This window comes from Cupressus sempervirens, chromosome 3 (assembly GCF_028749045.1).
Source record: "Cupressus sempervirens isolate cs-2001-9-10 chromosome 3, ASM2874904v1, whole genome shotgun sequence".
NCBI lineage: Eukaryota > Viridiplantae > Streptophyta > Pinopsida > Cupressales > Cupressaceae > Cupressus > Cupressus sempervirens.
In genome coordinates this window covers 740,503,727-740,575,815 of record NC_143120.1, presented here as the reverse complement: position 1 = coordinate 740,575,815, position 72,089 = coordinate 740,503,727, and the positions used below count along the sequence as shown (strand labels likewise).

Below are 72,089 nucleotides of genomic sequence, written 5' to 3'. Positions count from 1 at the left end.
TTTGGGTCGAAATAGGCCATTGAATGTCCTATAAACCCTTTTGACACATTTCATTACAACATATGTCTTTAGGCATCTTAGGACCCCTAAGGACATATTATAATTGTTTGTATGGGTTGAAAGACGTCATAGGATAATTTATGACCACTTTCGACATATTTCATTACAAAATATGTCTCTAGGCATCCTAGGACCCCTAGGGAGATATTATGATTATTTATATGAGTTGAAAGGGGTTATAGGATATCTTATGACTCATTTTGACACGTTTCAGGACAACACGTCTCTAGGGGTCCCAAGAACCCTATGGACATATTAAAATCATTTATATGGTTCGAAAGGGGTAATAGGATAACCTATGACCTCTTCTAACATATTTCATTACAACATGTCTCTAGGGAACATAGGACCCCTAGGGGCATACTATAATCATTTATATAGTTTGAAAGGCATCATAGTATAACCTATAACGTCTTTCAACACATTTCATTACAACATGTCTCTACGGGTCCCAGGACCCCTAGGGACATATTAGATTCTTTTATATGGGTCGAAAATGGTCATAATTTTCAACACATTTCATTGCAACATATGCGTCTAGAGGTCCCAATACCCCTAGGGACCCCCTAGGACATATTATAATCATTTATATGGGTTAAAAGGGCTCATAGAATAACCTATGACCCCTTTCAACACATTTCATGACAATATATGTCATTGGGGGTCCTAGGACCTTTAGAGACTTATTATAATCATTTATATGGGTCAAAAAATTTCATAGGATAACCTATGACCCCTTTCGACACATTTCATGACAACATATGTCTCTAGGGGTCTTGGGACCCCTAGGGACATATTAGAATCATTTATATGCATCGAAAGGAGTCCTAAGATAATCAATGACCCATTTTGACACATTTTGCTACAACATATGTCTTGAGGTGTCATAAGAGCCCTAGGGACATATTATAATCATTTATATGGGTCGAAATGGACCATAGGATGTGTTGTGAGCCCTTTTGACACATTTCGTTAGAACATGTCTTTAGGATTCCTGCGATCCTTAGGGACATATTATAATTGTTTATATGGGTTGAAAGTTGTCATAGGATAACTTATGACCCCTTTTGACACATTTAGTTACAACATGTCTTTAGGGGTCTTAGGACCCCTAAGGACATATTATAATCATTTATATGGGTTGAAAAGGGTCATAGGATAACCTATGACCACTTTTAATACATTTTATGACAACATGTCTCTAGCGGTCCCAAGACCCTTAGGGACATTTTAAAATCATTTATATGAGTGGAAAGGGGTCACAGGATAACCTATTCCATGACCACTTTCAACATATTTCATTACAACATATGTCTCTGAAGGACATAGGACCCCTATGGACATATTATAATCATTTTTTTGATTTGAAAGTAGTCGTAGTATAACCTATAACCCCTTTCGACACATTTCATGACAACATATCTTTAGGGATATTATAATTGTTTATATGAGTTGAAAGGGGTCATATGATAACCTATGACCCCTTTCAACACATTTCATTACAACATATGTCTATAGGGGTCCTAAGACCCATAGGGACATATTATAATTATTTATATGGGTTAAAAGGGGTCATAGGATAACGTATGAACCCTTTTGACACATTTCATTACAACATATGTTTCTAGGGGACGTAAGACCCCTAAGGACATATTATAATCATTTATATGGGTCGAAATGGGCCATAAAATGTCCTATGACCCCTTTCAACACATTTCATTACAACATATGTCTATAGGTGTCTTAGGACCCCTAGGGATATATTATAGTTATTTATATGGGTTAAAAGGGGTCATAGGATAACTTATAATCCCTTTGGACACATTTCATTACAAAATATGTCTCTAGGGGTCCTCGGACCCCTATGGACATATTATAGTTATTTATATGGGTTGAAAGGGATCATAGGATAACCTATGACCCCTTTCGACACATTTCATGACAAAACGGGTCTCTAGGGATCCCAGAACCCCTAGAGACATATTAGAATCATTTATATGGGTTGAAAGGGGTAATAGGATAACCTATGACTCATTTTCACATATTTTATTACAACATATGTCTATAGGGGTCATAGGACTTCTAGAGACATATTATAATCATTTATATGGTTTAAAAGGGGTCATAGTATAACCTATGACCACTTTCGACACATTTCATTACAACTTATGTCAGTAGGGATCTTAGGACCTATAGGGACATATTATAATCATTTATATGGGTTGAAAGGGGTCATAGGATAACCTATGAACCCTTTTGACACATTTCATTACAACATATGTCTCCAGGAGATGTACGACCCCTAAGGACATATTATAATCATTTATATGAGTTGAAATGGGCCATAAGATGTCCTATGACCCCATTCAACATATTTCATTACAACATATGTCTATAGGTGTCTTAGGACCCCTAGGGATATATTATAGTTATTTATATGGGTTAAAAGGGGTCATAAGATAACTTATAACCCCTTTCGACACATTTCATTACAACATGTCTCTAGGGGTCCTAGGACCCCTAGAGACATATTATAATCATTTATATGGGTCGAAAGCAGTCATATGATAACCTTATGACCCCTTTTGACATGTCTCATGACAACATATGTCCCTAAGAGTCCTAAGACTCTTAGGAACATATTATAATCATTTATATGGGCCGAAAGGGGTCATGGGATAATCGATGACCCCTTTTGACACATTTCATTATAACATATGTTTATAGGGGTCCCAGGACCCCTAGGGACATATTATAATCATTTATATGGGTTGAAAGGGGTCATAGAAAATCCTATGACCCCTTTCAACACATATCATTACAACATATGTCTCTAGGGGTCCTAGGACCCCTAGGGATATATTATAATCATTTATATGGATCAAAAGGAGTCATAGGTTATCCTATGACCTTTTTCGACACATGTCATGACAACATATGTCTTTAGGGGTCACAAGACCTTAGAAACATATTATAATCATTTATGAGGGTCAAATGGGGTCAAATAGGAAAACTATCTAACGTAATTTATTTATTTACCTTTTGAAGGACGCATGCCAAACCTTTTGTTATTTATCTGGAAACATTTTCAAAGAACTCATGGAGAATTAGACTCAGATTTTGATTTACATTGTTTAATATTTCCCTTCAATAAAAATGGAAAACTAGTCAGAGTTTCCATGGGTGATCCTTGAAACCTCTTTCTTTCTTAACCACTATTCTTCCTCCTTTCGATGAGACACTAATTATTTCAACTGAAATTAGAAATGTCATATCATTCCGTTGAAAATACAGAGTTAAGAGATGAATTTTTTTGGACTCTAGTCCTTTCCAAGTTAATATGATTTACATTAAAATCACAAGATCGTAAAATATTATCTCTACTCTTAGTAAACATAAACATAACCTCTAATATTTATGGAAATAGTTACAACACCATAAGAACTAGTACAATTAAGAACGTCCTATAACTTAACCTATTTTAGTCTTTATTCGGATCCTGCCTTCACAAAAATCGGTACCAAATTCAGTAATGATCTGAACTAAGAGGCACATTTCCAATATCCAACAACAACACTTCTCATTGTTCTAGTATAATTTTCAGTTTGAAATCTAAACTACAGCTGATATTTTCATAATACGATGATTTTTCTCAGCAACAACCAACTTCAAATACAATGAGATATTTTTCATAAATTCTAACTGATAGTCCTTTACATTTCAGAGGATGTAACACACAACACCATGAATCATAAGGAAAGAAAGTGTGGAAATGTAATCAATTATTGCATGGCCCGTTAATTAAACATTGAGGTTTGTTTCCATACTACGGTTGCCATCTTTATTATGTTTAAAATTTTAAGAAGGTTTCCTCTATCAATTCTATGGAATGAACACAAAAGCCTTCTTCAATAAAGATTGATGATTTTATTTACTAAATTTCCATTTTCTGAATCTTGATAAGTTAGCAGTGCGGCCATTTTAAAATACCAGCGGATTCAGTGATAGTTCAATAAAGGAGAGGATGGAAGAGAGATTAAATAAGTAGAGAATCAACGCTCAACGCTCCAGGTTAACGTTCAATGCTTTCTTATGTTACCAACTTATTTATGAGATCTTTTACTCTTCTTTAGTTACACTACAAAGAAAATGTTTTTCTAAACCCAAGCTGTAGTTTCTACTTTGGTCAAAAGTCGAAATTTATGGTAGTAAAATGTTCTATATAAAGTCAATCTGGAATGGACAAACTTAGAGTGCTAATTTTTTACACAGATAAGATGGTTACAAGTAATAATGATATCTTTATAAGAGATATGACAAAAGATTTCCTTACTTGGACCTTGTTGGCTATCAAAATTTTGTGATATTGCTTTGTTAATGCATGTTTCCTAATCATGAGGTAGATTTCTTATTTTTAAATGTCCAACACTCTGTATTTACTTATCAAAATTTCTTCTTCGTCCATGAGGAATGCTATTGTATACAATCTCATTATCAAAGCATGCTTATTAGTAATCTAAGAGAACTTCATTAGGAACTTAAATATCTTTTGCTCTGACTCTTGTGTACGACATGTGAATATGTCTAAATATTGTATTTCAAAGTTCTATTAGTTTTGAAAGATAATTATTGCACATTCTTCATGATGCCTCATAGTACCATGTTATGTCAGGAGGGTGTTGCTTCTAGCATTCATGAATAAATAAATATTATTAAATTTTCTCTTGCACTCTTTATACAAATTTAGAATACTAATAACTTGAATTTTTTTTTTTGTATTTTAGGTTTCATAGTTCCATTTTGGATAATCGTAGTTAAGATCTCACTGAGTAAATTGAATGAAATTGGTTCACACTATCAGATCATATGCATGGAACTAACGTGAAATAGCTAGATTTTCAATAAAAAGAGGTAATTGTAAGACTATTATGTAGTAAAGATGCAAATCGGGATGGAACCTGAGACATGCTTAGTTTATTATTTGAAACTTAAGACAACCTAACTTACCTCCTAGATCAGTTAAAAATATCTTTATAATCTTCAAATTTTTATTGATCGATCACCAAATATCATTGGCAAAGATGAACGCTTCTACAAGTAATGTATATTCTTCATATTCAAAAGAAGACAAAAACTGAATACAAAACCCATTTAATTCTATCGTCCTTATCCCATAGACTTTGGAGAGTTCTGTATCGTGGCTTCTTTTTATAGTTTTCAATTTGTTCTCGATTTGTTTTAAATTATTATACCTTGCTTGAGTACACTTTCATTCACATATAAAAAGCTCACTAGTTTCAATCTTACTAATTTTGTAGGTAAACAGGGAATTTGATTTTTTTCATTTACAAATGCCAATACTAATCGCAACCAAAAGAAATTAGACAGATATATTAAATGTGATACTTTGTCAGTCTTACATGATCCATTAAAAAGCATTAATTTTTTTATTTTATTTTTAAAAAGCAGTGTATCTTACAAATTTTAAGCTATGCATCATAGAAGATATATGAAATAATATTTTTTACCCTATTCCTGATTTCTCTTTTTCATTGTCACGGGTTTATTTCATTTTGAAACAAATCTAACTTGCATTTGATAGCATTTTTAATCTACAGTAGCTTCATGCAACAATCTATTTTTCGCAATGATTTTATAATTTCCTAAAAGATATACGAATAATATTTTTTACCCTATTCCTAATTGCTCGGTTTAGCTCATTTCGAACTAAACCTAACTTGAATTTGATAACAGAAATCAAATTTGTGATTCGCTTGCATATATATAAAATCGATTGAAAATTTTAGTCTTTATTTAGTTTATCAAATCTTCACTTTCTATTGTTGTTCATAATTTAACACAATGCTAATTGTGATATAAATCTTTCTTGTCATTTGTATAAATAGATATAAATAATTTTTTCCTCTCCACGTGACATTCTGGTTTTAATGAAGAATAATTTTGGACACCTGAATAATAATGAGAAGATAGCGGAGGAGCTGAGCAATGACCTTAAAAAGATCGTATTACCCACTTTCCATGGTTTCGATGGTAAGGATGATGCTGAGAAATTAATCATCTTCATGGTAAAGTACTTTCGTGTTCATCACCTTTCGGCATAGTCTAGGGCTTTATGGGTTGCATTTCAGCTGATTGGTGAACCAACTATGTGGTGGAACAGCCACAATTAAGGGCCGAGAGGAAGTTGTGACCAGGACAAATATCTTGGGAATACTTTTTTATCTCTTTTCATGAAGCGATTGTTGCATCTGTTATTTTATGAGACAGACGTAGCTGAGTTTCAAAACTTGATTAAAGGGGTCATGGCAGTGACCAAATATCAGGAGCGATTTTGTTATTTGTGAAATATGTTCCATAGTATTTGTAGGATGAGCATTTTAGAATGGATATTATAAGTTTGTATTGGGATTACATCCCCAGACTGGATCTGTGGTCAAGATGCATGAACCAGAAACCACAGAATTCTTTTCACACAGAAAGATGTTCCTTTAGGAAAATAAACTTCTGTTGAGAATGCAAAGAGCAGCTCTAAAGAGAGAATTTTTATTAAATGGTACGAAAATAGTATTCCTATGTGGTCTACCTTTCCTTTGTTTTATTTTTATCGAATCGATCACAAAAAATTAAGCTCAAGAAGCTTAGGCGAACATCTTCTGAATGTAGTCCACGAGCTCCTGGGTGATGCGGAAGGCCTTGCTCAATACGGAATCGGGGAGAGGGGGATTCGCCGCAAACAGAGAATTAGCAATTGTCTGGGTTCCCGGGAGCTGGCTGCTCAAAGCAGAGATGGCGACCGCATTCTCTTTCCCCACATTCTGCTGGAAATGCACGAGCGCCTTGGGGAAGACGAACACGTCTCCCTTCTCCAACGTCTTGCTGAAGAAGGTGTTGTTGGTGTCAATAAACCCTACAAAGAGCTCGCCTTCCGCTAGAAAGAGAACCTCGGTGGCTCTGGGGTGGGTGTGAGGAGGATTAATTCCACCCACTGCGTAGTCGATGCGGACCAGAGATATTCCCAACGTGTTCAGCCCCGGTATCTGCATTACGTTGGCAGGGGTCACGATGGAGCCCACTGCGTTGTCGGTGTTCCCCGCCTGCCCAAGCCCCGAAGAAGAAGTCCTCTGCTGATACTGCCATTGCCTCCTTGCACACGAACCCGTTCACCAACACTGTGAAAAACAATCATATAATCAGTACCTAGATTTCTAACGAGCACATGCAATCATATAATCAGTACCTAGATCTCTTATTATCTATAATGTTATTCTCTGCTCACCTTTGCTTTCGTTGTCTGCAACGCAGAAATCCTGCAATGGATCGGAATCCGCTGCCACGACGCCTTTGCCGAAACAACATATCAACAGAACAAGCCCCAGCGTGAGGTAAATCATCCTGCTACCCATTATGACAGGAACACAGAGAGACTGATGTGAATAAACAGCTCAGGATGTGGATAATTGAATTGAGTACTATTGCAAGCCCATTTGCATGCTTTATATACTCGAAACGTTAACTGCTCCTCAAGGACTCATTCATTCTTACCTGACGATCAACCCACCTGCTACCGCGGATATACTCTTATCATTCTTTTATTATGGTTGAAATCTTCTACGTTGAGGTTCCTGAAAGCCAATATTATGTATGCTATTGCTCCCTCGTAGAATTGGTAAACTAGGGAAATTGAATGATGTATTTCAAACACAGATGACTACTTCGCAAGGGTTCATTCATCTTGACTCCGTCTATTTTACCCCGTTCTTCCAATATGATGACGTACTTCCACAGGGATTTCCAACGTAAGCCCTACTGCATGCGGTTACCTCCACATTAATTTAATAAGACCTAATAACTAAATTGAAAATCACAAACAACTACTGCATCGATTTAAAGATATCTAATGGATGATATTAGTTATTTACATAATAATTAATTATGTATTAATGTTTAATATCAGATCAGAAACAACCACTCCATTTGCAAATATATTATTTATATAATAATTAATTAGATATTCATTTTTACATTTTAATTAAAATAAATATGATTTTTATATTAGTTCTTAAAAATAAAGAAATTAAATTTCATTCCATCACTTTTAGCATTAGCTTTCTTTGATTTAACTACAATCTTATTTTAAACAACTTAATTATAAATTGTGTTTTATAATTATTTGGATTTTAAATAATTAGGGATGGAAATGATTTTCTTTTAGTTGTCTGTAACATATTTAAAATTACATGTTACATATCTAATTATTTGTGAGTTTTCTATAAGTACGTTTTTAAAATCTACATGTAAAATACTTTCGAAGCACTTCAACAAAATTCTCATAACTATTAAAACATTGAATATTAGTCTTAAACTTTATTTCTAAAATTTGCAATTTGCAATTGATTACATTAGTATACTTAAATTTGCATATTGTCTTTATTCTTGGCATTGGTCGAATCTTGTATTACTTATATTAAATTGAATGGAAAATTGTGTTTGGCTAGTCTTTGCAATTGAATGACTAAGACTTGATCTTCTGACCTTGCGATATACTAGCTATTTGACGACTTGACATTCTATGGTATTGGAGATGAGCTTAAACACTAGGACCTCGGTCTACGTTTTATAAGTTGCATACTTATGTTTGGTACAAGAATTGAATACTCGCCATGAAGACCACAAATAATAATCAGGAAGGAACTAGTAAGAATGATGAGCTCAGTCTGAATCGAAGCCAAGACCATATTTTAGCACTTCTAACCTACTGTGGAAACCTCCTCTGGGAGAAGGTTGAACCATTGGATCACCTTGAACAAGATCTAAGGGGTGCGTAGAATGGAGATCAAGTATTAGAAGCTGTCAGAAAATTTGAAGAGGATAGGAGAATTGAGGAACAGTTTAAAGGAAAATTTTGATGAGGAGAATAATTTTGGACCCCTGAATAATGAGAAGATAGCGGAGGAGTTGAGCAAGGACCTTGAAAAGGTCATATTACCCACTTTCGATGGTAAGGATGATGCTGAGAAATTAATCATCTCCATGGAAAAGTACTTTCATGTTCATCACCTTTCAGCACAGTCTAGGGCTTTATGGGTTGCATTTCAGTCGATTGGTGAATCAACCACATGGTGGAACAATTAACGGCTGAGAGGAAGTTGTGACCAGGACAAATGTCCTGGAAATAAATTTTTATCTCTTTCCATGAAGCGATCATTGCCTCTGTTATTTTATGACACTGACGTAGCTGAGTTTCAAAACTTGATGTACAAGGGGTCATGGTAGTGACCAAATACCAAGAGCAATTTTTTCGTTTGGTGAAATATGTTCCTTAGTATCTGTAGGATGAGCATTTGAGAACAAATATAAGGTTGTATTGGGATTACATCTCGAGATTGGATCTGTAATCAAAATGCATGAACCAAAAACCATGGAATTCGCACATCGAAAGATACTGCTTTAGGAGGAGAAACTAAAAACGGTAAATGCAATCACAACTTCAGAGAGAAACCACAGTCCTCAAGGATTCAAGAGGAAGTTTCACAATAATGCACCGAGGAATATCAATAACACTTAGAATCAAAATATGAATAGAGATAAGTTGATAACAGTGGAAATGTGAATAACTGGAACAATAGGTCTGACGGTAGGAAGGGAGCGGGGAATGGTTTCTTTACTTTTGGAGGTAAACAATGCGAAAGTTATTGTCCCCATCATACTAGAGATGAAAAACTTTCTCAAACAATTTTTCAAGCTGCACCCATATAAACTACCAAAACATGATCTACGATGCGTCCTAATGGATCTCTCATTGATTAGTTATTCTCAAATCTTAGGACATGGGAGATGACGATGGTTTTATTAGATCTTTATATCTTTTATCTATATAGACTCTAGTGTATCTTATTGTTGTGCTTTCAGTTATGTGTGATGTGAGAACTATGTTTGTTACATTTTCATCAGGCAACAAGTTGATGTCTCTTCCTGGAGGGGAGGGATGTCACAACCCACCATCCCTACTCCTTCATTTCTGTTGGTGAGCTTGTTGGACCTTTGACCTAGTAAAATATGTTGAATCCAGCCCCTATGTTTATCTTTTCTAAGTATGCCAATTGTTATCTTAGACATGTGACTGGAACTAATTTACTTCCTATGTCATGTGATTGTTACTATACCTTGATGTTATTTCATATATTGGATAGTTTGCAAACTATACTTGATTTGAAACTCTCCGAAAAATTACCAAATAAAAGGTAATATGTTATTAATAAAGTTTTATGGAATAAGAAAATAAACTCCAAATCATGTTTAAAAATTAAAACAAACAAAAATTATACGACTAAAGTGATAAAGAAAGGATGTATTTTCAATAGAGTTATAAGCAGGTAAATACATAAGTTAAAATTTAAGACTAAATATTTAGAAAAATCTAATTTTAAAAATATATAAGTTCTAGTGTTAATTTTTTAAATTATGTTTTTTAAGAAAAAATATTTATCATATTAAGATCATTTACATATCGGGTGCTCCTTAAGAGGAAAAGATTACAATTTATTCAAGCTCCTCTCAAGTGACCACACTAGAAACAACAATTGGAGGACCAAGAGTCACAACTTAGAATCCACTTTTTACAAATGAGACGAATACAACCAATAGAAGACCAAGAGTCGCAACTTAGAATTACACAAAGATGTCCATCTTGGATTTGAACTAGGGTGTCGACAATGAGAGCTCCTTGCCTCGACCAACTAAGCTAAACCCCTTGGACTAGAAAATCATTTTTGAAAAACCTATGTTTTTAATGATTATTATTTTAAAAACTTCAAATAATAATATTAAATAAATCATATATGAATATGAAAGCCTCATTATAGGGTTTATATTATTTGTCTCTTGGTTTAGTCAAAAAATTATTTTAAGAAAACTACATTATTATCTTTAAATAGAATTGATTTGGAAACTAGGGATTGGTGGGCCACTGAAACCTATATAAAACACCAAATTCCTTACAAAAGAATAGAAAACATAAGCTTAGCAAAGGAAACAAGCTCTCAGTGTCGATCCCTAAGGTTTTGAAAGGAACCAAACACCTTGTGGGGATTTTAAAAGGACCCCCCGATGACTTCTCAACCAATAACAAAAACTAACTAGAAAGTGCCCATAAAAATTGATAGCATGCCTCGCTCTAGTACCACTATAAAGAAACCAGCAACAACAATACCCATTTAAATAAATAAAAATTCATCATTCAATAACAGATCGAAAAGAGATCAAACCAAGAGGGGGACATGCTCTAAAAATGAAAGCATACAGAGACAAAACTAAAATACCTCTATGGCCTCAAACTAGAGAACATGTTCTCCACCTCCGCCAGGCTTCCTTGCCCAACATTCATCCAACCGCCAAACCACTAGAGCTCTAGAACCAACACACCTCCAGAGAATCAACAGCCAAGAAGTAGTCATAAAAATAGGACATCTCCCAACTGTAAGAGGGAAAAGCTCCACTACACAAGGAAAGTAGCTCAGATGGATAGAATACAAGCCAACAAATGACCTTAGGGAACTGCCAGAGTATTCTCCTAGAGGGATCAAACATCTGCAAGAGCAACCAGAAACCACCAAAGGCCAAGTCCCCAAAACCTGAAGAGGCTCTCCAAAGAAATACAACCAACCCCCTTCAACATCTGGCATGACATGGAAAGAGCCATACTAAAGGACACAAATCTCATTTTCATTGTCACGAGTTTATTTCATTTTGAAACAAATCTAACTTGCATTTGATAGCATTTTTAATCTACAGTAGCTTCATGCAACAATCTATTTTTCGCAATGATTTTATAATTTCCTAGAAGATATATGAATAATATTTTTTACCCTATTCCTAATTGCTCGGTTTTATTGTCACCGGTTTAGTTCATTTCGAACTAAACCTAACTTGAATTTGATAGCAGTTTTAATCTACACTAGCTTCAAGAAAAAATCTATGAAATTTTGCAATAATTTAATAATTTCCACTATCGATAACTATTTACAATCAATGATCTACGAAGGTGAATATTACCACATGCCGAGCAGGAACTGGGCATTTTACCACATTTGAACCTTGAACTAGTCTCGCCATTTGACATTTTTATGCTGCCATGAAATGTACTCTACAAATGGTCACCTATCAAGAATTAAATAATTAATTTCTAGGTGATTATGGGGCAAAAGTACAAAATTGTGTCACCTTTCAAGCTGAGATATCAAAATGATTGAATTTGAGTATTTCTCTCTAAAAATCAATTTTGTTCAAACATATGATCCAGATAAATTCATCATAGCTAAGCTATATATGGTCTCACACTTTTCCAATTGGAAATGCATATTTTATACTGGTTTGTATCCAATTACTAAAGAAATAAAAGTATTTCAGAAAACTGACGTTTCAATAACTCTTACTATTTTTTATGATATTTTTTTAATAACCTATAGAACACCATTTTAACAGAGCTCAAAGTCAAGGATATTCTCATATAGAGTTTTTAACTTATTTTAATTAGATATAGCATATTGTAATTAAAAATTCTACAAGCATGTATTTTAACACTCAAAAATATGTCAATTTTGAGAAAGAAAAAATATTAAATCATATTAAAAATTTGAAAATCATATGATGTTCTAGAGGAGAGAAATTCCTCTTCTAGAATGTATAATTTTTCTTCTAGTTAGAATAGATTTGTTTTGAAAAATGTGGTGTGAGATGGAGGCTATCGATTTTAGGTGAGTTGAAATTTGAATCATTATAAAAGAGAAAATATAGGTCTAAAGACAATTTTATTTTTTATTGTTCTAGCTATGTATGTTATCTATAACATAGTCTGAGATCAAAGGGAAATGAGTTTATTTCCATATAGTTTTTTGGTGGGAACTAGACCCCTAATTTTCATCATTTTTCAACACCTAAAACATCGATTCTTATTCCAAATAATTATAAAAAATTACAATCCTAAACTTCATCCATTTCTACACATTTCATTAGTTTACTTCATTTTCAAATTCTCAATAATAATACCATGCTTATGTCATTAAAGGTGAACAGTCATACTTTCGTTAGCCCTTTCCTTTACAAAAGGGTGACACGGGTTTGTGCTTTTACCCTATGTTGATGTGTTGATGTGCAGAAAAGTAAAGAAAAGTAAACTATGAGTTGTTGATCCCTCTCCCTTGGTATACCATTAAAATGATGCAAATGTTAAGTATATACTTAACATCAAAAACTTTAGTCCCTCAACTTGTATCTACATCTTAATATTGTATGGAATAATAGAGTTGGTGATCTATGTATTTTTTCATTTTACTCAATGAAAGACGTTCAATTAATTTATCACTGATTGGGTTTGGGTGCAAATTTTGGGCAAAGAAGCCACATATCGTGCCTTGATAAGGAGTAGTTAAGTTAGCATCTTGACTAGAATGGCCAGCGATGACCTTTCAACATGGTTAAGACTGCGCTATATAATTTATCAATAACTGGAAAATACCACACCTCACCTCATATCCAAAATTTTAAGCTTGTGCATTGGAGTAGAATTAGACTTTCTAAAAATCATAGATGTGCACCAATTTAAGAGTCGTTCACTAGAACCAATAAGGCACCCAGATTCAAATTTAGTTATAGATACATACAATTAGGTGAAGTTTTGAATTCGTTTCTTACAATTTGGATTTGTTATAACATTACAAGGTCATCACGATAGTAAATAAAATCATCAATCTTTATTGAAGAAGGATCTTGTGTTCATTCCATATAATTGATAGAGGAAACCTTCTTAAAATTTTAAACATACTAAAGATGGTAATCGTAGTATGGAAACAAACCTCAATGTTTAATTAAAGGACCATGCAATAATTGTTTACATTTCCACACTGTCTTTCCTTGGGAATCATGGTGTTGTGTATTACATACTTCCTCTGAAATGTAAAGGATTGCCAGTTATAATTCATGAAAAATGGCTCATTATATTTGAAGCTGGTTGACGTTGAGAAAAATCATTGTATTATGAAAAAATCAGTTGTTGTTTAGATTTTAAACTAAAAATTGTACAAGAAAAATGAGAAGTGTAGTTGTTGGATATTGGAAATGTGCCTCTTAGTTGAGATCATTGCTAAATTTGGCACCGAGTCTTGTGAAGGCAAGATCAAAATTAAGATTAAAATAGGTTAAGTTATAGGATGTTCTTAATTGTACTAGTTCTTATGGTGTTGTAAATGTTTCAGTAAATATTAGAGGTTATGTTTATGCTTACTAAGAGTACGGCTATGGTCTTATGATCTTGTGATCCCTTGTTTTTGAAGTAGCTGATAGCAACCAAAAAAAAGGGGGCCTGGCCCGAGAGAACAAAAGGCTAAGAATTCAGTTGGAGGTTATCTCTCAGTTATCTAACCTATACCAACTTTGAACATCAAAAACCATAATATGTTCAGAGCCGAATCATCATCATCCACAGTACTTAAACTGCTATGCATAGTAAACTAGATAATAAACTAGCAACATTTGAAAACAACACTGCTATTGGTCCAAGTAATCGACATATTCCTAAAACCCCATGGGGTGCAAAGTTCAGAAACATAATCATAAAAATAGTAAAAAAACACAACAGAGCCTGGGCTAGATTCCCTCTTCCTTCTCTTGGTTCCCATTCTTCTGCTCCTCAAGTGCTTCCCTTGTCGCGTCCTCCTCCTCCACTTTGATTGGTTTGTCCAGGAAGTTTTCTACTTTGGTCAAAAGTCAAAATTTATGGTAGTAAAATGTTCTATATAAAGTCAATCTGGAATGGACAAACTTAGAGTGCCAATATTTTACACAGATAAGACGGTTACAAGTAATAATGATATCTTTATAAGAGATATGACAAAAGATTTCCTTACTTGGACCTTGTTGGCTATCAAAATTTTGTGATATTGCTTTGTTAATGCATGTTTCCTAATCATGAGGTAGATTTCTTATTTTTAAATGTCCAACACTCTATATTTACTTATCAAAATTTCTTCTTCTTCCATGAGGAATGCTATTGTATACGATCTCATTATCAAAGCATGCTTATTAGTAATCTAAGAGAACTTCATTAGGAACTTAAATATCTTTTGCTCTGACTCTTGTGTACGACATGTGAATATGTCTAAATATTGTATTTTAAAGTTCTATTAGTTTTGAAAGATAATTATTGCACATTCTTCATGATGCCTTATAGTACCATATTATGTCAGGAGGGTGTTGCTTCTAGCATTCATGAATAAATAAATATTATTAAATTTTCTCTTGCACTCTTTATACAAATTTAGAATACTAATAACTTGAATTTTTTCTTTTTGTATTTTAGGTTTCATAGTTCCATTTTGGATAATCGTAGTTAAGATCTCACTGAGTAAATTGAATGAAATTGGTTCACACTATCAGATCATATACATGGAACTATCGTGAAATAGCTAGATTTTCAATAAAAAGAGGTAATTGTAAGACTATTATGTAGTAAAGATGCAAATCGGGATGGAACCTGAGACATGCTTAGTTTATTATTTGAAACTTAAGACAGCCTAACTTACCTCCTAGATCAGTTAAAAATATCTTTATAATCTTCAAATTTTTATTGATCGATCACCAAATATCATTGGCAAAGATGAACGCTTCTACAAGTAATGTATATTCTTCATATTCAAAAGAAGACAAAAACTGAATACAAAACCCATTTAATTCTATCGTCCTTATCCCATAGACTTTGGAGAGTTCTGTATCGTGGCTTCTTTTTATAGCTTTCAATTTGTTCTCGATTTGTTTTAAATTATTATACCTCGCTTGAGTACACTTTCATTCACATATAAAAAGCTCACTAGTTTCAATCTTACTAATTTTGTAGGTAAACAGGGAATTTGATTTTTTACATTTACAAATGCCAATACTAATCGCAACCAAAAGAAATTAGACAGATATATTAAATGTGATACTTTGTCAGTCTTACATGATCCATTAAAAAGCACTAATTTTTTTATTTTATTTTTAAAAAGCATTGTATCTTACAAATTTTGAGCTATGCATCATAGAAGATATATGAAATAATATTTTTTACCCTATTCCTGATTTCTCGTTTTCATTGTCACGGGTTTATTTCATTTTGAAACAAATCTAACTTGCATTTGATAGCATTTTTAATCTACAGTAGCTTCATGCAACAATCTATTTTTTGCAATGATTTTAGAATTTCCTAGAAGATATATGAATAATATTTTTTACCCTATTCCTAATTGCTCGTTTCATCGTCACCGGTTTAGTTCATTTCAAAATAAACCTAACTTGAATTTGATAGCAGTTTTAATCTACACTAGCTTCAAGAAAAAATCTATGAAATTTTGCAATAATTTAATAATTTCCACTATCGATAACTATTTGCAATCAATGATCTGAGAAGGCGCATATTACCACATGCTGAGCAGGAACTGGGCATTTTACCACATGTGAACCTTGAACTAGTCTCACCATTTGACATTTTTTATGCTGCCATGAAATGTACCCTACAAATGGTCACCTATCAAGTATTAAATAATTAACTTCTAGGTGATTATGGGACAAAAGTACAAAATTGTGTCACCTTTCATGCTGAGATATCAGAATGATTGAATTTGAGTATTTCTCTCTAAAAATCAATTTTGCTCAAACATATGATCTAGATAAATTCATTATAGCTAAGCTGTATATGGTCTCACACTTTTCCAATTGGAAATGCATGTTTTATACTAGTTTGTATCCAATTACTAAAGAAATAAAAGTATTTCAGAAAAATAACGTTTCAATAACTCTTACTATTTTTTATGATTTTTTTTAATAACCTATAGAACACCATTTTATAGAGCTCAAAGTCAAGGATATTCTCATATAGAGTTTTTAACTTATTTTAATTAGATATTGCATATTGTAATTAAAATTTCTACAAGCACGTATTTTAACACTCAAAAATATATCAATTTTGAGAAAGAAAAAATATTAAATCATATTAAAAAATTGAAAATCATATGATGTTCTAGAGGAGAGAAATTCCTCTTCTAGAATGTATAATTTTTCTTCTGGTTAGAATAGATTTGTTTTGAAAAATGTGGTGGGAGATGGAGGCTATCGATTTCAGGTGAGTTGAAATTTGAATCATTATAAAAGAGAAAATATAGGTCTAAAGACAATTTTATTTTTTATTGTTCTAGCTATGTATGTTATCTATAACATAGTCTGAGATCAAAGGGAAATGAGTTTATTTCCATATAGTTTTTTTGGTGGGAACTAGACCCCTAATTTTCATCATTTTTCAACACCTAAAACATCAATTCTTATTCCAAATAATTATAAAAAATTATAATCCTAAACTTCATCCATTTCTACGCATTTCATTAGTTTGCTTCATTTTCAAATTCTCAATAATAATACCATGCTTATGTCATTAAAGGTGAACAGTCATACTTTTGTTAGCCTTTTCCTTTACAAAAGGGTGACACGGGTTTGTGCTTTTACTCTATGTTTATGTGTTGATGTGCAGAAAAGTAAAGAAAAGTAAACTATGAGTTGTTAATCCCTCTCCCTTAGTATGCCATTAAAATGATGCAAATGTTAAGTATATACTTAACATCAAAAACTTTAGTCCCTCAACTTGTATCTACATCTTAATATTGTATAGAATAATAGAGTTGGTGATCTATGTATTTTTTCATTTTACTCAATGAAAGACGTTCAATTAATTTATCACTGATTGGGTTTGGGTGCAAATTTTGGGAAAAGAAGCCACATATCGTGCCTTGATAAGGAGTAGTTGTGTTAGCATCTTGACTAGAGTGGCCAACAATGACCTTTCAACATGGTTAAGACTGCGCTATATAATTTATCAATAACTAGAAAATACCACACCTCACCTCATATCCAAAATTTTAAGCTTGTGCATTGGAGTAGAATTAGACTTTCCAAAAATCATAATGTGCACCAATTTAAGAGTCGTTCACTAGAACCAATAAGGCACCCAGATTCAAATTTAGTTATAGATACATAAAATTAGGTGGAGTTTTGAATTTGTTTCTTACAATTTGGATTTTTTATAATGTTACAAGGTCATCACAACAGTAAATAAAATCATCAATCTTTATTGAAGAAGTATCTTTTATCAATGGCTAACCTAGACATCACTTTGGTCTTTTTCACCTTAGAAGGCTTCTGAAGGAAACTAGAGATCACATCAAATGGAGGTAGAATCATTTGAACAACTTTCTTCTTCTTCTTAATATTGTTCTGGAACCATGAATGTGTAGTATTTGAAACTTGCACATCGCCTATTATATTTTCAGCAATCATCATTAAATCTTCTGAATTAGATAATTGATTATCCAGCTGTGTGATGTTTATTAATGATATCTCAGGAGGAGAGAGACTCAAATGAGGGATTGCTACATCATGAGAGGATGTAATGGGAATGTGTGGTTCAACGGCTTGGGGAGTTCCTTGATCCTTCATATTAGGCTCATTTCCTTCCTGATTTGATCTAGTAGATTTATTTTTCATCTTTGTCCTCCTCTTTTTGACTGTAAACTTAGCTGGATGATTTAGATCTTAATCTTGATCTGGAACACTTGCATCTAATTGTTGCATTCCTTTAATGCCATTCGAGATGATTGTCCTTGATTGCCTCTTCTCTCCCTACTTTGGAATTCAACAGCTGCCCTTTCTACTTTGACTTTATTGACCCAATCTCTTGTCCTTTTAAGAACAAAGGCAATCCTTTCTTTTAAGTTTTTTAACTCCGGAATTGACCAATCAATAGGAGGGAGATCTAGCAATTCGATTTTCTCATAGTAGAAAGGATCAACCAAGGAAACCTCATTATCATCTACACCTATCACATCAATATCCAGCTTGAAGTCTATTACCTGCCTCACTGTAAGCCGCATCCAATCTCTCTTCCTGACTTCAAAATCATTTTCACAATCCTCCCAAAAGTCCTCTAGAGACGGGAAGTGACCAAGATTGGGATTTAAGTTTAACTCATTCACTGCATAGCCCTTACTATCATAAGGGAAACGCATCGTATAAGGATGCAAATTTATTGTGGCAATAGATCTTTCTATATTCCGAGCATCTGATGTGGTATCACAACTATAATATCTGATGCCGATAGGAAAAGGTATTTCATCTATCCTCCAATTCCTGCAAAGTTTATTGATTTGACTTATTTGCTTGAACATTTCAATCAAGACCAATTTATCATCAACAAATCTAGGTAGCATTTGTGGACACCCATCATAGGCAGCTAATCTGATATAAGTAAACTTTAGGAACTGTATGAAAACACTTCCATATTTTTGTACTTTCATTGCTGCTTCTAGTGAAATTCTGACCCCGATATTCCCTTGAATTTCTCTTATAGTCAGCATTGTAAACGCATCATTCACTCTTCTAAAATGGTGCACGCTATTGTCACACTGAATATGAGGAAGATGATTGTAAATGAGAGTCACATCATTATAGATACCCTGTCGATTAAGTCCTGGCCAACTTTTGGTACTTGTAATAGCATAGAAAAGGTATGAAGTCATGTAGAAGTAGTCATTTTCTTGAAGACCCATGAGTTGTCTATACAGTGAGTTATTGATAATTTCAACCCAATCAATGTTTTACTTCCCTTCGCAGACCATGTTAATAAACAGGAACATCCAACCTTCAAGCTCATGTGAATCTTGAAGTCCAACTGTCCTACTTAATAGAGTTACCATGTTTGCTATGTCTTCTTTTAACAATGATCTATGAATGGATTTGGCCAGTTGAGATTTCCCTTTCCTTGGTTGCAAGAGCCATGACTTGGCAACAATGTTCAAACACTGAGTTTGATTCGAGATAAAGTACTCCTTATACTTAACATCAAAAACTTTAGTCCCTCAACTTGTGTCTACATCTTAATATTGTATAGAATAATAGAGTTGGTGATCTATGTATTTTTTCATTTTACTCAATGAAAGACGTTCAATTAATTTATCACTGATGGGGTTTGGGTACAAATTTTAGGCAAAGAAGTCACATATCATGCCTTGACAAGGAGTAGTTATGTTAGCATCTTGACTAGAATGGCCAACGATGACCTTTCAACATGAATAAGACTGCGCTATATAATTTATCGATATCTGGAAAATACCACACCTCACCTCATATCCAAAATTTTAAGCTTGTGCATTGGAGTAGAATTAGACTTTCTAAAAATCATAGTTGTGCACCAAGTTAAGAGTCATTCACTAGAACCAATAAGGCACCCAGATTCAGATTTAGTTATAGATACATACGATTAGGTGGAGTTTTGAATTTGTTTCTTACAATTTGGATTTGTTATAATGTTACAAGGTCATCACGATAGTAAATAAAATCATTAATCTTTATTGAAGAAGGATCATTATGTGTTCATTCCATATAATTGATAGAGGAAACCTTCTTAAAATTTTAAACATACTAAAGATGGTAACCGTAGTATGGAAACAAACCTCAAAGTTTAATTAAAGGACCATGCAATAATTGTTTACATTTCCACACCGTCTTTCCTTGCGAATCATGGTGTTGCATATTACATACTTCCTCTGAAATGTAAAGGATTGCCAATTATAATTCATGAAAAATGTCTCATTGTATTTGATGTCGATTGATGTTGAGAAAAATATTTGTATTATGAAAAAATCAATTGTTGTTTAGATTTTAAACTGAAAATTGTACAAGAACAATGAGAAGTGTAGTTGTTGGATATTGGAAATGTGCCTCTTAGTTGAGATCACTGCTAAATTTGGTACTGAGTCTTGTGAAGGAAAGATCAAAATTAGGATTAAAATGGGTTAAGTTATAGGATGTTCTTAATTTTACTAGTTCTTATGGTGCTGTAAATGTTTCAGTAAATATTAGAGGTTGTGTTTATGTTTACTAAGAGTATAGCTATGATCTTATGATCTTGTGATCCCTTGTTTTTGAAGTAGTTGATAGCACACAAAAAAATGAGGGCCTGGCCCCAGAGAATAAAAGGCTGAGAATTCAGCTGGAGGTTATCTAACCTATACCAACTTTAAACATCAAAAACCATAATATGCTCAGAGCCGAATTTTCATCAGCCACAGTCGTAGGATATCATTTAACCCAATTCAACCCATTGGAATACAACATGTATGTCCCTAGGGATCCTACAAACCCTATGAATGTATTTTGTTATGTAATAGGTCAAAATTTGTCATGGCATTCCCTATGACCCCTTTTTACCAATTATAACACATCATGTATGTCCCTAGGGATCTTAGGTGTCGTAGGAACATACATCATGTGTTTGAATGGGCCAAAATTTTGACCCATTAAATGATAGCATATGTTGATAGGGGTCCTATAACCCCTAGAAAAATATATCATGTGTTCAAATGAATCGAAAGGGGTCATAGAGTACCCCATGATCCCTTTCAATATATAATATGACAATATATGTTGTTAGGGGTCCTAGAAACCCTAAGGACATAAATAATGTGTTTAAATAGGTTGAAAGGGGTCATAGAGTAACCTATGACCCATTTTGACCCATTAAATGACGACATATGTCTCTATGGGTGCTAGGACACCTAGAGACATACTATAATCATTTATATGAGTTGAAAGGCGTCATAGGCTAAGATATCCTATGACCCTTTTCGACACATTTTATTACAACATATGTCTCTAGGGGTCCTAAAATCCCTACAGACATATTATAATAGTTTATATGGGTTGAAAATATAGGATAACCTATTATCCCTTTCAACATATTTCATTACAACATATGTCTCTAGGTGTCATAGGTCCCCTAGGGACATATTACAATTATTTCTATCATTTAAAAACGGTCATTGTATAACCTATGACCCCTTTCCACACATTTCATTACAGCATAAGTCTTTAGGGGTCCTAGGACCGCTAGAGACGTATTATAATCGTTTATTTGGATCGAAAGGGGTCAGAGGATAACCTGTGACCCCTTTCAACATGTTTCATTACAACATGTCTCTAGGGTTCCCAAGACTACTAAGGACATATTTTAATCATTTATATGGGTCAAAAGTGGTTATAAGATAACCTATGACCCCTTTCGACACAATTCATGAAAACATATGTCTCTAGGGGTCCTAGGAACCTAGGAACATATTATAATCATTTATATGGGTCGAAAGGGGCCCTTTTCGACACATCTCATGACAACATATATCTCTAAGGGTCCCAAGACTCCTAAGGACATATTAGAATCATTTATATGAGTCGAAACGGGTCATAGGAAAACCTATAACCATTTTTGACACATTTCACTACAACATATGTCTCTAGTGGTACCAAGACCACTAGGAACCCCCTAAGGACATATTATAATCATTTATATGGGTCAAAAGGGGTCACAAGATAACCTATGACCCCTTTCGACACATTTCATGAAAATATATGTCTCCAGGGATCCTATGAACCCTAGGGACATATTATAATCATTTATATGGGTCGAGAGGAGTCAGAGCATAACCTATGAGCCCTTTTGACAAATTTCATGGCAACATATGTCTCTAGAGGTCCTAGGACCCTTAGAGACATATTAGAATCATTTATATGGGACGAAAGGGGTCATAGGATAACCTATGACCCCTTTCGACATATTTCATTACAACATCTATCTCTAGGGCTCGTAGGACCCCTAGGGACATATTATAATAATTTATATGGGTCAAAATGGGCCACAAGATGTCCTATGAACCCCTTTGACACATTTCATTAAAACATATGTCTCTAGGAGTCCTAGGACCCCTAGGGACATATTATAATTATTTATATAGGTCGAAAGGGTTCATAGGAAAACTTGTGACCTTTTTTGACATATTTCATTACAACATATGTCTCTATAGGTCCTAAAACCCATAGGGACATATTATAATTATTTATATGGATCAAAAGAAGTCATAAGATAACCTTATGACCCCTTTCGACATGTTTCATGACAACATATGTATCTATGAGTCTCAAGTCTCCTAGGGACATATTATAAGCATTTATATGGGTCGAAAGGGACCCTTTCGACAGATTTCATGACAACATGTCTCTAGGGGTCTCAGGACCCCTAGAGACATATTAGAATTATTTATATGGGTTGAAAGGGGTCATAGGATAACCAACAACCCATTCGACATATTTCATGAAAACATATGTCTCTAGGGATCATAGGACCCCTAAGGACATATCATAATCATTTCTATGATTTGAAAGGGGTCATAGTATAACCTATGACCCCTTTCAACACATTTCATTAAAACATATGTCTCTAGGCATTTTAGAACCCTTGGGTGCATATTATTATTATTTATATGGGTTGAAAGGAGTCATAGGATAACCTTATGACTTCTTTTGACATGTTCCATGACAACATATGTCTCTAGGTCTCCTAAGACTCTTAGGAATATATTATAATCATTTATATTGGTCAAAAGGGGCAATGAGATAACCTGTGACCCCTTTCGACACATTTCATTACAACATATCTTTTTAGGGGAACATGACCCCTATGGACATATTACAATCATTTATATAGATCAAAAGAGGTCATAGGAAAACCTATGACCCCTTTCGACACACTTTATAATAACATATGTCTCTAGGGGTCCTAGAACCCTTAAGGACATATTATAATCATTTATATGGGTCAAAAGAGGTCATGGGATAACCTATGACCCCTTTCAACACATTTCATGAGAACATATGTTTGTAGGGGTCCCAGGACCCTAAGAACATACTATAATCATTTATATGGATCGAAAGGGGTCATAGGATAACCTATAACCCTTTTCGACATATCTCATGACAACATATGTCTCTAGGGGTCCTAGGATCCCTAGAGACATTTTAAAAACGTTTATATGGGTTGAAAGGAGTCAGGATAACCTATGAACCCTTTCGATACATTTCATGGCAACATATGTCTCTAGGGGTCCCAGGACAACTAAGGACATATTAGACTCATTTATATGGGTCGAAAGGGGTCATAGGATAACCTATGTCCCCTTTCAACATATTTCATTACAGCATATGTCTCTAGGGGTCATAGGACCCCTAAGGACATATAATAATCATTCTTTTGGTTTAAAAGGGGTCATAGTATAACCTATGACCCCTTTTGACATATTTTATTACAGCATATGTCTGTAGGGGTCTTAGGACCTATAGAGACATATTATAATTGTTTATATGGGTTGAAAGCAGTCATAAGATAACCTTATAACCCCTTTCAAAATGTTTCATCACAACATATGTCCTGAAGGGTCTTAGGACTCTTAAGAACTTATTATAATCATTTATATAGGCCAAAATAGGTCATAGGATAACCTATGACCCCTTTCGACACATTTCATGACAACATATGTCTTTAGGGGTCCCAAGACCCTTACAGACATATTATAATTATTTATATGGGTTGAAAGGGTTCATAGGATAACCTATGACCCCTTTCCACATATTTCATTACAACATATGTCACTAAGGGTCCCAAGATCCTAAGGGACATATTATAATCATTTATATGGGTTAAAAGGTGTCATAGGATAACATATGATCCCTTGCGACACATTTTATTACATATCTTTAGGGGTCGTAGGACCCCTAGGGACATATTATAATCATTTATATGGGTCGAAATGGGCCATAGGATGTCCTATGACCCTTTCCAACACATTTCATTACAACATATGTCTCTAAGGTCCTAGGACCCCTAGGGACATATTATAATTGTTTATATGGGTCGAAAGGTGTCATAAGATAACTTATGACCCCTTTCGACACATTCCATTACAACATATGTCTCTGGAGGTCCTGGGACGCCTAGGAACATATTATAATTGTTTATATGGGTCAAAAGCGGTCATAGGATAACCTATGACCCCTTTTGATACATTTTATGGCAACATATGCCTGTAGGGGTCCTAGAACCCCTAGGGACATATTAGAATTGTTTATATGGGTCAAAAGAGGTCATAGAATAACCTATGACCCCTTTCGACATATTTCATGACAACATATGTCCATAGGAGTTCCAAGTCCCCTAGGGACATATTATAAATATTCATATGGGTTGAAAAGATTTGACACATTTCATAATAACATGTCCCTAAAGGTCTTAGGACCCTTAAGGACATATTAGAATCATTTATATAGGTTGAAAAGGGTCATAGGATAACCTATGATCTCATTCAACATATTTCATTACAACATATGTCTCTAAGAATCATAGGACCCCTAAGAACATATTATAATCATTTCCATAGTTTGAAATGGGTCATAATATAACCTACATTTCATTACAACATATGTCTCTAGGGGTCTTAGGACCCCTACGGACATATTATAATTGTTTATATGGGTCGAAAGGAGTCATAAGATAACCTTATGACCCCTTTTGACATGTTTCATGACAACATATGTCCCTAGGTCTCCTACTACTCCTAGGTACATATTATAATCATTTCTAAGGGTCAAAAAGGGGTCATGGGATAACCGATAACCCCTTTCGACACATTTCATTACAACATATGATTTTATTGGAACAGGACCCCTAGGGACATATTATAATCATTTATATGGGTCGAAAGGGGTCATAAGAAAACCTATGATCCGTTTCGACACATTTCATTACAACATATGTCTCTAGGGGTCCTGAGACCCCTAGGGACATATTATAATCATTTATATGGGTAAAAAAGGGTCATAAGATAACCTATGACCCCTTTCAACACATTTCATGACAACATATGTCTCTAAAGGCCACAGGACCCTAGGAACATATTATAATCATTTATATGGGTCCCCTTTCAACACATTTCATGACAACATATGTCTTTAGGGGTCCCAGAACCCCTAGGGACATATTAGAATTGTTTATATGGGTCGAAAGGGGTCATAGGATAACCTATGACCCCTTTCGACATATTTTATTACAACATGTCTCTAGGGGACACAAGACCCCTAAGCACATATAATAATCATTTATATGATTTCAAATAGTTTTTAACACATTTCATTACAACATATGTCTCTAAGGGTCCCAAGACCCCTAGGGACATATTAGAATCATTTATATGGGTCGAAAGGGGTCATAGGATAACCTTATGACCCCTTTCGATATGTTTCATAATGACATATGTCCCTAAGATTCTCAGGTCCCCTAAGGACATATTATAAATATTTATAACACATTTCATGATAATGTAAGGAAACTCAGGTGCGAAAACAGCTTCCTACACTAATCTCTTAAGGAAAGTATGGTGCAAATCTTTTTAAAAACTTTTCACTTACAGATTTGTAAACAACAACAATATTGCGGCCAACAATGCATACATAAAAATAGATAGAGAAAGAAACACATAACACAAAGATTTGCCAGTGGAAAAAAACCTTTCGGTAAAACAACCCCACCCCTCTAGAACCTGCACAATGTATTATCTTCAACAAAAGGTTACAATACACTTGTAGTGCAAGCTCAACAGTGACAATAGAAGACTCCAATAGCAACTCACAGTACCAACAATACACTCTCACGCATCACTACTCTTCATAACCCTAGAAAATGCTTATAACATGCGCTTCACTTTAGGGCTACTCCCAAAGATAAACTGCATTAGGGTTTTACCATTCTCCGAGAAAATAGGAACCCTAACCCCACTATTGGGGTAGAGTGTACAATACTCCAATTTATCATTTGCCACATGTCTTCACCTATCATTTAATCTTCCTAACATAGCTCTTACGTGTCATAGGAATCTATCATAGCCGTTTTAGCCATGATCTCCTTACACACAATTCAAAATGTCGACACATCAACATTATTTGCAAGAAATACATTTTACAAATCAAATAATAAGAATAGGAATTATACAAGGTTGAGACACCTTATTCTTAATAGATAACATATGTCTCTAAGGGTCCTAAGACCCCTAGGGACATATTAGAATCATTTATATGGGTCGAAAGGGGTCATAGGTCATCCTATGACCCCGTTCGACATATATCATTACAACATTTTCCTCTAGGGATCATATGACCCCTAGGGACATATTATAATCATTTCTATAGTTTGAAAGGGGTCATAGGATAACCTACGACCCCTTTCGACACATTTCATTACAATATATGTCTCTAGGGTTCTTAGAATCCCTGGTGACATATTATAATTGTTTATATGGGTCGAAAAGAGTCATAGGATAACCTTATGACCCCTTTCGATATGTTTCATGACAACACATGTCCCTAAGTCTCCTACGACTCCTACGTATATATAATAACCATTTATATGGGTTAAAAGGGATCATGGGATAACTGATGACTCTTTTTGACACATTTTATTACAACATATGTTTTAAAAGAAACAGGACCCCCAGGGACATATTATAATCATTTATATGGGTCAAAATGAGTCATAGGACAACCTATGACCTCTTTCGACACATTTCATTACAACATATGTCGCTAGGGGTCTACGGACCCCTAGGGACATATTATAATCATTTATATGGGTCAAAAGGGGTCATAAGATAATCTCTGACCACTTTTAACACATTTCATGACAACATATGTCTCTAAGGGTCCTAGGACCCCAGGAACATATTATAATTATTTATATGAGTCAAAAGGGGTCATAGGATAACTTTGACCCTTTTCGACACATCTCATAACAACATATGTATCTAGGGGTCCCAAGACCCTTAAGGACACATTAGAATCATTTATATGAATCGAAAGAGGTCATAGGATAACCTATGAACCCTTTCGATACATTTCATTACAAACACATGTCTCTAGGGGTCCCAGGACACCTATGGACATATTATATCATTTATAAAGGTTAAAAGGGGTCATAGGATAACCTATGACTCTTTTCGACATATTTCATTACAACATATGTCTCTAGGGGTCATAGGACCCATAGAGACATATTATAATATTTTTTGGGTTTGAAAAAGGTCATAGTATAACCTATAACCCCTTTTGACACGTTTCATTACAACATATGTCGATAGGAGTCTTAGGACCCCTAGGGACATTATAATCATTTATATGGGTTGAAAGCAGTCATAGGATGACCTTATGATCCCTTTCGACATTTTTCATGACAACATATGTGCCAAGGAGTCCTAAGACTCCTAAGAACTTATTATAATCAGTTATATGGGTTGAAATAGGTGATAAGATAACCTATGACCCGTTTCAACACATTTCATGACAACATATGTCTCTAGGGGTCCGAAGACCCATAAGGACATATTAGAATCATTTATATGGGTTGAAAGAGTTCATAGGATAACTTATGACCACTTTCGGCATATTTCATTACAACATATTAGGGACATATTATAATCATTTATATGAATTAAAAGACGTCATAGGATAATCTATGATCCCTTTCGACACATTTCATTACAACATATGTTTCCATGAGTCATAGGACCACTAGGGACATATTATAATCATTTATATGAGTCGAAATGGGCCATAAGATGTCCTATGACCCCTTTTGACACATTTTATTACAACATATGCCTCTAGGGGTCCTAAGACCCGTAGGAACATATTATAATTGTTTATATAGGTCAAAAGGTGTCATAAGATAACTTATGACCTCTTTTGACACATTTCATTGCAACATATGTCTCTAGGGGTCCTAGGACCCCTACAGACATATCATAATCATTTATATGAGTCAAATAGACGCATTTAATGACAACATATGTCTCTAGGAGTCGCAAGACCCCTAGAGACATATTAGAATTCTTTATATAGGTTGAAATGGGTCGTAGGATAACCTATGACCCATTTCGACACATTTCATTACAACATATGTCTCTAAGGGACATAAGATCCCAAGGGACATAGCTTTGAAAGGGATCATACTATAACCTATGACCCCTTTCGACACATCTCACTACAACATGTCTCTAGGGACCCCAGGACCCCTAGGGACATATTAGAATCGTTTATATGAGTCGAAAGGGGTCGTACAATAACCTATGACCTCTTTTGACACATTTTATAACAACATATGTCTCTATGGGTTCCAAGACCCCTAGGGACATATTAGAATCATTTATATGGGTCAAAAGGGGTCATAAGGTAACGTATGACACTTTTCGACATATTTCATTACAACATATGTCTATAGGGGACATAAGACCTTTAGGGACATATTATAAGCATTTTTATGGTTTGAAAGGGTTTATAATATAATCTAAAGCCCCTTTAAACACATTTCATGACAATTTATGTCTCTAAGGATTCCAGGACCCCTAAGGACATATTAGAATCATTTATATGGGTTGAAATGAGTCATAGGATAACCTATGACCCCTTTTGACCAATTTCATTACAACATGTCTCCAGGGGTCCTAAGACCCCTAGGGACATATTATAATCATTTATATGGGTTGAAAGGGGTCATAGGATAACCTATGACCCCTTTCGACACATTTCATTACAACATATGTCTCTAGGGGTCATATGACTCTTAGGGATATATTATAATCATTTATTTGGGTCGAAATAGGCCATTGAATGTCCTATAAACCCTTTTGACACATTTCATTACAACATATGTCTTTAGGCATCTTAGGACCCCTAAGGACATATTATAATTGTTTGTATGGGTTGAAAGACGTCATAGGATAATTTATGACCACTTTCGACATATTTCATTACAAAATATGTCTCTAGGCATCCTAGGACCCCTAGGGAGATATTATGATTATTTATATGAGTTGAAAGGGGTTATAGGATATCTTATGACTCATTTTGACACGTTTCAGGACAACACGTCTCTAGGGGTCCCAAGAACCCTATGGACATATTAAAATCATTTATATGGTTCGAAAGGGGTAATAGGATAACCTATGACCTCTTCTAACATATTTCATTACAACATGTCTCTAGGGAACATAGGACCCCTAGGGGCATACTATAATCATTTATATAGTTTGAAAGGCATCATAGTATAACCTATAACGTCTTTCAACACATTTCATTACAACATGTCTCTACGGGTCCCAGGACCCCTAGGGACATATTAGATTCTTTTATATGGGTCGAAAATGGTCATAATTTTCAACACATTTCATTGCAACATATGCGTCTAGAGGTCCCAATACCCCTAGGGACCCCCTAGGACATATTATAATCATTTATATGGGTTAAAAGGGCTCATAGAATAACCTATGACCCCTTTCAACACATTTCATGACAATATATGTCATTGGGGGTCCTAGGACCTTTAGAGACTTATTATAATCATTTATATGGGTCAAAAAATTTCATAGGATAACCTATGACCCCTTTCGACACATTTCATGACAACATATGTCTCTAGGGGTCTTGGGACCCCTAGGGACATATTAGAATCATTTATATGCATCGAAAGGAGTCCTAAGATAATCAATGACCCATTTTGACACATTTTGCTACAACATATGTCTTGAGGTGTCATAAGAGCCCTAGGGACATATTATAATCATTTATATGGGTCGAAATGGACCATAGGATGTGTTGTGAGCCCTTTTGACACATTTCGTTAGAACATGTCTTTAGGATTCCTGCGATCCTTAGGGACATATTATAATTGTTTATATGGGTTGAAAGTTGTCATAGGATAACTTATGACCCCTTTTGACACATTTAGTTACAACATGTCTTTAGGGGTCTTAGGACCCCTAAGGACATATTATAATCATTTATATGGGTTGAAAAGGGTCATAGGATAACCTATGACCACTTTTAATACATTTTATGACAACATGTCTCTAGCGGTCCCAAGACCCTTAGGGACATTTTAAAATCATTTATATGAGTGGAAAGGGGTCACAGGATAACCTATTCCATGACCACTTTCAACATATTTCATTACAACATATGTCTCTGAAGGACATAGGACCCCTATGGACATATTATAATCATTTTTTTGATTTGAAAGTAGTCGTAGTATAACCTATAACCCCTTTCGACACATTTCATGACAACATATCTTTAGGGATATTATAATTGTTTATATGAGTTGAAAGGGGTCATATGATAACCTATGACCCCTTTCAACACATTTCATTACAACATATGTCTATAGGGGTCCTAAGACCCATAGGGACATATTATAATTATTTATATGGGTTAAAAGGGGTCATAGGATAACGTATGAACCCTTTTGACACATTTCATTACAACATATGTTTCTAGGGGACGTAAGACCCCTAAGGACATATTATAATCATTTATATGGGTCGAAATGGGCCATAAAATGTCCTATGACCCCTTTCAACACATTTCATTACAACATATGTCTATAGGTGTCTTAGGACCCCTAGGGATATATTATAGTTATTTATATGGGTTAAAAGGGGTCATAGGATAACTTATAATCCCTTTGGACACATTTCATTACAAAATATGTCTCTAGGGGTCCTCGGACCCCTATGGACATATTATAGTTATTTATATGGGTTGAAAGGGATCATAGGATAACCTATGACCCCTTTCGACACATTTCATGACAAAACGGGTCTCTAGGGATCCCAGAACCCCTAGAGACATATTAGAATCATTTATATGGGTTGAAAGGGGTAATAGGATAACCTATGACTCATTTTCACATATTTTATTACAACATATGTCTATAGGGGTCATAGGACTTCTAGAGACATATTATAATCATTTATATGGTTTAAAAGGGGTCATAGTATAACCTATGACCACTTTCGACACATTTCATTACAACTTATGTCAGTAGGGATCTTAGGACCTATAGGGACATATTATAATCATTTATATGGGTTGAAAGGGGTCATAGGATAACCTATGAACCCTTTTGACACATTTCATTACAACATATGTCTCCAGGAGATGTACGACCCCTAAGGACATATTATAATCATTTATATGAGTTGAAATGGGCCATAAGATGTCCTATGACCCCATTCAACATATTTCATTACAACATATGTCTATAGGTGTCTTAGGACCCCTAGGGATATATTATAGTTATTTATATGGGTTAAAAGGGGTCATAAGATAACTTATAACCCCTTTCGACACATTTCATTACAACATGTCTCTAGGGGTCCTAGGACCCCTAGAGACATATTATAATCATTTATATGGGTCGAAAGCAGTCATATGATAACCTTATGACCCCTTTTGACATGTCTCATGACAACATATGTCCCTAAGAGTCCTAAGACTCTTAGGAACATATTATAATCATTTATATGGGCCGAAAGGGGTCATGGGATAATCGATGACCCCTTTTGACACATTTCATTATAACATATGTTTATAGGGGTCCCAGGACCCCTAGGGACATATTATAATCATTTATATGGGTTGAAAGGGCTCATAGAAAATCCTATGACCCCTTTCAACACATATCATTACAACATATGTCTCTAGGGGTCCTAGGACCCCTAGGGATATATTATAATCATTTATATGGATCAAAAGGAGTCATAGGTTATCCTATGACCTTTTTCGACACATGTCATGACAACATATGTCTTTAGGGGTCACAAGACCTTAGAAACATATTATAATCATTTATGAGGGTCAAATGGGGTCAAATAGGAAAACTATCTAACGTAATTTATTTATTTACCTTTTGAAGGACGCATGCCAAACCTTTTGTTATTTATCTGGAAACATTTTCAAAGAACTCATGGAGAATTAGACTCAGATTTTGATTTACATTGTTTAATATTTCCCTTCAATAAAAATGGAAAACTAGTCAGAGTTTCCATGGGTGATCCTTGAAACCTCTTTCTTTCTTAACCACTATTCTTCCTCCTTTCGATGAGACACTAATTATTTCAACTGAAATTAGAAATGTCATATCATTCCGTTGAAAATACAGAGTTAAGAGATGAATTTTTTTGGACTCTAGTCCTTTCCAAGTTAATATGATTTACATTAAAATCACAAGATCGTAAAATATTATCTCTACTCTTAGTAAACATAAACATAACCTCTAATATTTATGGAAATAGTTACAACACCATAAGAACTAGTACAATTAAGAACGTCCTATAACTTAACCTATTTTAGTCTTTATTCGGATCCTGCCTTCACAAAAATCGGTACCAAATTCAGTAATGATCTGAACTAAGAGGCACATTTCCAATATCCAACAACAACACTTCTCATTGTTCTAGTATAATTTTCAGTTTGAAATCTAAACTACAGCTGATATTTTCATAATACGATGATTTTTCTCAGCAACAACCAACTTCAAATACAATGAGATATTTTTCATAAATTCTAACTGATAGTCCTTTACATTTCAGAGGATGTAACACACAACACCATGAATCATAAGGAAAGAAAGTGTGGAAATGTAATCAATTATTGCATGGCCCGTTAATTAAACATTGAGGTTTGTTTCCATACTACGGTTGCCATCTTTATTATGTTTAAAATTTTAAGAAGGTTTCCTCTATCAATTCTATGGAATGAACACAAAAGCCTTCTTCAATAAAGATTGATGATTTTATTTACTAAATTTCCATTTTCTGAATCTTGATAAGTTAGCAGTGCGGCCATTTTAAAATACCAGCGGATTCAGTGATAGTTCAATAAAGGAGAGGATGGAAGAGAGATTAAATAAGTAGAGAATCAACGCTCAACGCTCCAGGTTAACGTTCAATGCTTTCTTATGTTACCAACTTATTTATGAGATCTTTTACTCTTCTTTAGTTACACTACAAAGAAAATGTTTTTCTAAACCCAAGCTGTAGTTTCTACTTTGGTCAAAAGTCGAAATTTATGGTAGTAAAATGTTCTATATAAAGTCAATCTGGAATGGACAAACTTAGAGTGCTAATTTTTTACACAGATAAGATGGTTACAAGTAATAATGATATCTTTATAAGAGATATGACAAAAGATTTCCTTACTTGGACCTTGTTGGCTATCAAAATTTTGTGATATTGCTTTGTTAATGCATGTTTCCTAATCATGAGGTAGATTTCTTATTTTTAAATGTCCAACACTCTGTATTTACTTATCAAAATTTCTTCTTCGTCCATGAGGAATGCTATTGTATACAATCTCATTATCAAAGCATGCTTATTAGTAATCTAAGAGAACTTCATTAGGAACTTAAATATCTTTTGCTCTGACTCTTGTGTACGACATGTGAATATGTCTAAATATTGTATTTCAAAGTTCTATTAGTTTTGAAAGATAATTATTGCACATTCTTCATGATGCCTCATAGTACCATGTTATGTCAGGAGGGTGTTGCTTCTAGCATTCATGAATAAATAAATATTATTAAATTTTCTCTTGCACTCTTTATACAAATTTAGAATACTAATAACTTGAATTTTTTTTTTTGTATTTTAGGTTTCATAGTTCCATTTTGGATAATCGTAGTTAAGATCTCACTGAGTAAATTGAATGAAATTGGTTCACACTATCAGATCATATGCATGGAACTAACGTGAAATAGCTAGATTTTCAATAAAAAGAGGTAATTGTAAGACTATTATGTAGTAAAGATGCAAATCGGGATGGAACCTGAGACATGCTTAGTTTATTATTTGAAACTTAAGACAACCTAACTTACCTCCTAGATCAGTTAAAAATATCTTTATAATCTTCAAATTTTTATTGATCGATCACCAAATATCATTGGCAAAGATGAACGCTTCTACAAGTAATGTATATTCTTCATATTCAAAAGAAGACAAAAACTGAATACAAAACCCATTTAATTCTATCGTCCTTATCCCATAGACTTTGGAGAGTTCTGTATCGTGGCTTCTTTTTATAGTTTTCAATTTGTTCTCGATTTGTTTTAAATTATTATACCTTGCTTGAGTACACTTTCATTCACATATAAAAAGCTCACTAGTTTCAATCTTACTAATTTTGTAGGTAAACAGGGAATTTGATTTTTTTCATTTACAAATGCCAATACTAATCGCAACCAAAAGAAATTAGACAGATATATTAAATGTGATACTTTGTCAGTCTTACATGATCCATTAAAAAGCATTAATTTTTTTATTTTATTTTTAAAAAGCAGTGTATCTTACAAATTTTAAGCTATGCATCATAGAAGATATATGAAATAATATTTTTTACCCTATTCCTGATTTCTCTTTTTCATTGTCACGGGTTTATTTCATTTTGAAACAAATCTAACTTGCATTTGATAGCATTTTTAATCTACAGTAGCTTCATGCAACAATCTATTTTTCGCAATGATTTTATAATTTCCTAAAAGATATACGAATAATATTTTTTACCCTATTCCTAATTGCTCGGTTTAGCTCATTTCGAACTAAACCTAACTTGAATTTGATAACAGAAATCAAATTTGTGATTCGCTTGCATATATATAAAATCGATTGAAAATTTTAGTCTTTATTTAGTTTATCAAATCTTCACTTTCTATTGTTGTTCATAATTTAACACAATGCTAATTGTGATATAAATCTTTCTTGTCATTTGTATAAATAGATATAAATAATTTTTTCCTCTCCACGTGACATTCTGGTTTTAATGAAGAATAATTTTGGACACCTGAATAATAATGAGAAGATAGCGGAGGAGCTGAGCAATGACCTTAAAAAGATCGTATTACCCACTTTCCATGGTTTCGATGGTAAGGATGATGCTGAGAAATTAATCATCTTCATGGTAAAGTACTTTCGTGTTCATCACCTTTCGGCATAGTCTAGGGCTTTATGGGTTGCATTTCAGCTGATTGGTGAACCAACTATGTGGTGGAACAGCCACAATTAAGGGCCGAGAGGAAGTTGTGACCAGGACAAATATCTTGGGAATACTTTTTTATCTCTTTTCATGAAGCGATTGTTGCATCTGTTATTTTATGAGACAGACGTAGCTGAGTTTCAAAACTTGATTAAAGGGGTCATGGCAGTGACCAAATATCAGGAGCGATTTTGTTATTTGTGAAATATGTTCCATAGTATTTGTAGGATGAGCATTTTAGAATGGATATTATAAGTTTGTATTGGGATTACATCCCCAGACTGGATCTGTGGTCAAGATGCATGAACCAGAAACCACAGAATTCTTTTCACACAGAAAGATGTTCCTTTAGGAAAATAAACTTCTGTTGAGAATGCAAAGAGCAGCTCTAAAGAGAGAATTTTTATTAAATGGTACGAAAATAGTATTCCTATGTGGTCTACCTTTCCTTTGTTTTATTTTTATCGAATCGATCACAAAAAATTAAGCTCAAGAAGCTTAGGCGAACATCTTCTGAATGTAGTCCACGAGCTCCTGGGTGATGCGGAAGGCCTTGCTCAATACGGAATCGGGGAGAGGGGGATTCGCCGCAAACAGAGAATTAGCAATTGTCTGGGTTCCCGGGAGCTGGCTGCTCAAAGCAGAGATGGCGACCGCATTCTCTTTCCCCACATTCTGCTGGAAATGCACGAGCGCCTTGGGGAAGACGAACACGTCTCCCTTCTCCAACGTCTTGCTGAAGAAGGTGTTGTTGGTGTCAATAAACCCTACAAAGAGCTCGCCTTCCGCTAGAAAGAGAACCTCGGTGGCTCTGGGGTGGGTGTGAGGAGGATTAATTCCACCCACTGCGTAGTCGATGCGGACCAGAGATATTCCCAACGTGTTCAGCCCCGGTATCTGCATTACGTTGGCAGGGGTCACGATGGAGCCCACTGCGTTGTCGGTGTTCCCCGCCTGCCCAAGCCCCCCGAAGAAGAAGTCCTCTGCTGATACTGCCATTGCCTCCTTGCACACGAACCCGTTCACCAACACTGTGAAAAACAATCATATAATCAGTACCTAGATTTCTAACGAGCACATGCAATCATATAATCAGTACCTAGATCTCTTATTATCTATAATGTTATTCTCTGCTCACCTTTGCTTTCGTTGTCTGCAACGCAGAAATCCTGCAATGGATCGGAATCCGCTGCCACGACGCCTTTGCCGAAACAACATATCAACAGAACAAGCCCCAGCGTGAGGTAAATCATCCTGCTACCCATTATGACAGGAACACAGAGAGACTGATGTGAATAAACAGCTCAGGATGTGGATAATTGAATTGAGTACTATTGCAAGCCCATTTGCATGCTTTATATACTCGAAACGTTAACTGCTCCTCAAGGACTCATTCATTCTTACCTGACGATCAACCCACCTGCTACCGCGGATATACTCTTATCATTCTTTTATTATGGTTGAAATCTTCTACGTTGAGGTTCCTGAAAGCCAATATTATGTATGCTATTGCTCCCTCGTAGAATTGGTAAACTAGGGAAATTGAATGATGTATTTCAAACACAGATGACTACTTCGCAAGGGTTCATTCATCTTGACTCCGTCTATTTTACCCCGTTCTTCCAATATGATGACGTACTTCCACAGGGATTTCCAACGTAAGCCCTACTGCATGCGGTTACCTCCACATTAATTTAATAAGACCTAATAACTAAATTGAAAATCACAAACAACTACTGCATCGATTTAAAGATATCTAATGGATGATATTAGTTATTTACATAATAATTAATTATGTATTAATGTTTAATATCAGATCAGAAACAACCACTCCATTTGCAAATATATTATTTATATAATAATTAATTAGATATTCATTTTTACATTTTAATTAAAATAAATATGATTTTTATATTAGTTCTTAAAAATAAAGAAATTAAATTTCATTCCATCACTTTTAGCATTAGCTTTCTTTGATTTAACTACAATCTTATTTTAAACAACTTAATTATAAATTGTGTTTTATAATTATTTGGATTTTAAATAATTAGGGATGGAAATGATTTTCTTTTAGTTGTCTGTAACATATTTAAAATTACATGTTACATATCTAATTATTTGTGAGTTTTCTATAAGTACGTTTTTAAAATCTACATGTAAAATACTTTCGAAGCACTTCAACAAAATTCTCATAACTATTAAAACATTGAATATTAGTCTTAAACTTTATTTCTAAAATTTGCAATTTGCAATTGATTACATTAGTATACTTAAATTTGCATATTGTCTTTATTCTTGGCATTGGTCGAATCTTGTATTACTTATATTAAATTGAATGGAAAATTGTGTTTGGCTAGTCTTTGCAATTGAATGACTAAGACTTGATCTTCTGACCTTGCGATATACTAGCTATTTGACGACTTGACATTCTATGGTATTGGAGATGAGCTTAAACACTAGGACCTCGGTCTACGTTTTATAAGTTGCATACTTATGTTTGGTACAAGAATTGAATACTCGCCATGAAGACCACAAATAATAATCAGGAAGGAACTAGTAAGAATGATGAGCTCAGTCTGAATCGAAGCCAAGACCATATTTTAGCACTTCTAACCTACTGTGGAAACCTCCTCTGGGAGAAGGTTGAACCATTGGATCACCTTGAACAAGATCTAAGGGGTGCGTAGAATGGAGATCAAGTATTAGAAGCTGTCAGAAAATTTGAAGAGGATAGGAGAATTGAGGAACAGTTTAAAGGAAAATTTTGATGAGGAGAATAATTTTGGACCCCTGAATAATGAGAAGATAGCGGAGGAGTTGAGCAAGGACCTTGAAAAGGTCATATTACCCACTTTCGATGGTAAGGATGATGCTGAGAAATTAATCATCTCCATGGAAAAGTACTTTCATGTTCATCACCTTTCAGCACAGTCTAGGGCTTTATGGGTTGCATTTCAGTCGATTGGTGAATCAACCACATGGTGGAACAATTAACGGCTGAGAGGAAGTTGTGACCAGGACAAATGTCCTGGAAATAAATTTTTATCTCTTTCCATGAAGCGATCATTGCCTCTGTTATTTTATGACACTGACGTAGCTGAGTTTCAAAACTTGATGTACAAGGGGTCATGGTAGTGACCAAATACCAAGAGCAATTTTTTCGTTTGGTGAAATATGTTCCTTAGTATCTGTAGGATGAGCATTTGAGAACAAATATAAGGTTGTATTGGGATTACATCTTGAGATTGGATCTGTAATCAAAATGCATGAACCAAAAACCATGGAATTCGCACATCGAAAGATACTGCTTTAGGAGGAGAAACTAAAAACGGTAAATGCAATCACAACTTCAGAGAGAAACCACAGTCCTCAAGGATTCAAGAGGAAGTTTCACAATAATGCACCGAGGAATATCAATAACACTTAGAATCAAAATATGAATAGAGATAAGTTGATAACAGTGGAAATGTGAATAACTGGAACAATAGGTCTGACGGTAGGAAGGGAGCGGGGAATGGTTTCTTTACTTTTGGAGGTAAACAATGCGAAAGTTATTGTCCCCATCATACTAGAGATGAAAAACTTTCTCAAACAATTTTTCAAGCTGCACCCATATAAACTACCAAAACATGATCTACGATGCGTCCTAATGGATCTCTCATTGATTAGTTATTCTCAAATCTTAGGACATGGGAGATGACGATGGTTTTATTAGATCTTTATATCTTTTATCTATATAGACTCTAGTGTATCTTATTGTTTTGCTTTCAGTTATGTGTGATGTGAGAACTATGTTTGTTACATTTTCATCAGGCAACAAGTTGATGTCTCTTCCTGGAGGGGAGGGATGTCACAACCCACCATCCCTACTCCTTCATTTCTGTTGGTGAGCTTGTTGGACCTTTGACCTAGTAAAATATGTTGAATCCAGCCCCTATGTTTATCTTTTCTAAGTATGCCAATTGTTATCTTAGACATGTGACTGGAACTAATTTACTTCCTATGTCATGTGATTGTTACTATACCTTGATGTTATTTCATATATTGGATAGTTTGCAAACTATACTTGATTTGAAACTCTCCGAAAAATTACCAAATAAAAGGTAATATGTTATTAATAAAGTTTTATGGAATAAGAAAATAAACTCCAAATCATGTTTAAAAATTAAAACAAACAAAAATTATACGACTAAAGTGATAAAGAAAGGATGTATTTTCAATAGAGTTATAAGCAGGTAAATACATAAGTTAAAATTTAAGACTAAATATTTAGAAAAATCTAATTTTAAAAATATATAAGTTCTAGTGTTAATTTTTTAAATTATGTTTTTTAAGAAAAAATATTTATCATATTAAGATCATTTACATATCGGGTGCTCCTTAAGAGGAAAAGATTACAATTTATTCAAGCTCCTCTCAAGTGACCACACTAGAAACAACAATTGGAGGACCAAGAGTCACAACTTAGAATCCACTTTTTACAAATGAGACGAATACAACCAATAGAAGACCAAGAGTCGCAACTTAGAATTACACAAAGATGTCCATCTTGGATTTGAACCAGGGTGTCGACAATGAGAGCTCCTTGCCTCGACCAACTAAGCTAAACCCCTTGGACTAGAAAATCATTTTTGAAAAACCTATGTTTTTAATGATTATTATTTTAAAAACTTCAAATAATAATATTAAATAAATCATATATGAATATGAAAGCCTCATTATAGGGTTTATATTATTTGTCTCTTGGTTTAGTCAAAAAATTATTTTAAGAAAACTACATTATTATCTTTAAATAGAATTGATTTGGAAACTAGGGATTGGTGGGCCACTGAAACCTATATAAAACACCAAATTCCTTACAAAAGAATAGAAAACATAAGCTTAGCAAAGGAAACAAGCTCTCAGTGTCGATCCCTAAGGTTTTGAAAGGAACCAAACACCTTGTGGGGATTTTAAAAGGACCCCCCGATGACTTCTCAACCAATAACAAAAACTAACTAGAAAGTGCCCATAAAAATTGATAGCATGCCTCGCTCTAGTACCACTATAAAGAAACCAGCAACAACAATACCCATTTAAATAAATAAAAATTCATCATTCAATAACAGATCGAAAAGAGATCAAACCAAGAGGGGGACATGCTCTAAAAATGAAAGCATACAGAGACAAAACTAAAATACCTCTATGGCCTCAAACTAGAGAACATGTTCTCCACCTCCGCCAGGCTTCCTTGCCCAACATTCATCCAACCGCCAAACCACTAGAGCTCTAGAACCAACACACCTCCAGAGAATCAACAGCCAAGAAGTAGTCATAAAAATAGGACATCTCCCAACTGTAAGAGGGAAAAGCTCCACTACACAAGGAAAGCAGCTCAGATGGATAGAATACAAGCCAACAAATGACCTTAGGGAACTGCCAGAGTATTCTCCTAGAGGGATCAAACATCTGCAAGAGCAACCAGAAACCACCAAAGGCCAAGTCCCCAAAACCTGAAGAGGCTCTCCAAAGAAATACAACCAACCCCCTTCAACATCTGGCATGACATGGAAAGAGCCATACTAAAGGACACAAATCTCATTTTCATTGTCACGAGTTTATTTCATTTTGAAACAAATCTAACTTGCATTTGATAGCATTTTTAATCTACAGTAGCTTCATGCAACAATCTATTTTTCGCAATGATTTTATAATTTCCTAGAAGATATATGAATAATATTTTTTACCCTATTCCTAATTGCTCGGTTTTATTGTCACCGGTTTAGTTCATTTCGAACTAAACCTAACTTGAATTTGATAGCAGTTTTAATCTACACTAGCTTCAAGAAAAAATCTATGAAATTTTGCAATAATTTAATAATTTCCACTATCGATAACTATTTACAATCAATGATCTACGAAGGTGAATATTACCACATGCCGAGCAGGAACTGGGCATTTTACCACATTTGAACCTTGAACTAGTCTCGCCATTTGACATTTTTATGCTGCCATGAAATGTACTCTACAAATGGTCACCTATCAAGAATTAAATAATTAATTTCTAGGTGATTATGGGGCAAAAGTACAAAATTGTGTCACCTTTCAAGCTGAGATATCAAAATGATTGAATTTGAGTATTTCTCTCTAAAAATCAATTTTGTTCAAACATATGATCCAGATAAATTCATCATAGCTAAGCTATATATGGTCTCACACTTTTCCAATTGGAAATGCATATTTTATACTGGTTTGTATCCAATTACTAAAGAAATAAAAGTATTTCAGAAAACTGACGTTTCAATAACTCTTACTATTTTTTATGATATTTTTTTAATAACCTATAGAACACCATTTTAACAGAGCTCAAAGTCAAGGATATTCTCATATAGAGTTTTTAACTTATTTTAATTAGATATAGCATATTGTAATTAAAAATTCTACAAGCATGTATTTTAACACTCAAAAATATGTCAATTTTGAGAAAGAAAAAATATTAAATCATATTAAAAATTTGAAAATCATATGATGTTCTAGAGGAGAGAAATTCCTCTTCTAGAATGTATAATTTTTCTTCTAGTTAGAATAGATTTGTTTTGAAAAATGTGGTGTGAGATGGAGGCTATCGATTTTAGGTGAGTTGAAATTTGAATCATTATAAAAGAGAAAATATAGGTCTAAAGACAATTTTATTTTTTATTGTTCTAGCTATGTATGTTATCTATAACATAGTCTGAGATCAAAGGGAAATGAGTTTATTTCCATATAGTTTTTTGGTGGGAACTAGACCCCTAATTTTCATCATTTTTCAACACCTAAAACATCGATTCTTATTCCAAATAATTATAAAAAATTACAATCCTAAACTTCATCCATTTCTACACATTTCATTAGTTTACTTCATTTTCAAATTCTCAATAATAATACCATGCTTATGTCATTAAAGGTGAACAGTCATACTTTCGTTAGCCCTTTCCTTTACAAAAGGGTGACACGGGTTTGTGCTTTTACCCTATGTTGATGTGTTGATGTGCAGAAAAGTAAAGAAAAGTAAACTATGAGTTGTTGATCCCTCTCCCTTGGTATACCATTAAAATGATGCAAATGTTAAGTATATACTTAACATCAAAAACTTTAGTCCCTCAACTTGTATCTACATCTTAATATTGTATGGAATAATAGAGTTGGTGATCTATGTATTTTTTCATTTTACTCAATGAAAGACGTTCAATTAATTTATCACTGATTGGGTTTGGGTGCAAATTTTGGGCAAAGAAGCCACATATCGTGCCTTGATAAGGAGTAGTTAAGTTAGCATCTTGACTAGAATGGCCAGCGATGACCTTTCAACATGGTTAAGACTGCGCTATATAATTTATCAATAACTGGAAAATACCACACCTCACCTCATATCCAAAATTTTAAGCTTGTGCATTGGAGTAGAATTAGACTTTCTAAAAATCATAGATGTGCACCAATTTAAGAGTCGTTCACTAGAACCAATAAGGCACCCAGATTCAAATTTAGTTATAGATACATACAATTAGGTGAAGTTTTGAATTCGTTTCTTACAATTTGGATTTGTTATAACATTACAAGGTCATCACGATAGTAAATAAAATCATCAATCTTTATTGAAGAAGGATCTTGTGTTCATTCCATATAATTGATAGAGGAAACCTTCTTAAAATTTTAAACATACTAAAGATGGTAATCGTAGTATGGAAACAAACCTCAATGTTTAATTAAAGGACCATGCAATAATTGTTTACATTTCCACACTGTCTTTCCTTGGGAATCATGGTGTTGTGTATTACATACTTCCTCTGAAATGTAAAGGATTGCCAGTTATAATTCATGAAAAATGGCTCATTATATTTGAAGCTGGTTGACGTTGAGAAAAATCATTGTATTATGAAAAAATCAGTTGTTGTTTAGATTTTAAACTAAAAATTGTACAAGAAAAATGAGAAGTGTAGTTGTTGGATATTGGAAATGTGCCTCTTAGTTGAGATCATTGCTAAATTTGGCACCGAGTCTTGTGAAGGCAAGATCAAAATTAAGATTAAAATAGGTTAAGTTATAGGATGTTCTTAATTGTACTAGTTCTTATGGTGTTGTAAATGTTTTAGTAAATATTAGAGGTTATGTTTATGCTTACTAAGAGTACGGCTATGGTCTTATGATCTTGTGATCCCTTGTTTTTGAAGTAGCTGATAGCAACCAAAAAAAGGGGGGCCTGGCCCGAGAGAACAAAAGGCTGAGAATTCAGTTGGAGGTTATCTCTCAGTTATCTAACCTATACCAACTTTGAACATCAAAAACCATAATATGTTCAGAGCCGAATCATCATCATCCACAGTACTTAAACTGCTATGCATAGTAAACTAGATAATAAACTAGCAACATTTGAAAACAACACTGCTATTGGTCCAAGTAATCGACATATTCCTAAAACCCCATGGGGTGCAAAGTTCAGAAACATAATCATAAAAATAGTAAAAAAACACAACAGAGCCTGGGCTAGATTCCCTCTTCCTTCTCTCGGTTCCCATTCTTCTGCTCCTCAAGTGCTTCCCTTGTCGCGTCCTCCTCCTCCACTTTGATTGGTTTGTCCAGGAAGTTTTCTACTTTGGTCAAAAGTCAAAATTTATGGTAGTAAAATGTTCTATATAAAGTCAATCTGGAATGGACAAACTTAGAGTGCCAATATTTTACACAGATAAGACGGTTACAAGTAATAATGATATCTTTATAAGAGATATGACAAAAGATTTCCTTACTTGGACCTTGTTGGCTATCAAAATTTTGTGATATTGCTTTGTTAATGCATGTTTCCTAATCATGAGGTAGATTTCTTATTTTTAAATGTCCAACACTCTGTATTTACTTATCAAAATTTCTTCTTCTTCCATGAGGAATGCTATTGTATACGATCTCATTATCAAAGCATGCTTATTAGTAATCTAAGAGAACTTCATTAGGAACTTAAATATCTTTTGCTCTGACTCTTGTGTACGACATGTGAATATGTCTAAATATTGTATTTTAAAGTTCTATTAGTTTTGAAAGATAATTATTGCACATTCTTCATGATGCCTCATAGTACCATATTATGTCAGGAGGGTGTTGCTTCTAGCATTCATGAATAAATAAATATTATTAAATTTTCTCTTGCACTCTTTATACAAATTTAGAATACTAATAACTTGAATTTTTTCTTTTTGTATTTTAGGTTTCATAGTTCCATTTTGGATAATCGTAGTTAAGATCTCACTGAGTAAATTGAATGAAATTGGTTCACACTATCAGATCATATACATGGAACTATCGTGAAATAGCTAGATTTTCAATAAAAAGAGGTAATTGTAAGACTATTATGTAGTAAAGATGCAAATCGGGATGGAACCTGAGACATGCTTAGTTTATTATTTGAAACTTAAGATAGCCTAACTTACCTCCTAGATCAGTTAAAAATATCTTTATAATCTTCAAATTTTTATTGATCGATCACCAAATATCATTGGCAAAGATGAACGCTTCTACAAGTAATGTATATTCTTCATATTCAAAAGAAGACAAAAACTGAATACAAAACCCATTTAATTCTATCGTCCTTATCCCATAGACTTTGGAGAGTTCTGTATCGTGGCTTCTTTTTATAGCTTTCAATTTGTTCTCGATTTGTTTTAAATTATTATACCTCGCTTGAGTACACTTTCATTCACATATAAAAAGCTCACTAGTTTCAATCTTACTAATTTTGTAGGTAAACAGGGAATTTGATTTTTTACATTTACAAATGCCAATACTAATCGCAACCAAAAGAAATTAGACAGATATATTAAATGTGATACTTTGTCAGTCTTACATGATCCATTAAAAAGCACTAATTTTTTTATTTTATTTTTAAAAAGCATTGTATCTTACAAATTTTGAGCTATGCATCATAGAAGATATATGAAATAATATTTTTTACCCTATTCCTGATTTCTCGTTTTCATTGTCACGGGTTTATTTCATTTTGAAACAAATCTAACTTGCATTTGATAGCATTTTTAATCTACAGTAGCTTCATGCAACAATCTATTTTTTGCAATGATTTTAGAATTTCATAGAAGATATATGAATAATATTTTTTACCCTATTCCTAATTGCTCGTTTCATCGTCACCGGTTTAGTTCATTTCAAAATAAACCTAACTTGAATTTGATAGCAGTTTTAATCTACACTAGCTTCAAGAAAAAATCTATGAAATTTTGCAATAATTTAATAATTTCCACTATCGATAACTATTTGCAATCAATGATCTGAGAAGGCGCATATTACCACATGCTGAGCAGGAACTGGGCATTTTACCACATGTGAACCTTGAACTAGTCTCACCATTTGACATTTTTTATGCTGCCATGAAATGTACCCTACAAATGGTCACCTATCAAGTATTAAATAATTAACTTCTAGGTGATTATGGGACAAAAGTACAAAATTGTGTCACCTTTCATGCTGAGATATCAGAATGATTGAATTTGAGTATTTCTCTCTAAAAATCAATTTTGCTCAAACATATGATCTAGATAAATTCATTATAGCTAAGCTGTATATGGTCTCACACTTTTCCAATTGGAAATGCATGTTTTATACTAGTTTGTATCCAATTACTAAAGAAATAAAAGTATTTCAGAAAAATAACGTTTCAATAACTCTTACTATTTTTTATGATTTTTTTTAATAACCTATAGAACACCATTTTATAGAGCTCAAAGTCAAGGATATTCTCATATAGAGTTTTTAACTTATTTTAATTAGATATTGCATATTGTAATTAAAATTTCTACAAGCACGTATTTTAACACTCAAAAATATATCAATTTTGAGAAAGAAAAAATATTAAATCATATTAAAAAATTGAAAATCATATGATGTTCTAGAGGAGAGAAATTCCTCTTCTAGAATGTATAATTTTTCTTCTGGTTAGAATAGATTTGTTTTGAAAAATGTGGTGGGAGATGGAGGCTATCGATTTCAGGTGAGTTGAAATTTGAATCATTATAAAAGAGAAAATATAGGTCTAAAGACAATTTTATTTTTTATTGTTCTAGCTATGTATGTTATCTATAACATAGTCTGAGATCAAAGGGAAATGAGTTTATTTCCATATAGTTTTTTTGGTGGGAACTAGACCCCTAATTTTCATCATTTTTCAACACCTAAAACATCAATTCTTATTCCAAATAATTATAAAAAATTATAATCCTAAACTTCATCCATTTCTACGCATTTCATTAGTTTGCTTCATTTTCAAATTCTCAATAATAATACCATTCTTATGTCATTAAAGGTGAACAGTCATACTTTTGTTAGCCTTTTCCTTTACAAAAGGGTGACACGGGTTTGTGCTTTTACTCTATGTTTATGTGTTGATGTGCAGAAAAGTAAAGAAAAGTAAACTATGAGTTGTTAATCCCTCTCCCTTAGTATGCCATTAAAATGATGCAAATGTTAAGTATATACTTAACATCAAAAACTTTAGTCCCTCAACTTGTATCTACATCTTAATATTGTATAGAATAATAGAGTTGGTGATCTATGTATTTTTTCATTTTACTCAATGAAAGACGTTCAATTAATTTATCACTGATTGGGTTTGGGTGCAAATTTTGGGAAAAGAAGCCACATATCGTGCCTTGATAAGGAGTAGTTGTGTTAGCATCTTGACTAGAGTGGCCAACAATGACCTTTCAACATGGTTAAGACTGCGCTATATAATTTATCAATAACTAGAAAATACCACACCTCACCTCATATCCAAAATTTTAAGCTTGTGCATTGGAGTAGAATTAGACTTTCCAAAAATCATAATGTGCACCAATTTAAGAGTCGTTCACTAGAACCAATAAGGCACCCAGATTCAAATTTAGTTATAGATACATAAAATTAGGTGGAGTTTTGAATTTGTTTCTTACAATTTGGATTTTTTATAATGTTACAAGGTCATCACAACAGTAAATAAAATCATCAATCTTTATTGAAGAAGTATCTTTTATCAATGGCTAACCTAGACATCACTTTGGTCTTTTTCACCTTAGAAGGCTTCTGAAGGAAACTAGAGATCACATCAAATGGAGGTAGAATCATTTGAACAACTTTCTTCTTCTTCTTAATATTGTTCTAGAACCATGAATGTGTAGTATTTGAAACTTGCACATCGCCTATTATATTTTCAGCAATCATCATTAAATCTTCTGAATTAGATAATTGATTATCCAGCTGTGTGATGTTTATTAATGATATCTCAGGAGGAGAGAGACTCAAATGAGGGATTGCTACATCATGAGAGGATGTAATGGGAATGTGTGGTTCAACGGCTTGGGGAGTTCCTTGATCCTTCATATTAGGCTCATTTCCTTCCTGATTTGATCTAGTAGATTTATTTTTCATCTTTGTCCTCCTCTTTTTGACTGTAAACTTAGCTGGATGATTTAGATCTTAATCTTGATCTGGAATACTTGCATCTAATTGTTGCATTCCTTTAATGCCATTCGAGATGATTGTCCTTGATTGCCTCTTCTCTCCCTACTTTGGAATTCAACAGCTGCCCTTTCTACTTTGACTTTATTGACCCAATCTCTTGTCCTTTTAAGAACAAAGGCAATCCTTTCTTTTAAGTTTTTTAACTCCGGAATTGACCAATCAATAGGAGGGAGATCTAGCAATTCGATTTTCTCATAGTAGAAAGGATCAACCAAGGAAACCTCATTATCATCTACACCTATCACATCAATATCCAGCTTGAAGTCTATTACCTGCCTCACTGTAAGCCGCATCCAATCTCTCTTCCTGACTTCAAAATCATTTTCACAATCCTCCCAAAAGTCCTCTAGAGACGGGAAGTGACCAAGATTGGGATTTAAGTTTAACTCATTCACTGCATAGCCCTTACTATCATAAGGGAAACGCATCGTATAAGGATGCAAATTTATTGTGGCAATAGATCTTTCTATATTCCGAGCATCTGATGTGGTATCACAACTATAATATCTGATGCTGATAGGAAAAGGTATTTCATCTATCCTCCAATTCCTGCAAAGTTTATTGATTTGACTTATTTGCTTGAACATTTCAATCAAGACCAATTTATCATCAACAAATCTAGGTAGCATTAGTGGACACCCATCATAGGCAGCTAATCTGATATAAGTAAACTTTAGGAACTGTATGAAAACACTTCCATATTTTTGTACTTTCATTGCTGCTTCTAGTGAAATTCTGACCCCGATATTCCCTTGAATTTCTCTTATAGTCAGCATTGTAAACGCATCATTCACTCTTCTAAAATGGTGCACGCTATTGTCACACTGAATATGAGGAAGATGATTGTAAATGAGAGTCACATCATTATAGATACCCTGTCGATTAAGTCCTGGCCAACTTTTGGTACTTGTAATAGCATAGAAAAGGTATGAAGTCATGTAGAAGTAGTCATTTTCTTGAAGACCCATGAGTTGTCTATACAGTGAGTTATTGATAATTTCAACCCAATCAATGTTTTACTTCCCTTCGCAGACCATGTTAATAAACAGGAACATCCAACCTTCAAACTCATGTGAATCTTGAAGTCCAACTGTCCTACTTAATAGAGTTACCATGTTTGCTATGTCTTCTTTTAGCAATGATCTATGAATGGATTTGGCCAGTTGAGATTTCCCTTTCCTTGGTTGCAAGAGCCATGACTTGGCAACAATGTTCAAACACTGAGTTTGATTCGAGATAAAGTACTCCTTATACTTAACATCAAAAACTTTAGTCCCTCAACTTGTGTCTACATCTTAATATTGTATAGAATAATAGAGTTGGTGATCTATGTATTTTTTCATTTTACTCAATGAAAGACGTTCAATTAATTTATCACTGATGGGGTTTGGGTACAAATTTTAGGCAAAGAAGTCACATATCATGCCTTGACAAGGAGTAGTTATGTTAGCATCTTGACTAGAATGGCCAACGATGACCTTTCAACATGAATAAGACTGCGCTATATAATTTATCGATATCTGGAAAATACCACACCTCACCTCATATCCAAAATTTTAAGGTTGTGCATTGGAGTAGAATTAGACTTTCTAAAAATCATAGTTGTGCACCAAGTTAAGAGTCATTCACTAGAACCAATAAGGCACCCAGATTCAGATTTAGTTATAGATACATACGATTAGGTGGAGTTTTGAATTTGTTTCTTACAATTTGGATTTGTTATAATGTTACAAGGTCATCACGATAGTAAATAAAATCATTAATCTTTATTGAAGAAGGATCATTATGTGTTCATTCCATATAATTGATAGAGGAAACCTTCTTAAAAATTTTAACATACTAAAGATGGTAACCGTAGTATGGAAACAAACCTCAAACTTTAATTAAAGGACCATGCAATAATTGTTTACATTTCCACACCGTCTTTCCTTGCGAATCATGGTGTTGCATATTACATACTTCCTCTGAAATGTAAAGGATTGCCAATTATAATTCATGAAAAATGTCTCATTGTATTTGATGTCGGTTGATGTTGAGAAAAATATTTGTATTATGAAAAAATCAATTGTTGTTTAGATTTTAAACTGAAAATTGTACAAGAACAATGAGAAGTGTAGTTGTTGGATATTGGAAATGTGCCTCTTAGTTGAGATCACTGCTAAATTTGGTACTGAGTCTTGTGAAGGAAAGATCAAAATTAGGATTAAAATGGGTTAAGTTATAGGATGTTCTTAATTTTACTAGTTCTTATGGTGCTGTAAATGTTTCAGTAAATATTAGAGGTTGTGTTTATGTTTACTAAGAGTATAGCTATGATCTTATGATCTTGTGATCCCTTGTTTTTGAAGTAGTTGATAGCACACAAAAAAATGAGGGCCTGGCCCCAGAGAATAAAAGGCTGAGAATTCAGCTGGAGGTTATCTAACCTATACCAACTTTAAACATCAAAAACCATAATATGCTCAGAGCCGAATTTTCATCAGCCACAGTCGTAGGATATCATTTAACCCAATTCAACCCATTGGAATACAACATGTATGTCCCTAGGGATCCTACAAACCCTATGAATGTATTTTGTTATGTAATAGGTCAAAATTTGTCATGGCATTCCCTATGACCCCTTTTTACCAATTATAACACATCATGTATGTCCCTAGGGATCTTAGGTGTCGTAGGAACATACATCATGTGTTTGAATGGGCCAAAATTTTGACCCATTAAATGATAGCATATGTTGATAGGGGTCCTATAACCCCTAGAAAAATATATCATGTGTTCAAATGAATCGAAAGGGGTCATAGAGTACCCCATGATCCCTTTCAATATATAATATGACAATATATGTTGTTAGGGGTCCTAGAAACCCTAAGGACATAAATAATGTGTTTAAATAGGTTGAAAGGGGTCATAGAGTAACCTATGACCCATTTTGACCCATTAAATGACGACATATGTCTCTATGGGTGCTAGGACACCTAGAGACATATTATAATCATTTATATGAGTTGAAAGGCGTCATAGGCTAAGATATCCTATGACCCTTTTCGACACATTTTATTACAACATATGTCTCTAGGGGTCCTAAAATCCCTACAGACATATTATAATAGTTTATATGGGTTGAAAATATAGGATAACCTATTATCCCTTTCAACATATTTCATTACAACATATGTCTCTAGGTGTCATAGGACCCCTAGGGACATATTACAATTATTTCTATCATTTAAAAACGGTCATTGTATAACCTATGACCCCTTTCCACACATTTCATTACAGCATAAGTCTTTAGGGGTCCTAGGACCGCTAGAGACGTATTATAATCGTTTATTTGGATCGAAAGGGGTCAGAGGATAACCTGTGACCCCTTTCAACATGTTTCATTAAAACATTTCTCTAGGGTTCCCAAGACTACTAAGGACATATTTTAATCATTTATATGGGTGAAAAGGGATTATAAGATAACCTATGACCCCTTTCGACACAATTCATGAAAACATATGTCTCTAGGGGTCCTAGGAACCTAGGAACATATTATAATCATTTATATGGGTCGAAAGGGGCCCTTTTCGACACATCTCATGACAACATATATCTCTAAGGGTCCCAAGACTCCTAAGGACATATTAGAATCATTTATATGAGTCGAAACGGGTCATAGGAAAACCTATAACCATTTTTGACACATTTCACTACAACATATGTCTCTAGTGGTACCAAGACCACTAGGAACCCCCTAAGGACATATTATAATCATTTATATGGGTCAAAAGGGGTCACAAGATAACCTATGACCCCTTTCGACACATTTCATGAAAATATATGTCTCCAGGGATCCTATGAACCCTAGGGACATATTATAATCATTTATATGGGTCGAGAGGAGTCAGAGCATAACCTATGAGCCCTTTTGACAAATTTCATGGCAACATATGTCTCTAGAGGTCCTAGGACCCTTAGAGACATATTAGAATCATTTATATGGGACGAAAGGGGTCATAGGATAACCTATGACCCCTTTCGACATATTTCATTACAACATCTATCTCTAGGGCTCGTAGGACCCCTAGGGACATATTATAATAATTTATATGGGTCAAAATGGGCCACAAGATGTCCTATGAACCCCTTTGACACATTTCATTAAAACATATGTCTCTAGGAGTCCTAGGACCCCTAGGGACATATTATAATTATTTATATGGGTCGAAAGGGTTCATAGGAAAACTTGTGACCTTTTTTGACATATTTCATTACAACATATGTCTCTATAGGTCCTAAAACCCATAGGGACATATTATAATTATTTATATGGATCAAAAGAAGTCATAAGATAACCTTATGACCCCTTTCGACATGTTTCATGACAACATATGTATCTATGAGTCTCAAGTCTCCTAGGGACATATTATAAGCATTTATATGGGTCGAAAGGGACCCTTTCGACAGATTTCATGACAACATGTCTCTAGGGGTCTCAGGACCCCTAGAGACATATTAGAATTATTTATATGGGTTGAAAGGGGTCATAGGATAACCAACAACCCATTCGACATATTTCATGAAAACATATGTCTCTAGGGATCATAGGACCCCTAAGGACATATCATAATCATTTCTATGATTTGAAAGGGGTCATAGTATAACCTATGACCCCTTTCAACACATTTCATTAAAACATATGTCTCTAGGCATTTTAGAACCCTTGGGTGCATATTATTATTATTTATATGGGTTGAAAGGAGTCATAGGATAACCTTATGACTTCTTTTGACATGTTCCATGACAACATATGTCTCTAGGTCTCCTAAGACTCTTAGGAATATATTATAATCATTTATATTGGTCAAAAGGGGCAATGAGATAACCTGTGACCCCTTTCGACACATTTCATTACAACATATCTTTTTAGGGGAACATGACCCCTATGGACATATTACAATCATTTATATAGATCAAAAGAGGTCATAGGAAAACCTATGACCCCTTTCGACACACTTTATAATAACATATGTCTCTAGGGGTCCTAGAACCCTTAAGGACATATTATAATCATTTATATGGGTCAAAAGAGGTCATGGGATAACCTATGACCCCTTTCAACACATTTCATGAGAACATATGTTTGTAGGGGTCCCAGGACCCTAAGAACATACTATAATCATTTATATGGATCGAAAGGGGTCATAGGATAACCTATAACCCTTTTCGACATATCTCATGACAACATATGTCTCTAGGGGTCCTAGGATCCCTAGAGACATTTTAAAAACGTTTATATGGGTTGAAAGGAGTCAGGATAACCTATGAACCCTTTCGATACATTTCATGGCAACATATGTCTCTAGGGGTCCCAGGACAACTAAGGACATATTAGACTCATTTATATGGGTCGAAAGGGGTCATAGGATAACCTATGTCCCCTTTCAACATATTTCATTACAGCATATGTCTCTAGGGGTCATAGGACCCCTAAGGACATATAATAATCATTTTTTTGGTTTAAAAGGGGTCATAGTATAACCTATGACCCCTTTTGACATATTTTATTACAGCATATGTCTGTAGGGGTCTTAGGACCTATAGAGACATATTATAATTGTTTATATGGGTTGAAAGCAGTCATAAGATAACCTTATAACCCCTTTCAAAATGTTTCATCACAACATATGTCCTGAAGGGTCTTAGGACTCTTAAGAACTTATTATAATCATTTATATAGGCCAAAATAGGTCATAGGATAACCTATGACCCCTTTCGACACATTTCATGACAACATATGTCTTTAGGGGTCCCAAGACCCTTACAGACATATTATAATTATTTATATGGGTTGAAAGGGTTCATAGGATAACCTATGACCCCTTTCCACATATTTCATTACAACATATGTCACTAAGGGTCCCAAGATCCTAAGGGACATATTATAATCATTTATATGGGTTAAAAGGTGTCATAGGATAACATATGATCCCTTGCGACACATTTTATTACATATCTTCAGGGGTCGTAGGACCCCTAGGGACATATTATAATCATTTATATGGGTCGAAATGGGCCATAGGATGTCCTATGACCCTTTCCAACACATTTCATTACAACATATGTCTCTAAGGTCCTAGGACCCCTAGGGACATATTATAATTGTTTATATGGGTCGAAAGGTGTCATAAGATAACTTATGACCCCTTTCGACACATTCCATTACAACATATGTCTCTGGAGGTCCTGGGACGCCTAGGAACATATTATAATTGTTTATATGGGTCAAAAGCGGTCATAGGATAACCTATGACCCCTTTTGATACATTTTATGGCAACATATGCCTGTAGGGGTCCTAGAACCCCTAGGGACATATTAGAATTGTTTATATGGGTCAAAAGAGGTCATAGAATAACCTATGACCCCTTTCGACATATTTCATGACAACATATGTCCATAGGAGTTCCAAGTCCCCTAGGGACATATTATAAATATTCATATGGGTTGAAAAGATTTGACACATTTCATAATAACATGTCCCTAAAGGTCTTAGGACCCTTAAGGACATATTAGAATCATTTATATAGGTCGAAAAGGGTCATAGGATAACCTATGATCTCATTCAACATATTTCATTACAACATATGTCTCTAAGAATCATAGGACCCCTAAGAACATATTATAATCATTTCCATAGTTTGAAACGGGTCATAATATAACCTACATTTCATTACAACATATGTCTCTAGGGGTCTTAGGACCCCTACGGACATATTATAATTGTTTATATGGGTCGAAAGGAGTCATAAGATAACCTTATGACCCCTTTTGACATGTTTCATGACAACATATGTCCCTAGGTCTCCTACTACTCTTAGGTACATATTATAATCATTTCTAAGGGTCAAAAAGGGGTCATGGGATAACCGATAACCCCTTTCGACACATTTCATTACAACATATGATTTTATTGGAACAGGACCCCTAGGGACATATTATAATCATTTATATGGGTCGAAAGGGGTCATAAGAAAACCTATGATCCGTTTCGACACATTTCATTACAACATATGTCTCTAGGGGTCCTGAGACCCCTAGGGACATATTATAATCATTTATATGGGTAAAAAAGGGTCATAAGATAACCTATGACCCCTTTCAACACATTTCATGACAACATATGTCTCTAAAGGCCACAGGACCCTAGGAACATATTATAATCATTTATATGGGTCCCCTTTCAACACATTTCATGACAACATATGTCTTTAGGGGTCCCAGAACCCCTAGGGACATATTAGAATTGTTTATATGGGTCGAAAGGGGTCATAGGATAACCTATGACCCCTTTCGACATATTTTATTACAACATGTCTCTAGGGGACACAAGACCCCTAAGCACATATAATAATCATTTATATGATTTCAAATAGTTTTTAACACATTTCATTACAACATATGTCTCTAAGGGTCCCAAGACCCCTAGGGACATATTAGAATCATTTATATGGGTTGAAAGGGGTCATAGGATAACCTTATGACCCCTTTCGATATGTTTCATAATGACATATGTCCCTAAGATTCTCAGGTCCCCTAAGGACATATTATAAATATTTATAACACATTTCATGATAATGTAAGGAAACTCAGGTGCGAAAACAGCTTCCTACACTAATCTCTTAAGGAAAGTATGGTGCAAATCTTTTTAAAAACTTTTCACTTACAGATTTGTAAACAACAACAATATTGCGGCCAACAATGCATACATAAAAATAGATAGAGAAAGAAACACATAACACAAAGATTTGCCAGTGGAAAAAAACCTTTCGGTAAAACAACCCCACCCCTCCAGAACCTGCACAATGTATTATCTTCAACAAAAGGTTACAATACACTTGTAGTGCAAGCTCAACAGTGACAATAGAAGACTCCAATAGCAACTCACAGTACCAACAATACACTCTCACGCATCACTACTCTTCATAACCCTAGAAAATGCTTATAACATGCGCTTCACTTTAGGGCTACTCCCAAAGATAAACTGCATTAGGGTTTTACCATTCTCCGAGAAAATAGGAACCCTAACCCCACTATTGGGGTAGAGTGTACAATACTCCAATTTATCATTTGCCACATGTCTTCACCTATCATTTAATCTTCCTAACATAGCTCTTACGTGTCATAGGAATCTATCATAGCCGTTTTAGCCATGATCTCCTTACACACAATTCAAAATGTCGACACATCAACATTATTTGCAAGAATTACATTTTACAAAACAAATAATAAGAATAGGAATTATACAAGGTTGAGACACCTTATTCTTAATAGATAACATATGTCTCTAAGGGTCCTAAGACCCCTAGGGACATATTAGAATCATTTATATGGGTCGAAAGGGGTCATAGGTCATCCTATGACCCCGTTCGACATATATCATTACAACATTTGCCTCTAGGGATCATATGACCCCTAGGGACATATTATAATCATTTCTATAGTTTGAAAGGGGTCATAGGATAACCTACGACCCCTTTCGACACATTTCATTACAATATATGTCTCTAGGGTTCTTAGAATCCCTGGTGACATATTATAATTGTTTATATGGGTCGAAAAGAGTCATAGGATAACCTTATGACCCCTTTCGATATGTTTCATGACAACACATGTCCCTAAGTCTCCTACGACTCCTACGTATATATAATAACCATTTATATGGGTTAAAAGGGATCATGGGATAACTGATGACTCTTTTTGACACATTTTATTACAACATATGTTTTAAAAGAAACAGGACCCCCAGGGACATATTATAATCATTTATATGGGTCAAAATGAGTCATAGGACAACCTATGACCTCTTTCGACACATTTCATTACAACATATGTCGCTAGGGGTCTACGGACCCCTAGGGACATATTATAATCATTTATATGGGTCAAAAGGGGTCATAAGATAATCTCTGACCACTTTTAACACATTTCATGACAACATATGTCTCTAAGGGTCCTAGGACCCCAGGAACATATTATAATTATTTATATGAGTCAAAAGGGGTCATAGGATAACTTTGACCCTTTTCGACACATCTCATAACAACATATGTATCTAGGGGTCCCAAGACCCTTAAGGACACATTAGAATCATTTATATGAATCGAAAGAGGTCATAGGATAACCTATGAACCCTTTCGATACATTTCATTACAAACACATGTCTCTAGGGGTCCCAGGACACCTATGGACATATTATATCATTTATAAAGGTTAAAAGGGGTCATAGGATAACCTATGACTCTTTTCGACATATTTCATTACAACATATGTCTCTAGGGGTCATAGGACCCATAGAGACATATTATAATATTTTTTGGGTTTGAAAAAGGTCATAGTATAACCTATAACCCCTTTTGACACGTTTCATTACAACATATGTCGATAGGAGTCTTAGGACCCCTAGGGACATTATAATCATTTATATGGGTTGAAAGCAGTCATAGGATGACCTTATGATCCCTTTCGACATTTTTCATGACAACATATGTGCCAAGGAGTCCTAAGACTCCTAAGAACTTATTATAATCAGTTATATGGGTTGAAATAGGTGATAAGATAACCTATGACCCGTTTCAACACATTTCATGACAACATATGTCTCTAGGGGTCCGAAGACCCATAAGGACATATTAGAATCATTTATATGGGTTGAAAGAGTTCATAGGATAACTTATGACCACTTTCGGCATATTTCATTACAACATATTAGGGACATATTATAATCATTTATATGAATTAAAAGACGTCATAGGATAATCTATGATCCCTTTCGACACATTTCATTACAACATATGTTTCCATGAGTCATAGGACCACTAGGGACATATTATAATCATTTATATGAGTCGAAATGGGCCATAAGATGTCCTATGACCCCTTTTGACACATTTTATTACAACATATGCCTCTAGGGGTCCTAAGACCCGTAGGAACATATTATAATTGTTTATATAGGTCAAAAGGTGTCATAAGATAACTTATGACCTCTTTTGACACATTTCATTGCAACATATGTCTCTAGGGGTCCTAGGACCCCTACAGACATATCATAATCATTTATATGAGTCAAATAGACGCATTTAATGACAACATATGTCTCTAGGAGTCGCAAGACCCCTAGAGACATATTAGAATTCTTTATATAGGTTGAAATGGGTCGTAGGATAACCTATGACCCATTTCGACACATTTCATTACAACATATGTCTCTAAGGGACATAAGATCCCAAGGGACATAGCTTTGAAAGGGATCATACTATAACCTATGACCCCTTTCGACACATCTCACTACAACATGTCTCTAGGGACCCCAGGACCCCTAGGGACATATTAGAATCGTTTATATGAGTCGAAAGGGGTCGTACAATAACCTATGACCTCTTTTGACACATTTTATAACAACATATGTCTCTATGGGTTCCAAGACCCCTAGGGACATATTAGAATCATTTATATGGGTCAAAAGGGGTCATAAGGTAACGTATGACACTTTTCGACATATTTCATTACAACATATGTCTATAGGGGACATAAGACCTTTAGGGACATATTATAAGCATTTTTATGGTTTGAAAGGGTTTATAATATAATCTAAAGCCCCTTTAAACACATTTCATGACAATTTATGTCTCTAAGGATTCCAGGACCCCTAAGGACATATTAGAATCATTTATATGGGTTGAAATGAGTCATAGGATAACCTATGACCCCTTTTGACCAATTTCATTACAACATGTCTCCAGGGGTCCTAAGACCCCTAGGGACATATTATAATCATTTATATGGGTTGAAAGGGGTCATAGGATAACCTATGACCCCTTTCGACACATTTCATTACAACATATGTCTCTAGGGGTCATATGACTCTTAGGGATATATTATAATCATTTATTTGGGTCGAAATAGGCCATTGAATGTCCTATAAACCCTTTTGACACATTTCATTACAACATATGTCTTTAGGCATCTTAGGACCCCTAAGGACATATTATAATTGTTTGTATGGGTTGAAAGACGTCATAGGATAATTTATGACCACTTTCGACATATTTCATTACAAAATATGTCTCTAGGAATCCTAGGACCCCTAGGGAGATATTATGATTATTTATATGAGTTGAAAGGGGTTATAGGATATCTTATGACTCATTTCGACACGTTTCAGGACAACACGTCTCTAGGGGTCCCAAGAACCCTATGGACATATTAAAATCATTTATATGGTTCGAAAGGGGTAATAGGATAACCTATGACCTCTTCTAACATATTTCATTACAACATGTCTCTAGGGAACATAGGACCCCTAGGGGCATACTATAATCATTTATATAGTTTGAAAGGCATCATAGTATAACCTATAACGTCTTTCAACACATTTCATTACAACATGTCTCTACGGGTCCCAGGACCCCTAGGGACATATTAGATTCTTTTATATGGGTCGAAAATGGTCATAATTTTCAACACATTTCATTGCAACATATGCGTCTAGAGGTCCCAATACCCCTAGGGACCCCCTAGGACATATTATAATCATTTATATGGGTTAAAAGGGCTCATAGAATAACCTATGACCCCTTTCAACACATTTCATGACAATATATGTCATTGGGGGTCCTAGGACCTTTAGAGACTTATTATAATCATTTATATGGGTCAAAAAATTTCATAGGATAACCTATGACCCCTTTCGACACATTTCATGACAACATATGTCTCTAGGGGTCCTGGGACCCCTAGGGACATATTAGAATCATTTATATGCATCGAAAGGAGTCCTAAGATAATCAATGACCCATTTTGACACATTTTGCTACAACATATGTCTTGAGGTGTCATAAGAGCCCTAGGGACATATTATAATCATTTATATGGGTCGAAATGGGCCATAGAATGTGTTGTGAGCCCTTTTGACACATTTCGTTAGAACATGTCTTTAGGGTTCCTGCGATCCTTAGGGACATATTATAATTGTTTATATGGGTTGAAAGTTGTCATAGGATAACTTATGACCCCTTTTGACACATTTAGTTACAACATGTCTTTAGGGGTCTTAGGACCCCTAAGGACATATTATAATCATTTATATGGGTTGAAAAGGGTCATAGGATAACCTATGACCACTTTTAATACATTTTATGACAACATGTCTCTAGCGGTCCCAAGACCCTTAGGGACATTTTAAAATCATTTATATGAGTGGAAAGGGGTCACAGGATAACCTATTCCATGACCACTTTCAACATATTTCATTACAACATATGTCTCTGAAGGACATAGGACCCCTATGGACATATTATAATCATTTTTTTGATTTGAAAGTAGTCGTAGTATAACCTATAACCCCTTTCGACACATTTCATGACAACATATCTTTAGGGATATTATAATTGTTTATATGAGTTGAAAGGGGTCATATGATAACCTATGACCCCTTTCAACACATTTCATTACAACATATGTCTATAGGGGTCCTAAGACCCATAGGGACATATTATAATTATTTATATGGGTTAAAAGGGGTCATAGGATAACGTATGAACCCTTTTGACACATTTCATTACAACATATGTCTCTAGGGGACGTAAGACCCCTAAGGACATATTATAATCATTTATATGGGTCGAAATGGGCCATAAAATGTCCTATGACCCCTTTCAACACATTTCATTACAACATATGTCTATAGGTGTCTTAGGACCCCTAGGGATATATTATAGTTATTTATATGGGTTAAAAGGGGTCATAGGATAACTTATAATCCCTTTGGACACATTTCATTGCAAAATATGTCTCTAGGGGTCCTCGGACCCCTATGGACATATTATAGTTATTTATATGGGTTGAAAGGGATTATAGGATAACCTATGACCCCTTTCGACACATTTCATGACAAAACGGGTCTCTAGGGATCCCAGAACCCCTAGAGACATATTAGAATCATTTATATGGGTTGAAAGGGGTAATAGGATAACCTATGACTCATTTTCACATATTTTATTACAACATATGTCTATAGGGGTCATAGGACTTCTAGAGACATATTATAATCATTTATATGAGTCGAAATGGGCCATAAGATGTCCTATGACCCCTTTTGACACATTTTATTACAACATATGCCTCTAGGGGTCCTAAGACCCGTAGGAACATATTATAATTGTTTATATAGGTCAAAAGGTGTCATAAGATAACTTATGACCTCTTTTGACACATTTCATTGCAACATATGTCTCTAGGGGTCCTAGGACCCCTACAGACATATCATAATCATTTATATGAGTCAAATAGACGCATTTAATGACAACATATGTCTCTAGGAGTCGCAAGACCCCTAGAGACATATTAGAATTCTTTATATAGGTTGAAATGGGTCGTAGGATAACCTATGACCCATTTCGACACATTTCATTACAACATATGTCTCTAAGGGACATAAGATCCCAAGGGACATAGCTTTGAAAGGGATCATACTATAACCTATGACCCCTTTCGACACATCTCACTACAACATGTCTCTAGGGACCCCAGGACCCCTAGGGACATATTAGAATCGTTTATATGAGTCGAAAGGGGTCGTACAATAACCTATGACCTCTTTTGACACATTTTATAACAACATATGTCTCTATGGGTTCCAAGACCCCTAGGGACATATTAGAATCATTTATATGGGTCAAAAGGGGTCATAAGGTAACGTATGACACTTTTCGACATATTTCATTACAACATATGTCTATAGGGGACATAAGACCTTTAGGGACATATTATAAGCATTTTTATGGTTTGAAAGGGTTTATAATATAATCTAAAGCCCCTTTAAACACATTTCATGACAATTTATGTCTCTAAGGATTCCAGGACCCCTAAGGACATATTAGAATCATTTATATGGGTTGAAATGAGTCATAGGATAACCTATGACCCGTTTTGACCAATTTCATTACAACATGTCTCCAGGGGTCCTAAGACCCCTAGGGACATATTATAATCATTTATATGGGTTGAAAGGGGTCATAGGATAACCTATGACCCCTTTCGACACATTTCATTACAACATATGTCTCTAGGGGTCATATGACTCTTAGGGATATATTATAATCATATATTTGGGTCGAAATAGGCCATTGAATGTCCTATAAACCCTTTTGACACATTTCATTACAACATATGTCTTTAGGAATCTTAGGACCCCTAAGGACATATTATAATTGTTTGTATGGGTTGAAAGACGTCATAGGATAATTTATGACCACTTTCGACATATTTCATTACAAAATATGTCTCTAGGCATCCTAGGACCCCTAGGGAGATATTATGATTATTTATATGAGTTGAAAGGGGTTATAGGATATCTTATGACTCATTTCGACACGTTTCAGGACAACACGTCTCCAGGGGTCCCAAGAACCCTATGGACATATTAAAATCATTTATATGGTTCGAAAGGGGTAATAGGATAACCTATGACCTCTTCTAACATATTTCATTACAACATGTCTCTAGGGAACATAGGACCCCTAGGGGCATACTATAATCATTTATATAGTTTGAAAGGCATCATAGTATAACCTATAACATCTTTCAACACATTTCATTACAACATGTCTCTACGGGTCCCAGGACCCCTAGGGACATATTAGATTCTTTTATATGGGTCGAAAATGGTCATAATTTTCAACACATTTCATTGCAACATATGCGTCTAGAGGTCCCAATACCCCTAGGGACCCCCTAGGACATATTATAATCATTTATATGGGTTAAAAGGGCTCATAGAATAACCTATGACCCCTTTCAACACATTTCATGACAATATATGTCATTGGGGGTCCTAGGACCTTTAGAGACTTATTATAATCATTTATATGGGTCAAAAAATTTCATAGGATAACCTATGACCCCTTTCGACACATTTCATGACAACATATGTCTCTAGGGGTCCTGGGACCCCTAGGGACATATTAGAATCATTTATATGCATCGAAAGGAGTCCTAAGATAATCAATGACCCATTTTGACACATTTTGCTACAACATATGTCTTGAGGTGTCATAAGAGCCCTAGGGACATATTATAATCATTTATATGGGTCGAAATGGGCCATAGGATGTGTTGTGAGCCCTTTTGACACATTTCGTTAGAACATGTCTTTAGGGTTCCTGCGATCCTTAGGGACATATTATAATTGTTTATATGGGTTGAAAGTTGTCATAGGATAACTTATGACCCCTTTTGACACATTTAGTTACAACATGTCTTTAGGGGTCTTAGGACCCCTAAGGACATATTATAATCATTTATATGGGTTGAAAAGGGTCATAGGATAACCTATGACCACTTTTAATACATTTTATGACAACATGTCTCTAGCGGTCCCAAGACCCTTAGGGACATTTTAAAATCATTTATATGAGTGGAAAGGGGTCACAGGATAACCTATTCCATGACCACTTTCAACATATTTCATTACAACATATGTCTCTGAAGGACATAGGACCCCTATGGACATATTATAATCATTTTTTTGATTTGAAAGTAGTCGTAGTATAACCTATAACCCCTTTCGACACATTTCATGACAACATATCTTTAGGGATATTATAATTGTTTATATGAGTTGAAAGGGGTCATATGATAACCTATGACCCCTTTCAACACATTTCATTACAACATATGTCTATAGGGGTCCTAAGACCCATAGGGACATATTATAATTATTTATATGGGTTAAAAGGGGTCATAGGATAACGTATGAACCCTTTTGACACATTTCATTACAACATATGTCTCTAGGGGACGTAAGACCCCTAAGGACATATTATAATCATTTATATGGGTCGAAATGGGCCATAAAATGTCCTATGACCCCTTTCAACACATTTCATTACAACATATGTCTATAGGTGTCTTAGGACCCCTAGGGATATATTATAGTTATTTATATGGGTTAAAAGGGGTCATAGGATAACTTATAATCCCTTTGGACACATTTCATTACAAAATATGTCTCTAGGGGTCCTCGGACCCCTATGGACATATTATAGTTATTTATATGGGTTGAAAGGGATCATAGGATAACCTATGACCCCTTTCGACACATTTCATGACAAAAGGGGTCTCTAGGGATCCCAGAACCCCTAGAGACATATTAGAATCATTTATATGGGTTGAAAGGGGTAATAGGATAACCTATGACTCATTTTCACATATTTTATTACAACATATGTCTATAGGGGTCATAGGACTTCTAGAGACATATTATAATCATTTATATGGTTTAAAAGGGGTCATAGTATAACCTATGACCACTTTCGACACATTTCATTACAACTTATGTCAGTAGGGATCTTAGGACCTATAGGGACATATTATAATCATTTATATGGGTTGAAAGGGGTCATAGGATAACCTATGAACCCTTTTGACACATTTCATTACAACATATGTCTCCAGGAGATGTACGACCCCTAAGGACATATTATAATCATTTATATGAGTTGAAATGGGCCATAAGATGTCCTATGACCCCATTCAACATATTTCATTACAACATATGTCTATAGGTGTCTTAGGACCCCTAGGGATATATTATAGTTATTTATATGGGTTAAAAGGGGTCATAAGATAACTTATAACCCCTTTCGACACATTTCATTACAACATGTCTCTAGGGGTCCTAGGACCCCTAGAGACATATTATAATCATTTATATGGGTCGAAAGCAGTCATATGATAACCTTATGACCCCTTTTGACATGTCTCATGACAACATATGTCCCTAAGAGTCCTAAGACTCTTAGGAACATATTATAATCATTTATATGGGCCGAAAGGGGTCATGGGATAATCGATGACCCCTTTTGACACATTTCATTATAACATATGTTTATAGGGGTCCCAGGACCCCTAGGGACATATTATAATCATTTATATGGGTTGAAAGGGGTCATAGAAAATCCTATGACCCCTTTCAACACATATCATTACAACATATGTCTCTAGGGGTCCTAGGACCCCTAGGGATATATTATAATCATTTATATGGATCAAAAGGAGTCATAGGTTATCCTATGACCTTTTTCGACACATGTCATGACAACATATGTCTTTAGGGGTCACAAGACCTTAGAAACATATTATAATCATTTATGAGGGTCAAATGGGGTCAAATAGGAAAACTATCTAACGTAATTTATTTATTTACCTTTTGAAGGACGCATGCCAAACCTTTTGTTATTTATCTGGAAACATTTTCAAAGAACTCATGGAGAATTAGACTCAGATTTTGATTTACATTGTTTAATATTTCCCTTCAATAAAAATGGAAAACTAGTCAGAGTTTCCATGGGTGATCCTTGAAACCTCTTTCTTTCTTAACCACTATTCTTCCTCCTTTCGATGAGACACTAATTATTTCAACTGAAATTAGAAATGTCATATCATTCCGTTGAAAATACAGAGTTAAGAGATGAATTTTTTTGGACTCTAGTCCTTTCCAAGTTAATATGATTTACATTAAAATCACAAGATCGTAAAATATTATCTCTACTCTTAGTAAACATAAACATAACCTCTAATATTTATGGAAATAGTTACAACACCATAAGAACTAGTACAATTAAGAACGTCCTATAACTTAACCTATTTTAGTCTTTATTCGGATCCTGCCTTCACAAAACTCGGTACCAAATTCAGTAATGATCTGAACTAAGAGGCACATTTCCAATATCCAACAACAACACTTCTCATTGTTCTAGTATAATTTTCAGTTTGAAATCTAAACTACAGCTGATATTTTCATAATACGATGATTTTTCTCAGCAACAACCAACTTCAAATACAATGAGATATTTTTCATAAATTCTAACTGATAGTCCTTTACATTTCAGAGGATGTAACACACAACACCATGAATCATAAGGAAAGAAAGTGTGGAAATGTAATCAATTATTGCATGGCCCGTTAATTAAACATTGAGGTTTGTTTCCATACTACGGTTGCCATCTTTATTATGTTTAAAATTTTAAGAAGGTTTCCTCTATCAATTCTATGGAATGAACACAAAAGCCTTCTTCAATAAAGATTGATGATTTTATTTACTAAATTTCCATTTTCTGAATCTTGATAAGTTAGCAGTGCGGCCATTTTAAAATACCAGCGGATTCAGTGATAGTTCAATAAAGGAGAGGATGGAAGAGAGATTAAATAAGTAGAGAATCAACGCTCAACGCTCCAGGTTAACGTTCAATGCTTTCTTATGTTACCAACTTATTTATGAGATCTTTTACTCTTCTTTAGTTACACTACAAAGAAAATGTTTTTCTAAACCCAAGCTGTAGTTTCTACTTTGGTCAAAAGTCGAAATTTATGGTAGTAAAATGTTCTATATAAAGTCAATCTGGAATGGACAAACTTAGAGTGCTAATTTTTTACACAGATAAGATGGTTACAAGTAATAATGATATCTTTATAAGAGATATGACAAAAGATTTCCTTACTTGGACCTTGTTGGCTATCAAAATTTTGTGATATTGCTTTGTTAATGCATGTTTCCTAATCATGAGGTAGATTTCTTATTTTTAAATGTCCAACACTCTGTATTTACTTATCAAAATTTCTTCTTCGTCCATGAGGAATGCTATTGTATACAATCTCATTATCAAAGCATGCTTATTAGTAATCTAAGAGAACTTCATTAGGAACTTAAATATCTTTTGCTCTGACTCTTGTGTACGACATGTGAATATGTCTAAATATTGTATTTCAAAGTTCTATTAGTTTTGAAAGATAATTATTGCACATTCTTCATGATGCCTCATAGTACCATGTTATGTCAGGAGGGTGTTGCTTCTAGCATTCATGAATAAATAAATATTATTAAATTTTCTCTTGCACTCTTTATACAAATTTAGAATACTAATAACTTGAATTTTTTTTTTTGTATTTTAGGTTTCATAGTTCCATTTTGGATAATCGTAGTTAAGATCTCACTGAGTAAATTGAATGAAATTGGTTCACACTATCAGATCATATGCATGGAACTAACGTGAAATAGCTAGATTTTCAATAAAAAGAGGTAATTGTAAGACTATTATGTAGTAAAGATGCAAATCGGGATGGAACCTGAGACATGCTTAGTTTATTATTTGAAACTTAAGACAACCTAACTTACCTCCTAGATCAGTTAAAAATATCTTTATAATCTTCAAATTTTTATTGATCGATCACCAAATATCATTGGCAAAGATGAACGCTTCTACAAGTAATGTATATTCTTCATATTCAAAAGAAGACAAAAACTGAATACAAAACCCATTTAATTCTATCGTCCTTATCCCATAGACTTTGGAGAGTTCTGTATCGTGGCTTCTTTTTATAGTTTTCAATTTGTTCTCGATTTGTTTTAAATTATTATACCTTGCTTGAGTACACTTTCATTCACATATAAAAAGCTCACTAGTTTCAATCTTACTAATTTTGTAGGTAAACAGGGAATTTGATTTTTTTCATTTACAAATGCCAATACTAATCGCAACCAAAAGAAATTAGACAGATATATTAAATGTGATACTTTGTCAGTCTTACATGATCCATTAAAAAGCATTAATTTTTTTATTTTATTTTTAAAAAGCAGTGTATCTTACAAATTTTAAGCTATGCATCATAGAAGATATATGAAATAATATTTTTTACCCTATTCCTGATTTCTCTTTTTCATTGTCACGGGTTTATTTCATTTTGAAACAAATGTAACTTGCATTTGATAGCATTTTTAATCTACAGTAGCTTCATGCAACAATCTATTTTTCGCAATGATTTTATAATTTCCTAAAAGATATACGAATAATATTTTTTACCCTATTCCTAATTGCTCGGTTTAGCTCATTTCGAACTAAACCTAACTTGAATTTGATAACAGAAATCAAATTTGTGATTCGCTTGCATATATATAAAATCGATTGAAAATTTTAGTCTTTATTTAGTTTATCAAATCTTCACTTTCTATTGTTGTTCATAATTTAACACAATGCTAATTGTGATATAAATCTTTCTTGTCATTTGTATAAATAGATATAAATAATTTTTTCCTCTCCACGTGACATTCTGGTTTTAATGAAGAATAATTTTGGACACCTGAATAATAATGAGAAGATAGCGGAGGAGCTGAGCAATGACCTTAAAAAGATCGTATTACCCACTTTCCATGGTTTCGATGGTAAGGATGATGCTGAGAAATTAATCATCTTCATGGTAAAGTACTTTCGTGTTCATCACCTTTCGGCATAGTCTAGGGCTTTATGGGTTGCATTTCAGCTGATTGGTGAACCAACTATGTGGTGGAACAGCCACAATTAAGGGCCGAGAGGAAGTTGTGACCAGGACAAATATCTTGGGAATACTTTTTTATCTCTTTTCATGAAGCGATTGTTGCATCTGTTATTTTATGAGACAGACGTAGCTGAGTTTCAAAACTTGATTAAAGGGGTCATGGCAGTGACCAAATATCAGGAGCGATTTTGTTATTTGTGAAATATGTTCCATAGTATTTGTAGGATGAGCATTTTAGAATGGATATTATAAGTTTGTATTGGGATTACATCCCCAGACTGGATCTGTGGTCAAGATGCATGAACCAGAAACCACAGAATTCTTTTCACACAGAAAGATGTTCCTTTAGGAAAATAAACTTCTGTTGAGAATGCAAAGAGCAGCTCTAAAGAGAGAATTTTTATTAAATGGTACGAAAATAGTATTCCTATGTGGTCTACCTTTCCTTTGTTTTATTTTTATCGAATCGATCACAAAAAATTAAGCTCAAGAAGCTTAGGCGAACATCTTCTGAATGTAGTCCACGAGCTCCTGGGTGATGCGGAAGGCCTTGCTCAATACGGAATCGGGGAGAGGGGGATTCGCCGCAAACAGAGAATTAGCAATTGTCTGGGTTCCCGGGAGCTGGCTGCTCAAAGCAGAGATGGCGACCGCATTCTCTTTCCCCACATTCTGCTGGAAATGCACGAGCGCCTTGGGGAAGACGAACACGTCTCCCTTCTCCAACGTCTTGCTGAAGAAGGTGTTGTTGGTGTCAATAAACCCTACAAAGAGCTCGCCTTCCGCTAGAAAGAGAACCTCGGTGGCTCTGGGGTGGGTGTGAGGAGGATTAATTCCACCCACTGCGTAGTCGATGCGGACCAGAGATATTCCCAACGTGTTCAGCCCCGGTATCTGCATTACGTTGGCAGGGGTCACGATGGAGCCCACTGCGTTGTCGGTGTTCCCCGCCTGCCCAAGCCCCCCGAAGAAGAAGTCCTCTGCTGATACTGCCATTGCCTCCTTGCACACGAACCCGTTCACCAACACTGTGAAAAACAATCATATAATCAGTACCTAGATTTCTAACGAGCACATGCAATCATATAATCAGTACCTAGATCTCTTATTATCTATAATGTTATTCTCTGCTCACCTTTGCTTTCGTTGTCTGCAACGCAGAAATCCTGCAATGGATCGGAATCCGCTGCCACGACGCCTTTGCCGAAACAACATATCAACAGAACAAGCCCCAGCGTGAGGTAAATCATCCTGCTACCCATTATGACAGGAACACAGAGAGACTGATGTGAATAAACAGCTCAGGATGTGGATAATTGAATTGAGTACTATTGCAAGCCCATTTGCATGCTTTATATACTCGAAACGTTAACTGCTCCTCAAGGACTCATTCATTCTTACCTGACGATCAACCCACCTGCTACCGCGGATATACTCTTATCATTCTTTTATTATGGTTGAAATCTTCTACGTTGAGGTTCCTGAAAGCCAATATTATGTATGCTATTGCTCCCTCGTAGAATTGGTAAACTAGGGAAATTGAATGATGTATTTCAAACACAGATGACTACTTCGCAAGGGTTCATTCATCTTGACTCCGTCTATTTTACCCCGTTCTTCCAATATGATGACGTACTTCCACAGGGATTTCCAACGTAAGCCCTACTGCATGCGGTTACCTCCACATTAATTTAATAAGACCTAATAACTAAATTGAAAATCACAAACAACTACTGCATCGATTTAAAGATATCTAATGGATGATATTAGTTATTTACATAATAATTAATTATGTATTAATGTTTAATATCAGATCAGAAACAACCACTCCATTTGCAAATATATTATTTATATAATAATTAATTAGATATTCATTTTTACATTTTAATTAAAATAAATATGATTTTTATATTAGTTCTTAAAAATAAAGAAATTAAATTTCATTCCATCACTTTTAGCATTAGCTTTCTTTGATTTAACTACAATCTTATTTTAAACAACTTAATTATAAATTGTGTTTTATAATTATTTGGATTTTAAATAATTAGGGATGGAAATGATTTTCTTTTAGTTGTCTGTAACATATTTAAAATTACATGTTACATATCTAATTATTTGTGAGTTTTCTATAAGTACGTTTTTAAAATCTACATGTAAAATACTTTCGAAGCACTTCAACAAAATTCTCATAACTATTAAAACATTGAATATTAGTCTTAAACTTTATTTCTAAAATTTGCAATTTGCAATTGATTACATTAGTATACTTAAATTTGCATATTGTCTTTATTCTTGGCATTGGTCGAATCTTGTATTACTTATATTAAATTGAATGGAAAATTGTGTTTGGCTAGTCTTTGCAATTGAATGACTAAGACTTGATCTTCTGACCTTGCGATATACTAGCTATTTGACGACTTGACATTCTATGGTATTGGAGATGAGCTTAAACACTAGGACCTCGGTCTACGTTTTATAAGTTGCATACTTATGTTTGGTACAAGAATTGAATACTCGCCATGAAGACCACAAATAATAATCAGGAAGGAACTAGTAAGAATGATGAGCTCAGTCTGAATCGAAGCCAAGACCATATTTTAGCACTTCTAACCTACTGTGGAAACCTCCTCTGGGAGAAGGTTGAACCATTGGATCACCTTGAACAAGATCTAAGGGGTGCGTAGAATGGAGATCAAGTATTAGAAGCTGTCAGAAAATTTGAAGAGGATAGGAGAATTGAGGAACAGTTTAAAGGAAAATTTTGATGAGGAGAATAATTTTGGACCCCTGAATAATGAGAAGATAGCGGAGGAGTTGAGCAAGGACCTTGAAAAGGTCATATTACCCACTTTCGATGGTAAGGATGATGCTGAGAAATTAATCATCTCCATGGAAAAGTACTTTCATGTTCATCACCTTTCAGCACAGTCTAGGGCTTTATGGGTTGCATTTCAGTCGATTGGTGAATCAACCACATGGTGGAACAATTAACGGCTGAGAGGAAGTTGTGACCAGGACAAATGTCCTGGAAATAAATTTTTATCTCTTTCCATGAAGCGATCATTGCCTCTGTTATTTTATGACACTGACGTAGCTGAGTTTCAAAACTTGATGTACAAGGGGTCATGGTAGTGACCAAATACCAAGAGCAATTTTTTCGTTTGGTGAAATATGTTCCTTAGTATCTGTAGGATGAGCATTTGAGAACAAATATAAGGTTGTATTGGGATTACATCTTGAGATTGGATCTGTAATCAAAATGCATGAACCAAAAACCATGGAATTCGCACATCGAAAGATACTGCTTTAGGAGGAG

The 72,089-nt window shown here is 34.5% G+C and overlaps 2 protein-coding genes and 1 pseudogene across 2 annotated transcripts; all 3 read right to left on the bottom strand.

Annotated features, from left to right (window-relative positions):
* Window positions 1–6,719: 6,719 nt before the first annotated feature.
* Window positions 6,720–7,484, bottom strand: LOC149568939 (putative germin-like protein 2-3; annotated as a pseudogene).
* A 28,900-nt stretch (window positions 7,485–36,384) lies between these two features.
* LOC149568938 (putative germin-like protein 2-3) lies at window positions 36,385–37,151 on the bottom strand. The gene is made up of 2 exons (XM_089817648.1): window positions 37,025–37,151; window positions 36,385–36,917 (listed from the first exon to the last, which is right to left on the bottom strand). The coding sequence occupies exons 1-2, from the start codon at window positions 37,149–37,151 to the stop codon at window positions 36,385–36,387; spliced, it is 660 nt and encodes a 219-aa protein (XP_089673774.1).
* A 32,117-nt stretch (window positions 37,152–69,268) lies between these two features.
* On the bottom strand, window positions 69,269–70,035 carry LOC149568937 (putative germin-like protein 2-3). Its single transcript, XM_089817647.1, has 2 exons — window positions 69,909–70,035; window positions 69,269–69,801 (listed from the first exon to the last, which is right to left on the bottom strand). The coding sequence occupies exons 1-2, from the start codon at window positions 70,033–70,035 to the stop codon at window positions 69,269–69,271; spliced, it is 660 nt and encodes a 219-aa protein (XP_089673773.1).
* Between the last annotated feature and the right edge of the window lie 2,054 nt (window positions 70,036–72,089).

Bases quoted from the DNA above. Each gene is read 5' to 3' on its own strand.
- LOC149568937 (XM_089817647.1), bottom strand. From the start codon at position 70,035: ATGGGTAGCAGGATGATTTACCTCACGCTGGGGCTTGTTCTGTTGATA. The intron at 69,802-69,908 runs GTGAGCAGAGAA...TGTTTTTCACAG, and splicing joins TGCAGACAACGAAAGCAAAG to TGTTGGTGAACGGGTTCGTG.
- LOC149568938 (XM_089817648.1), bottom strand. From the start codon at position 37,151: ATGGGTAGCAGGATGATTTACCTCACGCTGGGGCTTGTTCTGTTGATA. The intron at 36,918-37,024 runs GTGAGCAGAGAA...TGTTTTTCACAG, and splicing joins TGCAGACAACGAAAGCAAAG to TGTTGGTGAACGGGTTCGTG.